The 71,721-nt window shown below is 45.0% G+C and overlaps 4 protein-coding genes across 5 annotated transcripts; 3 read left to right on the top strand and 1 right to left on the bottom strand.

Moving 5' to 3' along the window:
• Positions 1-19,662: 19,662 nt before the first annotated feature.
• LOC123062394 (cysteine synthase) lies at positions 19,663-22,863 on the top strand. The gene is made up of 10 exons (XM_044485886.1): positions 19,663-19,979; positions 20,274-20,383; positions 20,453-20,510; positions 20,595-20,858; positions 20,975-21,112; positions 21,763-21,814; positions 21,911-21,960; positions 22,063-22,122; positions 22,199-22,279; positions 22,389-22,863. Exons 1-10 carry the CDS (start codon positions 19,743-19,745, stop codon positions 22,476-22,478), a joined length of 1,140 nt encoding a protein of 379 aa, XP_044341821.1. The 5' UTR covers positions 19,663-19,742; the 3' UTR covers positions 22,479-22,863.
• Positions 22,864-24,440: 1,577 nt separating this feature from the next.
• LOC123062397 (F-box protein SKIP24) lies at positions 24,441-32,917 on the top strand. 2 transcript variants are annotated; one of them, XR_006429651.1, is made up of 5 exons: positions 24,441-24,896; positions 24,977-25,150; positions 31,433-31,560; positions 31,680-31,849; positions 32,106-32,917. XR_006429651.1 is itself a non-coding variant. In XM_044485887.1 (5 exons), exons 1-4 carry the CDS (start codon positions 24,655-24,657, stop codon positions 31,809-31,811), a joined length of 711 nt encoding a protein of 236 aa, XP_044341822.1. In that variant the 5' UTR covers positions 24,449-24,654; the 3' UTR covers positions 31,812-31,849; positions 32,106-32,917. The 2 variants fall into 2 exon arrangements, 1 of the variants encoding a protein (XP_044341822.1); XM_044485887.1 differs by having other exon boundaries at positions 24,449-24,896; positions 31,433-31,595.
• A 1,994-nt stretch (positions 32,918-34,911) lies between these two features.
• On the top strand, positions 34,912-38,045 carry LOC123062393 (uncharacterized serine-rich protein C215.13). The gene is made up of 3 exons (XM_044485885.1): positions 34,912-35,509; positions 35,939-36,375; positions 36,908-38,045. The coding sequence occupies exons 2-3, from the start codon at positions 35,974-35,976 to the stop codon at positions 37,565-37,567; spliced, it is 1,062 nt and encodes a 353-aa protein (XP_044341820.1). The 5' UTR covers positions 34,912-35,509; positions 35,939-35,973; the 3' UTR covers positions 37,568-38,045.
• A 1,548-nt stretch (positions 38,046-39,593) lies between these two features.
• Positions 39,594-45,053, bottom strand: LOC123062392 (pentatricopeptide repeat-containing protein At2g02980, chloroplastic). Its single transcript, XM_044485884.1, has 2 exons — positions 43,942-45,053; positions 39,594-40,441 (listed from the first exon to the last, which is right to left on the bottom strand). The coding sequence occupies exons 1-2, from the start codon at positions 44,908-44,910 to the stop codon at positions 39,614-39,616; spliced, it is 1,797 nt and encodes a 598-aa protein (XP_044341819.1). The 5' UTR covers positions 44,911-45,053; the 3' UTR covers positions 39,594-39,613.
• Between the last annotated feature and the right edge of the window lie 26,668 nt (positions 45,054-71,721).

Genomic DNA, 71,721 nt, shown 5'->3' with positions numbered 1-71,721 from the left:
AAAGTGAGATCTGATAGAGATATATATAATCAGTGAAGTAAATATTTTTGGTATTTTTGGTTTATAGATCGGAAAGTAAAAGATTGCAAAGAAAGTAAATCGAAAACTAATATGATGGAAAGTAGAAGATTATATGATGGAAAATAGACCCGGGGGCCATAGTTTTCACTAGAGGCTTCTCTCAAGGTATGAAATATTATGGTGGGTGAACAAATTACTGCTGAGCAATTGATAGAAAAGCACAAAGTTATGACGATATCTAAGGCAATGATCATGAATATATTCATCACATCTGTGTCAAGTAGACCGACTCCTGCCTGCATCTACTGCTATTACTCGACACATCGACTGACTCCTGTCTGCATCTAGAGTATTAAGTTCATGAAGAACAGAGTAATGCATTAAGTAAGATGACATGATGTAGAGGAATAAACTCAAGCAATATGATGTAAACCCCAAATTTTTATCCTCGATGGCAACAACACAGTACATGCCTTGTTGCCCCTACTATCACTGGGAAAGGACACCGCAAGATTAAACCCAAAGCTAAGCACTTATCCCATTGCAAGAAAAACCAACCTAGTCGGCCAAACCAAATCGATAGTTCAAAGAGACTTGCAAAGGTATCAAATCATGCATATAAGAATTCAGAGGAGATTCAAATAATATTCGTAGATAAGCTGATCATGAATCCACAATTCATCGGATCTCGGCAAACACACCGCAAAAAAGTATTACATCGAATAGATCTCCAAGAACATCGATGAGAACATGGTATTGAGAATGAAAGAAAGAGAAGAAGCCATCTAGCTACTAGCTATGGACCCATAGGTCTGTGGTAAACTACTCACGCTTCATCGGAAGGGCAATGGTGTTGATATAGAAGCCATCCGTGATCGAATTCCCCTCTGGCAGGACACTGGAAAAGGCCCCTAGATGGGATCTCACGGGTACAGAAGGTTGCGGCGGTGGAGAAGTGTTTTCGTGGCTCCCCTGGTTGCTTTTGGGATATATGGGAATATATAGACGGAAGAAATAAGTCGGTGGAGTCACGAGGGGCCCACAAGGGTGGGGGCACGCCCTACCCCCTAGGCACGCCCTCCGTCCTTGTGGCCACCTCGTGGCTTCTCTGACTTGCACTCCAAGTCCTCTGGATGTCTTCTAGTCCAAGAAAAATCATCGCGAAAGTTTTATTCCGTTTGGACTCCGTTTGGTATTCCTTTTCTGCGGAACTCTAAAACAAGGAAAAAACATAAACTGGCACTGGGCTCTAGGTTAATAGGTTAGTCCCAAAAATAATATAAAATAGCATATTAATGCATATAAAACATCGAAAACATGTAATATAATAGCATGTGGAACAATCAAAAATTATAGATACGTTGGAGACGTATCAACATAAAGCACCATGTTCAAGTAGGGGATTACAGTGGGGTGCGGGAGAGTGGACCGCTTAAAAGAGATGAGGAAGATGATCACCGCGGCGATGGTTCCCCCGACGGCACTCCGGCGCCACCGAGAGAGAGGGGAGAGAGTCTTCCCCTTGTGCTTCCTCCTCCATGGCCTCCCCCTGGATGGGGAGAAGTTCTCCCTCTGGTTCTTGGCCTCCATGGTGATGATGGCCCCTTCTGGCTTCCTCCTTCATGGCCTCCTGTGATGATGGCCCCCTCCGGCAGGGTGCCAGAGAGAGCCTATATTGATTTTTCGTGGCTATAGAGGCTTGCGGTGGCAAAACTTCCGATCTAGGTTTCTTTCTGGTGGTTTTGGTATTTATAGGAATTTTTGGCATCGGTCTCATGTCAAGGGGGTCCACGAGGCATCGGCAAGACAGGAGCACCCTCCGGGGGGGAGGGTAGGGCGCGCCCCCTACCTTGCCGTCGCCTCATGACTCTTCTGGCCCAACTCCGATGCCTCGGGGGTCTCTTTTGGTCCATAAAAATCACTGTAAAATTTAATCCCATTCCGAGAACTTTTATTTCTGCACAAAAAACGACACCACGGTAGTTCTGCTGAAAACAACATCAGTCCGGGTTAGTTCTAATAAGATCATACCAAAACCATATAAAATTGTTGTAAACATGGCATGAATACTTCATAAATTATAGATACGTTGGGGAAGTATCAAGAGGCTCTGTGGATGCTTCGAATGAAAAGAGCACCTTTTGCCAGGCTTATGCAGACATTTAGGAGCAGGGGCTGCTAGAAGATAGCATCCACACCACTATGAAAGAGCAAGTGGCCATGTTCCTCCGTGTTGTTGGTCATAACCAGAGGTTCAAGCAAGTGCAGTATGCTATTGGGGAGCTCATCGGAGAGATGATCAGGTCACCAACTGACTGGACTCCTACAAAGATTCGCACTAGCCCAAGATGGTATCTGAAGGAAATATGCCCTAGAGGCAATAACGAAGTTGTTATTTATATTTCCTTATATCATGATAAATGTTTATTCTTCATGCTAGAATTGTATTAACCGAAAACTTAGTAAATGTGTGAATACATAGACAAACAAAGTGTCACTAGTATGCCTCTACTTGACTAGCTTGTTGAATCAATGATGGTTATGTTTCCTAACCATAGACATGAGTTGTCACTTGATTAACGGGATAACATCATTAGAAAATGATGTGATTGACTTGACCCATCCGTTAGCTTAGCACGATGATCGTTTAGTTTGTTGCTATTGCTTTCTCCATAACTTATACATGTTCCTATGACCATGAGATCATGCAACTCCCGAATACTGGAGGAACACTTAGTGTGCTATCAAACGTCACAACGTAACTGGGTGACTATAAATATGCTCTACAGGTGTCTCTGATGGTGTTTGTTGAGTTGGCATAGATCGAGATTAGGATTTGTCACTCCAAGTATCGGAGAGGTATCTCTGGGCCCTCTCGGTAATGCACATCACTATAAGCCTTGCAAGCAATGTAATTAATGAGTTGGTTACAAGATGATGCATTATGGAACGAGTAAAGAGACTTGCCGGTAACGAGATTGAACTAGGTATTGAGATACCGACAATCAAATCTAGGGAAAGTAACATACCGATGACAAAGGGAACAACGTATGTTGTTATGCGGTTTGACAGATAAAGATCTTCGTAGAATATGTGGGAGCCAATATGAACATCCAGGTTCCGCTATTGGTTATTGACCAGAGATGTGTCTCGGTCATGTCTACATAGTTCTCGAACCCATAGGGTCCGCACGCTTAACGTTCAGTGACAATCGATATTATGAGTTTATGTGTTTTGATGTACCTAAGGTAGTTTGGAGTCCCGGATGTGATCACGGACATGACGAGGAGTCTCGAAATGGTCGAGACATAAAGATCGGTATATTGGATGACTATGTTTGGACATCGGAAAGGTTTCGAGAGAGTTCGGGCATATATCGGAGTATCGGGGGGTTACCGGAACCCCCCGGGGAGTCAATGGGCCTTAATGGGCCATAGTGGAAAGGAGGAGGAGGTGACCATGGTGGGGGCGCGCCCCCCAATCCAAATCAGAATTGGGAGGGGCCGGCAGCCGCCCTTTCCTTCTCTCCTTCTCCCCCTTCCTTCCCTCTCCTACTCCAACTAGGGAAGGGGGAATCCTACTCCCATTGGGAGTAGGACTCCCCCCTTGGGCGCGCCTAGGAGGCCGGCCCTCTCCCCCTCCTCCACTCCTTTATATACGGGGGAGGGGGCACCCCATAGACACACAAGTTGATCATTGATCTCTTAGCCGTGTGCGGTGCCCCCCTCCACCATAATCCACCTCGGTCATATCGTAGCGGTGCTTAGGCGAAGCCCTGTTCCGGTAGCATCATCATCACCATCATCACGCCATCGTGCTGGCGAAGCTCTCCCTTGACACTCTGCTGGACCGTGAGTTCGTGGGATGTCACCGAGCCGAACGTGTGCAGATCGCGGAGGTGCCGCACTTTCGGTACTAGGATCGGTCGATCGTGAAGACGTACGACTACATCAACCGCGTTGTCATAACGCTTCTGCTTACGGTCTACGAGGGTACATAGACAACACTCTCCCCTCTCGTTGCTATGCATCACCATGATCTTGTGTGTGCGTAGGAAAAATTTGAAATCACCGTGTTCCCCAACAGTGGCATCCGAGACAGGTTTGTGCGTAGATGTTATATACACGAGTAGAATACAAAGGAGTTGTGGACGTGGGTATATACATATTTCTTACCGTCACTAGTTGTTCCTTGATTCGACGGTATTGTTGGATGAAGCGGCCCAGACCAACATTACGCGTATGCTTACGCGAGACTGGTTCTACCGACGTGCTTCGCACACAGGTGGCTGGTGGGTGTCAGTTTCTCCAACTTTAGTTGAATCGGATTCAATGAACAGGGTTCTTTCTGAAGATCAAAAAGCAATCACTATACCGCATTGTGGTTTTTGATGCGTAGGTAAGAACGGTTCTTGCTCAGCCTGTAGCAGCCACGTAAAACTTGCAACAACAAAGTAGAGGACGTCTAACTTGTTTTTGCAGGGCATGTTGTGATATGATATGGTCAATACATGATGCTAAATTTTATTGTATGAGATGATCATGTTTTGTAACACGGTTATCGGCAACTGACAGGAGCCATATGGTTGTCGCTTTATTGTATGAAATGCAATCGCCATGTAATTGATTTACTTTATCATTAAGCGATAGCGATAGTCGTAGAAGCAATAGTTGGTGAGACGACAATGATGCTTCGATGGAGATCAAGGTGTCAAGCCGGTGATGATGGTGATCATGACAGTGCTTTGGAGATGGAGATCAAAGGCACAAGATGATGATGGCCATATCATATCACTTATATTGATTGCATGTGATGTTTATCCTTTATGCATCTTATTTTGCTTAGTTCAGCGGTAGCATTATAAGATGACCTCTCACTAAATTTCATGGTATAAGTGTTCTCCCCGAGTATGCACCGTTGCTACAGTTTGTCGTGCCGAGACACCACGTGTTGTGATAAGCTCTACGTTCACATACAACGGGTGCAAGCCAGTTTTGCACACGCGGAATACTTGGGTTAAACTTGACGAGCCTAGCATATGCAGATATGACCTCGGAACACTGAGACCGAAAGGTCGAGCATGAATCATATAGTAGATATGATCAACATAGTGATGTTCACCATTGAAAACTACTCCATCTCACGTGATGGTCGAACATGGTTTAGTTGATATGGATCACGTGATCACTTAGATAATTATAGAGATGCCTATCTAAGTGGGAGTTCTTAAGTAATTTGATTAACTGAACTTTAATTTATCATGAACTTAGTACCTGATAGTATTTTGCATGTCTATGTTGTTGTAGATAGATGGCCCGTGCTGTTGTTCCATTGAATTTTAATGCGTTCCTAGAGAAAGCTATGTTGAAAGATGATGGTAGCAACTACACAGACTGGGTCCGTAACTTGAGGATTATCCTCATTGCTGCACAGAAGAATTACATCTTGGAAGCACCGCTAGGTGACAAACCCGCTGCAGGAGCAACGCCAGATGTTGTGAACACCTGGCAGAGCAAAGCTGATGACTACTCGATAGTTCAGTGTGCCATGCTTTACGGCTTAGAACCGGGACTTCAACAACGTTTTGAACGTCATGGAGCACATGAAATGTTCCAGGAGTTGAAGTTAATATTTCAAGCAAATGCCCGGATTGAGAGATATGAAGTCTCCAATGAGTTCTATAGCTGCAAGATGGAGGAGAATAGTTCTGTCAGTGAACATATACTCAGACTGTTTGGGTACCATAACCACTTGACTCAGTTGGGAGTTAATCTTCCTGATGATAGTGTCATTGACAGAGTTCTTCAATCACTACCACCAAGATACAAGAGCTTCGTCATGAACTATAATATGCAAGGAATGGATAAGACGATACCTGAGCTCTTCACAATGCTAAAGGTTGCGGAGGTAGAAATCAAGAAGGAGCATCAAGTGTTGATGGTCAACAATACCACTAGTTTCAAGAAAAAGGGTAAAGGTGTAGGATCTAGAAGTAGATGTGTCTAGAGGGGGTGATTAGACACATAATGCTCAAGTTGCAATTTTTTTAAGCTTTTTCGGTTTAAGTGGAGTTTAGGCACAATTTCAACACACACAATACATATCAAGCAAGCATGCAAAGAGTATATGAGCAGCGGAATGTAAAGCATGCAACTTGCAAGAATGTAAAGAGAAGGGTTTGGAGAATTCAAACGCAATTGGAGACACGGATGTTTTTCCCGTGGTTCGGATAGGTGGTGCTATCCTACATCCACGTTGATGGAGACTTCAATCCACAAAGGGTAACGGTTGCGCGAGTCCACACAGGGCTCCACCCAAGGGTAACGGTTGCGCGAGTCCACACAGGGCTCCACCCATGAAGGGTCCACGAAGAAGCAACCACCCACAAAGGGTCCACGAAGAAGCAACCTTGTCTATCCCACCATGGCCATCGCCCACACAGGACTTGCCTCACTAGCGGTAGATCTTCACGAAGTAGGCGATCTCCTTGCCCTTACAAACTCCTTGGTTCAACTCCACAATCTTGTCGGAGGCTCCCAAGTGACACCTAGCGAATCTAGGAGACACCACTCTCCAAGAAGTAACAAATGGTGTGTAGGTAATGAACTCCTTGCTCTTGTGCTTCAAATGATAGTCTCCCCAACACTCAACTCTCTCTCATAGGATTTGGATTTGGTGGAAAGAAGATTTGAGTGGAAAGCAACTTGGGAAGGCTAGAGATCAAGATTCATATGGTAGGAATGGAATGTCTTGGTCTCAACACATGAGTAGGTGGTTCTCTCTCAGAACATATGAGTTGGAATGGTGTATGTGTTCTGATGGCTCTCTCTCCGAGTGAAGAGGAGGTGGAGGGGTATATATAGCCTCCACACAAAATCCAACCGTTACACACAGTTTTCCAATCTCGGTGGGACCGAATCAACAAACTCGGTCGGACCGAAAAGGTAAACTTAGTGACCGTTAGAGATTTCGGTGGGACCGACTGGATCAACTCGGTGGGACCGATGTGCTAGGGTTAGGGTAAATCCAAAACTCAGTTTGACCGATTACTCAAACTTGGTAGGACCGATTTGGGTAATAAGTGAGACTGAGATTTGTCCAAGCAAAACTCGGTGGAACCGGTTGCATATCTCGGTGGGACCGAGAATATTGCAATGGATAACAGAGAGTTTGCAAGCCCATCTCGGTGAGACCGAGATCCCATCGGTGAGACCGAACTGATTAGGGTTTGGCAGTGGCTTATGACAAGTGAAACTCGGTGGCGCCAGATAGGAAGAATCGGTAGGACCGAGTTTGGCTTAGGGTTTAGGTCATATGTGGAAGTGGGAAAGTAGCTGAGGGTTTTGGAGCATATCACTAAGCACATGAAGCAAGAGGCTCATTAAGCAACACCTCATCCCTCCTTGATAGTTTGGCTTTTCCTAAAGACTCAATGTGATCTTGGATCACTAAAATGTAAAATGATGAGTCTTGAGCTTGAAGCTTTAGCCAATCCTTTGTCCTTAGCATCTTGAAGGAGTTCCCACAACCTTTAGTCCATGCCACTCCATTGTTGAACTTATCTGAAACATGCTAGATCGAAATGTTAGTCCAACAAGAGATATGTTGTCATCAATTATCAAAACCACCTAGGGAGCACTTGTGCTTTCAATCTCCCCCTTTTTGGTAATTGATGGCAACATACATCAAAGCTTTAGATAAAGATATAAAGAACAGCAAGTAAAGCTTTGGAAGGACATGTAACAAGCATAGGCTCCCCCTACATGTATGCACTCATGTAAATATGAAATATAGAGGCATGTGAGAGCATAACCATGACAGAGTAGGCAATGTGTTACATGTATCTTGGCCATATGCATCAGAGCAAAAGATTATCAAGGAAAGTACCTTCATGCTCATGAGTCCTTCTTGCAAACAGTATGTACATAAGCAAGAACTCCTCATACTCATGATTTTGATGCATATACTTACCTTGTGGTCTTGAGTTGGCTTAGGATGGAATGAACCTGCAACACAGGTACATCCACTGGCCAGAGCAAACAAAAGAAACCACAAGAATACCAAGACTAGGATGACATGTAGAGAGTGAGTATAAGGTACCACATTGAATTCAACATGTCCCCAAGAATAAAGATATGCAATGAATTTGACTGATTTCTTTCCCTTAGGTGTCTTGCTCCCCCTAAATCGTACATGGGATATTGGGAGAAGATAGGAAACAGAAAATCAGAGCTGAAAGATATGAATAGAACTTAATTCAAATGAGTTCATATGAACATGTCTTTCCCCCAAAAAGACATGTGGCATCTCTCCTCTTGAACATCAAGCATCTGGGATCCTTGAGTATTCTCTCCCCCTTGGAGATTTCTTTCTCCTTTGTAGGTGATAAGCTTTTGATGTGATCTCTCTCTCCCTGATGATAAGCTTTGATGTGATCTCTCTCTCCCCCTTTGACATCAATTTCCAAGAAGGTTTTTCCTGGAATCCGTCGAATAGGTTTGGTCCTTGAGATTCAGTACAAAGCAGGGAATAAAACTGTGATGCTTGTAGAGGACAAGATTCATTGAGTGGAGCTGGATCAGAAGAAATATAGAATATGTGGCAAACTGTTTTTCCTGTTGCGAAATCGGTGGCACCGAGTGGCATGTTTCGGTAGTACCGAAGGGATTCGGTTGGACCGAAAATGGCAATTCGGTGAAACCGAGTTCATCACAGAGAAAAACACTGGTCACCTCAGCTCACTAGTCAAGTAAGATCTCACAAAGATTTGCAATGAATTAGCTGAAAGATTTGCAAGGAATTTGATGCAGAAATATGCAGAACAAAAACCAAAGAGAAAAGAGTGAAAGTTTCTAGATGAAGTTTTTTTTGGACAAAGAAGGAAACAAATATGCAAGGGACAAATGCAATAACTCAGAAAAGAACACAAGAGAACTTCATCTAGAATTGGGCGGTGACATAGTCACCTATGTTAGAGTATATTGACTTAGGAGTCAAGTGAGGACACTTGATCGTAGGTCATACTCATCGTTTTAAGCTCAAAATGGGGTTACCATTTTTTGTTTAAGCATCTTGATGTATTCTCACCTTGTTAAGTTGCTTTGACTCATGTCTTGGAGTAAAGCTTCTCTAAGATGGAATAACATACCTTGGGTGGTGGTGTGGTTGTTGCTCATGTAGTTGAACTTGTGTGGGTGCTCAAGGTTGATGTAGTTCATCAAGAGTTGGGAGCACCACTTGGAGTTTGAGTTCATCTACCTACATGGGTTAGTTCTTGCAAGGAAGAGCACTTGTGTATCCAAAAATGACAATCATGAAGCTTAACATAGAATTTGTCAAATGATATGTTTGAGTGGTTTTGTGCTTCCTTGTCTTCAACCACTATTGTGTAGAGTCTTGGTCTTGTAGAGATTTCTCAAGATGTGAGTGAGTCGCAATCTCATGGAATTAGATTCAACCAAGCACCTACATGGGTTAGGCAACATGCAAGGTGCAAATATATCCAAGACATAAGATAGTTATCATAAGAGATATATCATGGATTAGTCATAAGCTCGTGTCTTGCATGTATCCAATGGAGTTTCTACTCCAAGTTCGAAGCATCAATGATGTTCAATTCTCCTCTCAACCTGCAAAACACTTTCTCATCAAGTGGTTTAGTGAATATATCCGCTAATTGCTTGTCGGTGCGAACATGCTTAAGATTGATGTCACCCTTAGCAACATGATCTCGAATGAAATGATGACGAACTTCAATATGCTTAGTTCGAGAATGTTGTACAGGATTATGACCAATTTTGATAGCACTTTCATTGTCACAAAGCAGTGGAACATGTTTCACATAAATCCCATAATCTTTAAGAGTTTGGGTCATCCAAAGTAGTTGAGCACAACATGAACCAGCGGCAATGTATTCCGCTTCGGCGGTGGATAAGGATACCGAGTTTTGTTTCTTGGAAGACCAAGACACAAGAGATATACCAAGAAATTGACAAGTACCCGATGTGGACTTTCTGTCAACCTTGTCTCCGGCATAATCCAAGTCAGAATAGCCAACAAGATCAAAAGAAGACCTCTTAGGATACCAAATGCCAAAAATTGGTGTATGGATTAAATATCTCACTATCCTTTTCACAGCCTTAAGATGACAATCTTTAGGAGCAGCTTGATATCGTGCACACATGCACACACTTAGCATAATATCGGGACGTGAAGCACATAGGTATAACAATGAACCAATCATAGAGCGATAAACCTTTTGATCAACCGGTTCACCATCTTTGGTTAAATCATTATGTCCACTAGTAGGCATGGGTGTAGACATACCTTTGCATTCTTGCATATTGAACTTCTTGAATAAGTCCTTGGTGTACTTTGTTTGAGAGACAAATGTACCTTCCTTAGTTTGCTTGATTTGCAACCCGAAAAAGAATTTGAGTTCACTCATCATAGACATCTCAAACTTCTCTAACATTAGCTTTCCAAACTTTTCACTAAAGAGAGGGTTAGTTGAACCAAATATGATATCATCAACATAAATTTGGCATACAAATAGTTCTCCATTAACCCTTTTAGTAAAGAGAGTAGAATCAATTTTACCAATTTCAAAACCACTTGTAGTAAGGAACTTGGTCAAGCATTTATACCATGCTCTAGGAGCTTGTTTAAGACCATAAAGAGCTTTGTGAAGTTTGTAAACATGATTTGGTTTCTTAGGATTGATAAAGCCGGGAGGTTGTTTGACATAAACTTCCTCCTCTATTTCACCATTTAGAAAAGCACTTTTAATGTCCATTTGGTACAAGGTGATATTATGGTGATTAGCATAGGCAAGTAAGATGCGAATGGACTCAAGTCTAGCAACGGGAGCATACGTCTCACCATAGTCCATACCTTCGACTTGTGTGTTCCCTTGGGCGACGAGACGTGCTTTGTTGCGAACCACTTGTCCATCTTCATCTTGCTTGTTGCGAAACACCCATTTGGTACCAATGATGTTGTGGTTGTTGTCGGGCTTCTCGACCAATGTCCAAACTTGGTTTCTTTCAAAATTATGTAGCTCTTCATGCATAGCGTTTATCCAATCTGGATCTTCCAATGCTTCTTCAACCTTCATAGGTTCGATGCTAGAGATGAATGAATAGTTCTCACAAAAGTTAGCTAAATGAGTTTTTGAGCGAGTGATTCTCCCGGTTTGTATATCATTGAGGATTTGCTCGACGGGATGATCTTTGGCAATTCTTGCTCGAACTCGTGAGAGCTTTTGCTTGGGTCTTCGTTGAACATCTTCTTCATCTTGTTCTTCTTCTTGGCCTTATTCATTGTTGACGTCGTCGTTCTCTTGTCGTGGTGGAGAAGGAGGTTGTTGATGTTCATCTTGACGTACTTCCTCGTTTTCTTCATCTTGGTGTGTCCCACTTGTGGATGCTTCTGTGTCGATTCTTGGTTCACCTTGTCGTGAAGTAGAAGCTTCCACTTGGACGGATGAAGTACTCTCCTTCACCTCCGTTGGACGAATTTTGCCAATGGACAAGTCTTGAATTGCTTCTGAAGAGTCTTTGTCTCCTACATCAATTGGCAATTGCTCTACTTGCGAGCCATTAGATTCATCAAACTTCACATCTACCATCTCTTCAACCTTTCGGGTGAAATTGTTGTAGACACGGTAAGTGTGAGAGTTTGAGCCATAACCAAGTAGAAAACCTTCATGAGATTTAGGAGCAAACTTTGAACGACGATGCTTATCAAGAATGTAGCACTTTGAGCCGAATACTCGAAAGTATCCAACTTGGGGTTTGTTGCCGGTGAGAAGCTCGTATGCCGTCTTGCCGAGTAGCTTGTGAAGATATAAGCGATTTGTTGGTGACAAGCTGTCTCAACCGCTTCTGCCCAAAAGTGCTTTGGCGTCTTGTATTCATCAAGCATCGTTCTTGCCATTTCGATGAGCGTCCGGTTCTTCCTCTCAACAACTCCATTTTGTTGAGGTGTGTACGTAGCCGAGAACTCGTGTGAAATCCCTTCTTCGTCAAGAAAGGTGTCCACATTTGCGTTCTTGAACTCCGTTCCATTGTCACTCCGAACCTTCTTGATCTTCACATTAAACTGATTTTGGGCCTTCCTAGCGAAGTTTCTGAAGATCTTCTGGACCTGCGACTTGTCATTAAGAAAGAACACCCACGTAAATCTTGAAAAATCATCAACTATAACTAGACCAAAGGAATTTCCACCGAGACTCTTGTAGGCGTTGGGACCAAAAAGATCCATGTGAAGTAGCTCGAGTGGCCTCCTTGTGGTCATGATGTTCTTCACGGGATGTCTTCCTCCAACCTGTTTACCTACTTGAAAAGCACTGCAAAGTCTATCCTTATCAAATATGACATCGTTGACTCCAAGGATATGATTTCCTTTAATAAGCTTGTCAAGGTTTCTCATGCCAACGTGACCTAGTCGTCTATGCCACAACCAACCTTTTGAGGACTTAGCAACAAAGCAAGTTTTAGGTTGTGCCTTTTTAGAGAAATCGACAATGTAAAGATCACCTCTACGCATACCCGTAAAGACCATTTTATGATTGTCTCGACGAAATACTTGGCAATCTACCTCAGTAAATAGGACATTCAAACCGAAATCAGCAAGTCTAGATACTGAAAGTAAGTTGTAGCCAAGAGATTCAACGAGCATGACATTTTGAATGGAACTATCATGTGAGATGGCCACCTTACCAAGGCCAACCACTTTACCCTTTGAATTATCACCAAAGGTGACATATTTTTGAGGGCCGTCATTTTCAGCAAGCTCACGAAACATCTCTTCATCTCCGGTCATATGATCAGTACATCCACTATCAAGAACCCATTCCTTTCCTCCTGATTCATATCCCCAAAGATTTGCCATAAGACCAAAATGTCTCATTGCATCATCAAGATCGAAGTCACTATCATCATCATAATATTCATGTTCATCATGATCTTGTGACTCATCATTTCCTAGAGAGGGTAATTCATTAGATAAATGATCATCAAAGTGGTCACTTTTATGAATTCTTATAGCCTTGAATATGATATCATTAATGATTCCAACATCTCCTTTAGCATGCTTAAGATTGGCAAGTTCAAAAAGACATTTACCAAAACTAGGATCACTAGAGTTCATCTTACTCAAGGCAATAGATTTATGGAGAATTTCATCCAAAGTTTTCAAGGAATAATCGGGAAATCGTTCCTCAAGAAATTTCCATATGGTATAGGCACAATTGTGAGTAGGCAAACCAGCAATCAAATTTTTGGGTAATCCTCTAATGATGAGCTCAATAGTTCTAAGATTGCGAATCATGTCAATATCTTCATCTAGGGTAGGATGCAAAGGATCAATATGAGGTGCACAAGGGCTAGCAATATACTTGTTCAAATGATATTGATTGAAGATTACAAGCATCTTATTTTTCCACTCATGGAAATACTCTCCATCAAGAATAGGCACTCTATGTCTAAGACTCCCTAATGTAGACACATCTATCTTCCTCCAATGGTGATTAAACCAAGGAATGGAGACCAAAGCTCTGATACCACTTGTAGGATCTAGAAGTAGATGTGTCTAGAGGGGGGTGATTAGACACATAATGCTCAAGTTGCAATTTTTTAAGCTTTTTCGGTTTAAGTGGAGTTTAGGCACAATTTCAACACACACAATACATATCAAGCAAGCATGCAAAGAGTATATGAGCAGCGGAATGTAAAGCATGCAACTTGCAAGAATGTAAAGAGAAGGGTTTGGAGAATTCAAACGCAATTGGAGACACGGATGTTTTTCCCGTGGTTCGGATAGGTGGTGCTATCCTACATCCACGTTGATGGAGACTTCAACCCACAAAGGGTAACGGTTGCGCGAGTCCACACAGGGCTCCACCCACGAAGGGTCCACGAAGAAGCAACCACCCACAAAGGGTCCACGAAGAAGCAACCGTGTCTATCCCACCATGGCCATCGCCCACACAGGACTTGCCTCACTAGCGGTAGATCTTCACGAAGTAGGCGATCTCCTTGCCCTTACAAACTCCTTGGTTCAACTCCACAATCTTGTCGGAGGCTCCCAAGTGACACCTAGCGAATCTAGGAGACACCACTCTCCAAGAAGTAACAAATGGTGTGTAGGTAATGAACTCCTTGCTCTTGTGCTTCAAATGATAGTCTCCCCAACACTCAACTCTCTCTCATAGGATTTGGATTTGGTGGAAAGAAGATTTGAGTGGAAAGCAACTTGGGAAGGCTAGAGATCAAGATTCATATGGTAGGAATGGAATGTCTTGGTCTCAACACATGAGTAGGTGGTTCTCTCTCAGAACATATGAGTTGGAATGGTGTATGTGTTCTGATGGCTCTCTCTCCGAGTGAAGAGGAGGTGGAGGGGTATATATAGCCTCCACACAAAATCCAACCGTTACACACAGTTTTCCAATCTCGGTGGGACCGAATCAACAAACTCGGTCGGACCGAAAAGGTAAACTTAGTGACCGTTAGAGATTTCGGTGGGACCGACTGGATCAACTCGGTGGGACCGATGTGCTAGGGTTAGGGTAAATCCAAAACTCAGTTTGACCGATTACTCAAACTTGGTAGGACCGATTTGGGTAATAAGTGAGACTGAGATTTGTCCAAGCAAAACTCGGTGGAACCGGTTGCATATCTCGGTGGGACCGAGAATATTGCAATGGATAACAGAGAGTTTGCAAGCCCATCTCGGTGAGACCGAGATCCCATCGGTGAGACCGAACTGATTAGGGTTTGGCAGTGGCTTATGACAAGTGAAACTCGGTGGCGCCAGATAGGAAGAATCGGTAGGACCGAGTTTGGCTTAGGGTTTAGGTCATATGTGGAAGTGGGAAAGTAGCTGAGGGTTTTGGAGCATATCACTAAGCACATGAAGCAAGAGGCTCATTAAGCAACACCTCATCCCTCCTTGATAGTATTGGCTTTTCCTAAAGACTCAATGTGATCTTGGATCACTAAAATGTAAAACGATGAGTCTTGAGCTTGAAGCTTTAGCCAATCCTTTGTCCTTAGCATCTTGAAGGAGTTCCCACAACCTTTAGTCCATGCCACTCCATTGTTGAACTTATCTGAAACATGATAGATCGAAATGTTAGTCCAATAAGAGATATGTTGTCATCAATTATCAAAACCACCTAGGGAGCACTTGTGCTTTCAAAAGGGAAGAAAGGGAACTTCAAGAAGAATATCAAGCCAGTTGCTGCTCAAGTAAAGAAACCCAATTCAGGACCTAAGACTGAGACTGAGTACTTCTACTGCAAAGGGACTGGTCACTGGAAGCGGAACTGCCCCAAGTATTTGGCGGAGAAGAAGGATGGCAAAGTGAAAGGTATATTTGATATACATGTTATTGATGTGTACCTTACTAATGCTCGCAGTAGTGCCTGGGTATTTGATACTGATTCAGTTGCTAACATTTACCACTCGAAACTGGGGCTATGGATTATGTGAAGATTGGCTAAGGAAGAGGTGACGATGCGCGTGGGAAATGGCTCCAAAGTCGATGTGATCACCGTCGACACGCTACCTCTACATCTACATTCGAGATTAGTTTTAGACCTAAATAATTGTTATTTGGTGCCATCGTTGAGCATGAACATTATATCTGGATCTTGTTTGATGCGAGACGGTTATTCATTTAAATCAGAGAATAATGGTTGTTCTATTTATATGAGTAATATCTTATGGTCATGCACCCTTGATGAGTGGTCTATTTTTACCAAATCTTGGTAGTAGTGATACACATGTTCATAGTATTGAAGCCAAAAGATGCAGAGTTGATAATGATAGTGCAACTTATTTGTGTCACTGCTGTTTGGGTCATATTGGTGTAAAGCGCATGAAGAAACTCCATTCTGATGACTCTAGTGCAAGTGGGAGACTGAAGAAAATATGCCCTAGAGGCAATAATAAAGTTGTTATTTATATTTCCTTATATCATGATAAATGTTTATTATTCATGCTAGAATTGTATTAACCAGAAACTTAGTACATGTGTGAATACATAGACAAACAGAGTGTCACTAGTATGCCTCTACTTGACTAGCCCGTTGAATCAATGATGGTTATGTTTCCTAACCATAGACATGAGTTGTCACTTGATTAACGGGATCACATCATTAGAGAATGATGTGATTGACTTGACCCATCCGTTAGCTTAGCACGATGATCGTTTAGTTTGTTGCTATTGCTTTCTCCATAACTTATACATGTTCCTATGACTATGAGATCATGCAACTCCCGAATACCGGAGGAACACTTAGTGTGCTATCAAACGTCACAACATAACTAGGTGACTATAAAGATGCTCTACGGGTGTCTCCGATGGTGTTTGTTGAGTTGGCATAGATCGAGATTAGGATTTGTCACTCCGAGTATCAGAGAGGTATCTCTGGGCCCTCTCGGTAATGCACATCACTATAAGCCTTGCAAGCAATGTAACTAATGAGTTGGTTACGGGATGATGCATTATGGAACGAGTAAAGAGACTTGCCGGTAACAAGATTGAACTAGGTATTGAGATACCGACGATCAAATCTCGGGCAAGTAACATACCAATGATAAAGGGAACAATGTATGTTGTTATGCAGTTTGATCGATAAAGATCTTCGTAGAATATGTGGGAGCCAATATGAACATCCAGGTTCCGCTATTGGTTATTGATCCGAGACGTGTCTTGGTCATGTCTACATAGTTCTCGAACCCGTAGGGTCCGCACGCTTAACGTTCAGTGACGATCGGTATTATGAGTTTATGTGTTTTGATGTACCTAAGGTAGTTCGGAGTCCCGAATGTGATCACGGACATGACGAGGAGTCTCGAAATGGCCGAGACATAAAGATCGATATATTGGATGACTATGTTTGGACATCAGAAAGGTTTCGAGAGAGTTCGGGCATATACCGGAGTACCGGGGGGTTACCGATACTCCTCGGGGAGTCAATGGGCCTTAATGGGCCATAGTGGAAAGGAGGAGGAGGCGCCCAAGGTGGAGGCGCGCCCCCCAAGCCGAATCCAAATTGGGAGGGGGCCGGCCCCCCTTTCCTTCTCTCCGTCTCCCTATTCCTTCCCTCTCCTACTCCAACTAGGGAAAGGGGAATCCTACCCCCACCGGGAGTAGGACTCCCCCCTTGGGCGCGCTTAGGAGGTCGGCCCTCTCCCCTCCTCCACTCCTTTATATATGGGGGAGGGGGCACCCCATAGACACACAAGTTGATCATTGATCTCTTAGCCGTGTGCGGTGCCCCCTCCACCATAATCCACCTCGGTCATATCGTAGTGGTGCTTAGGCGAAGCCCTGTTCCGGTAGAATCATCATCACCGTCATCACGCCGCCGTGCTGAAGAAGCTCTCCCTCGACACTCTACTAGATCGTGAGTTTGTGGGACGTCACCGAGCCGAACGTGCGCAGATCGCGGAGGTGTCGTACTTTGGGTACTAGGATCGGTCGACCGTGAAGACGTACGACTACATCAACCGCGTTGTCATAACGCTTCCGCTTACGGTCTACGAGGGTACGTAGACAACACTCTCCCCTCTCATTGCTATGCACCACCATGATCTTGTGTGTGCGTAGGAGAATTTTGAAATTACTGCGTTCCCCAACAGTATCCATACTTCAAGGTGAGCACTTTATATGTTCTTGTAGTTCATGCCTTGATATGTTGTTATTGTTCTGTACTAGACTAACAACATATTGTAATGCCATTCCAGGATTGCATTGGAGCAATAGATGGTACTCATGTCACTACCAGAGTACCGAGCTCACAAGTTGCAACATATAGAGGGAGGAAGCACCACACAAGCCAGAATGTGCTAACTGCTGTTGACTTCGATCTGAAGTTCACATATGTGCTAGTTGGCTGGGAAGGATCAGCACATGATGCTAACATTCTCAGTGACAACATGAGTCGTCCTGGTGGCATCAACATCCCTGATGGCAAGTTCTACCTTGGAGATGTTGTCTATGCATGTCGGCCAAGTGTTCTTCCATCCTTCGGGAAAACCAGGTACCATCTGAACGAGCTTGCTGGTAGGAACTATTCTAGGACTCCTCAGAAACTGTTTAATCTCAGACACCCCAGCCTTAGAGTCACTGTTGAGAGGGGGCTTTGGAGCTCTGAAGATCAGGTTTAAAATCCTGGATTAGAAGCCATTTCACCCTTACCCTACCTAGGTGAAGCTTATTCTTGCATGTTGCATCATTCACAATTGAATCTTGCAATGGGGAGTTGATGAATTTGTGCCGGAGGAGGAAGATGTGACTCCTGATGAGGTGATTAGCTTCGACCATGGTGTGGAGGCGTTCGAAAAGAAGCATGGAAGAACAAAAGGATGAACTGGGCTCAGGCAATGTGGGATAATAGAGGTCAGACAAGGATCTAAAGCAGAAGAACAAGAGGAAGAAGATAGAGGGAGCAACAGAAGCAAGGAAGAGGAATCACCTAGTTAGTATCATTGAACTATCCTTATTCAACCATGTTGGCTCTTAATAACTTGTACTGTACTGCCATTTGCTAGTAGCTAGGATAAACTGCCATTTGTTTCCTAGCTAGGACAAAACAATGTTAAGTGTGTGGTAAGATCACCACTAATGAGAAGTGGTGATCACATCTTTAGGCGTTTGCAACTAAACAGCGTGTTTAGGGCTGAAATTCGAGCCGAGTCGAGCCAGCTCGGCTCGACTCGCTAGAGCTCTTTTAGTTAACGAGCTAGCTCGACTCGACTTGTTACTATAACGAGCTCAAACCCAAGATTGGCTCGACTTGTATAACTCGCGAGCTGCCTCATTTAGCTTGTTAAGCTTGTTAAAGATATGAACATAAAACCTCAAATATGATAAAAATGATTATGTATATATTAAACATATACATCGCCAAACAATTGTAATTTTCTTGTAACGCATGAGTCTCTTGGGTGGCTGGGCCTTCAATTGTAGGGCCATGTGTTGTGTGCCTGGGATGCGGGGTGTTGAGTGGCTGGTCTTTTTTTGGATTGGGAGTGGCCGATCTTTTGTACCGATCCTAACGAGTTACACGAGTACTCGTGAGATTGACTCGTTTAACTCGCTCTATAAACGATCTTAAACTAAAGCTCGGCTCAACTCGTTATTCTTCGAATTCAAGTCAATTCGAGCCGAGTCACGAGCTACTCGTTTAGCTCGCGAGTTGCAGCCCTAAACGTGTTGCTTGTTTACCGACAACGGTGCAAGCAACCAAATAACGTGCTGACTAGTTGATTCCCTCATGCAGAAAACCTAATGTAGGTAACCAAACTACATGCATAGGTTGGTTTTTAGCATGCATCTGCCCAACTAGGCTCAACTGGGACAAGTATGTAAAATGCTAAAAAACAAAGATGTGAACCAAACACGCCCCAAAATGATATAGAGGCCGGGGTAATCATTGTTTTTTGAATAAAGAAAAACATACGTGTTTTACTCCTCTACTTCGGAAATAACTGACGTGTTTCTACTTTGAAGTAAATAAAACCGGGCCAGTTATTTCCGAAAGAAGGGAGTAGCATTTTGTTTAAAGAAATTTCGAGCGGCAGTGCAGCACTGGTTGAAATGGGGCTAAAAAACGCCAGAACCCGACGGCACGTTCCCCATTCCCCTTATCCAGAGGCGGCTCCCTCTCTTTCCCCTCTGTAAAACCCCTCGCGCAGACAGCGGCAATGGCGATGGCGTCGCCGCCAGCCTGCTCCCTCCTCCTCCCGGCCATTCCATCCGCGCCGGCCTACGCTAGTGTCCCACGAGCGCCCCGGTTCCTCACCTGCCCCCGCGCTGTAACGGCCCACCGACCCCTTCCCACGGCCTCCTCACCTAAGGTCGCGGCGCCCGCGGCCATCGAGATCCCAGAGGAGTACGCGGATGATGTCGAAGCGGTGAACATCGCGGTGGACGTCACTCAGGTGCGCTGTCTATTCCCATCCTGATTGTGTTTCCTGCTTCGTCAGAGTGGTATGGGAGGCCACTGAAGCCATTAAGATTTTGTATTATGGTCTAGGGGAAGTGGGGGTTCGCTGCATTGTTACGGAATATTTGGATACATTTTTGTAATACTTGATTAGACTGTGAACATCTTCTGTGGTCACCAAAAGCATGGATTTTAAATATCGATAGAGGCCCTATTTTACTCTCCGAAGCAATCTATGTGAGGGATATTGGGCTAAATCCCAGTTTATTCTGTCTATCCTGTTGATCAGCTAATTGGAAAGACCCCAATGGTATACCTAAATAATGTCGTTGAAGGTTGTGTTGCGAACATTGCCGCAAAGCTCGAGTACATGGGGCCTTGCCGAAGCGTCAAAGACAGGTATACATCGTTATCACACTATGTATTGGAGTGCTGTTTGTGCCGCTTCTCACTCAATATGTTTTCCAGGATTGCATTAAGCATGATTAGTGATGCAGAAGAGAAAGGATTAATTTCTCCAAACAAGGTTTGATTGTCCATATATGCTAAATTGTAAGAGTATTGTCACCATGAAGGTACTAAATTACGCAGATATTGTATACATTTGCAGACCATTTTGGTAGAACCAACTACTGGGAATACTGGTATAGGACTAGCTGCAGTAGCTGCTGCTAGAGGATACAAAATGATAGCAACTATGCCTTCATCGATAGATGTTGAGAGACGCATCCTTGTACGTGCATTTGGAGCAGATATTGTGTTAACTGATCCTACAACAGGACTAAAAGGAGCTGTTGACAAAGCTGAGGAAATAGTTTCGAAGACACCGAATGCATACATGTTTCAGCAATTCAACAATTCAGCTAACAGTGAGGTTGAGACTTCGGGCCATTATCATTTACTCATATGCTATCTGTGACACGGCACATGTGAAATTCATTTGCCAACTTCTTTAAATGATCTATTGAGAAACCACTTGGGTAATTACAGATCCACTTTCAAACCACAGGCCCAGAAATATGGGAGGACACACTGGGTACTGTTGACATACTTGTTGCGAGCATTGGGACTGGCGACACTATCACCGGCACTGGGCGCTACTTAAAAATGATGAATAGAGATATTAAGGTTTCTAATCTTACTCTCTCATCAAGTAGTTTCAGATTTTAAGAAAATTGCATTAAAATGTTATTGTGTCAACAACTTCACCCATTTTCTGCATATTTTTCCAATATTGTCGCATTACATCTTAATTCTTCTGCTGTCGTTGGTGGATGCTCTCGTTTACTCCATGCTTTAACTTTGTGAAGTGCTTAATGTGAGGAGATATGCAGCTCGTGTTTCCTGGAGGCCAAGGGCCAGTATAAATATACAAAGTACAGGCAGAAGTATACACAAACCCCCTTATAACAATGTTTAATATGATATCCTATACATTGAACTAGTATATGTCTACACTTGAGATCTGAGTGTTGCTCCATTGGCTAGAGGCACCCGTGCTCACACATCCCAGGCCTTAGTTGGAAATAGCTCACCGGTCTGCTACTAAATGTACTGCTTTACCATTTGCATATTTTGGAATTTAGGTGAATTTGCATGCACTACTATTTAACTTACATAAGCGTACAAGGCTGATATCAATATATCCATGATTCATATGATCTACAGATTTAGCATATGGCCTAACATTCCATAACCTGAAATTGTTTGACAGTGTTCATGTATTTTGTAGTCAAATTTAATATATTATAACATTTGTGTTGTCCTGTCATTATCAGGTCATCGGGGTAGAACCTGCTGAAACTAGTGTGATTTCTGGCGACAAGCCAGGTAAATTTAATAGCACTTAACAAATGGATGTATTTGAGATATGAGCTTATTGAATACAACTTCCTTGGAATTGACGCCTTAATGTCACAACAACAGGTTATATTCCAAGCATACTAGATGTTCAGCTCCTTGATGAGGTTGTGAAGGTCTGGAATGCAACTCTAGTATTCTGTTTATGTTTGCAGATTTAGTTGACTCTTCACAGTTCTTGTCAGCTGTTATGTTGATTATGGTTGTTGAACTTGCAGGTTACCACTGCAGAGGCAGTTGATGTTGCAAGGCTACTTGCACTAAAAGAGGGCTTGCTGGTAAGGAAGTGCACAACCAAATAGATTATTATCGAGTTATCAGTTTGGCATTCACATGGGTTGTTTGTTTTCACAGGTTGGCATTTCGTCAGGTGCTGCAGCAATTGCTGCTATAAACGTGGCCAAAAGACCTGAAAATGCTGGAAAGCTGATTGCGGTGAGATATTTCCGTTGATTTGAACATGTTGCCATTCTGGCATGGCTACCGGTTTATAGATGTCCTCCTATAACCCACTCACCAGATGGTTAATGACATGAATTTGCAGGTTATCTTCCCCAGCTTTGGAGAAAGATATATCTCTAGCATTTTGTTCCGGCCGATATACAACTCTGTTCGAAGAATGAGGAAGAGATGACTGACTTCACCCACTCCAAGAAAGACGGATCCGACAGGTTTCCACAGCATGACAAACATAACACATCAAGCAGGGCTGAGGTGTAGAATGCTCCGGCAGCAGAAGGGCACGGGTCGTAGAAGTTTGAAATATGGGCGGAGTTGCTGCCGAGTGGGCTGCAGGACTGCATGAACTTGGTTCCATAAAAACCCGAGGGAAGGGAAAATCATGAGTTGTTGTATACTGTATTATCTGCCTCAAACGTTTGGAACTCGGTGAAACATGCAGAGCTAGATGCGGTAGTTCGCTTAGGATCTTTGTTTGAGTAGTCTAGGGCCTGGAACAAACCAGACTTGTCATCTGATATTTGACTGATCTCACTAAATGGTCTCCTATCTTAGTTGGTGATTGGTTCGTTCAGATTGAGCTCGTGAGTTACTCCATCCGTCTGGAAATACTTGTCCTCGAAATGGTTGTATCTAAACTTATTTTAGTTATAGATACATCAATTTTATTCAATTTCTAGGACAAGTATTTCCGGACGGAGGGGGTACGTTTTTGGGTTCAAACAAATGGTTCTGAATATTGCATACTCTCTCCTTTGCGGTTTGTAGTATGAATCGTACTCCCTCCGTCCCAACTACTAAATCAAAGACAGTTATTTTGGGACAGCCACCAAGGTTATATCGTTAAAAAAATCTAACATTTGAAAATTTTAATGGTGTTTCGTTGTTGTTGTGATATATAACTTGCATTTTGTTCTGTCAAACTAACGATATTGAATACGAGTGATTTCTGTTACCTCTGCTGTTCTTTGTATTGTAATGTGTTCTTTGTACTATAGTGACAGTAAAGTTCTTTGTACTGTAATGACAGTTGATAGATTGAACATTTGTATTTACGTTCTTTGTATTGTAATGTGTTCTTTGTACTATAGTAACAGTTAAGTTCTTTGTACTGTAATGACAGTTAATAGATTGAACATTTGTACTCCCTCCGTTCCGAATTACTTGTCTTGGATTTGTCTAGATATAGATGTATCTAGACTTATTTTAGTGCTAAATACTTCCGTATCTAGACAAATCTAAGATAAATAATTTGGAACGAAGGGAGTAGTAAATACGTGCACGCATATCCTTCGGCTGCGGCTTAAGGCAATTAGGAGGCAATTAGGGTTGTTTGCCTCCTGTCGGCGGCACGGCAGGTCTATAATGACAGTTGATTAATAGATTGAATATTTGTTGTAAACCCGTACACGCATACCCTTCCGGTGCAACTTAAGGCAACTAGGGTTGCTCGCCTCCAATCGGCGCCACCGTAGGTCTATCCTGTCTCCTGTGGCCTTAGGCCATGGGGCGCGATGGATCTCGGCCCCTTGCCGGTAGGAGGGCTCCAACTCTGTTTTAGGTGTCTTTTTTTGTTTGTTTAGACTTTGTTTTTTGCTTAGAAGATGAGACAACAACAGTTCTCTGAAGATGAAATAATGTTCTCTCCGCCTAGCCCCGGCCTCGGCGGTGCGGCTAGCCTCACCGGAGGGCATGTGGAGATGTGTCTCCGGTGGAACCCATAGGATTTGGTTGGTGTTTGTCTTCAGTGGATCTGCTTACATTCGGGCTTCATTTGTCTACATTCGTGTGCCTGCATATTGCTATTCTGGTGCGCTGATCCTATGGGATTCTAGCATGATAATTTCTCGACTATCTACTAAACAAGGTTTGCCCAGCTCCAGTGATGAAGAGGTGATGACGGCGGCGCGCCTTCGACTCGCTATAGTGACTATAGATATTGCTAGGTGGTATATGGAACTGGACATTTTTTTTACTTCTGATGTTCTCAGCAGGACAGTTGATGGATAGATAGAAAGTTTCTGAAATAAAAGAGATGAATGAATTTCTATTTTTATTTTTAAGAAAGAAACGAACAAACCCAGTAGTACTGCAGATATAACAAAATAATCCAAAGTCCAAACGCTCATTCGTGGGACCCATCGGCAGGGACCGATTTGGCGGCGCGGGTTCCTGATTTCTCTAGCTCGCCGAGGCGCCGACGAAGGCCTGCACCCTGCAGCAAAGCCAGCCACTACCGCAGCGAAGGCCCCGGCGACGGCATAGACTACCTACCTTCCTACGCCCGCGCGGCCGCCTCTGTCGCTGCAGCCGCCCCGCAACTCTCCAGCGGTGATTCGGTCGAGCCGAACATGTCGGCGTCCGATATGCCCGACGAGCTGTGGGCGCGCGTCCTGGAGCTCGGCGCCGCCTCCGCCGCGCTGGGGTTCCGCGACCTCTGCTGCCTCGCCATCGCCTCGCGCCGCCTCCGCCGCCTCTCCCTCCACCCCTCCCTCTGGTCGGCGCTCCTCTCCCGCGACTTCCCCTCCCAATCCCAGCCTTCCTCCTCTTCGCAGCAGCAGCAGCCCGATCCCAAATCCCTCTACAGGACCAAGTAGTTTCCCGTCCCCGCCTCTTCGTTCAGATTATTTATTTATTCCCCCGTCTGAGCGCGTGACTTGTGCTCCGCTGCAGGTTCGAGAGGCACAAGCTGCGGATGGCGGAGGCGAGGCGGCGGGCGGTGTACGAGGCGGAGGGGCGGGTGGTGGCGTGCCGGAGGCGTCTCACGGAGCTGGAGGAGTCGATGTGCGCCGAGGGGGATAGGATGAAGGCCACCGCGCAGGAGCTGGACAGCCTCGAGAGGGTCAGGTTGGTTCTGATTCCTCACCTGTGTTTTCTCTTCTAGAGTGAATTTCGCTCTTGATGCTATAAATCATATGCGATGTGGTAACCGGAAACAGCAAATTACCTAAGTAGCTAATGCAGAGGGTAGAAAGACGCTTGGTATTATCTGAAGTTGGCACGTTGGGAATGACAATTATCCAATTATCCCCTAATATAATTGGTCCTGAACTGGCCGTAGCATGTATAGGCAACAGTAGGTATTGCTCAAGACAGATGCTGGCATGATCCATTGAGCTACTTCTCTACACATAAGCTGGACTGAGATTGTCCCGCCCTTCCAATTTAAGGCCTCTTATACGCCACCCATTATCAAACAGCCCCTTGTACCCCTGTCTAGCAGCCAAGACTTGCTCTGAAGTCGGAGTGATAGCTTCCATGTTTATTTGAGCTGCTTATCTGTGCAAGAGCTGGTCCGACGTAGTCTCTTGGCTCAAACATTCAACAATAAACAGCTGCTTTTGCTGCCTTTAGACCTGAAAAGGGAAAATTATCTCACATCAATGCTCTATGGTTGTTATAACTTGGAATGATCCATTAAATTTAGAAGCATCTTTTTTATTTGGTTGTATGTATCAGGGTAAAAAACCACTGTTTACAATTTTAGTTGACGGAGTGCGGAACAATTGTACTCCCTCCGTTCCTAAATATAAGTCTTTTTAGAGATTCCACTACAAATTACATACGGATGTATATAGACATATTTTAGAGTGTAGGTTCACTCATTTTGCTCCGTATGTAGTCCATAGTGGAATCTCTAGAAAGACTTATATTTTAGGAATGGAGGAAGTACCTTATTTGGCAACATTCTGGCCTGTTCTGGTTGTGCATTAACATGAAAACAAAGTTAAATGATACCTATTGTAAATAATGGGTAGTGTTGAGTTGTCACGTTCTGCACATGTGTTGTCATTGTTTCTGTTGTAACTTCACATCCTAGTCTTTAGGCCTTATTATCCTGAGCATGATCCAAGCATGCAGGATCCACGTCTCTCTCCCATGTATATGTACCATGGCACTCAGTGAATATAAGGTGTGCGTCAATCATTCTTCAACTTGGTAATTAGAACCATGTCAACCAGCCCCACTCACTCCTCCTTTGAGACCCTTCCTTCCTGTCACCAGCGAGGGCGGCGAGCTTCCCGCCGCAGCCCTTTCTGCTGACGCTGCTGTGCGCCCATGCGCTCCGGCTACCGAGGATCTTTCCCAGACGGTTGGTCTTCCACTTTCTGCCCTCCCCCAGGCCGCCTCCTCTTCGGTTGCTCTCTGCTGCCGCCGACCCTTCCTCCTCCATCCCGTCCATCTACGGGCTGAACATCATTGGTGTTATTGACTTCACGTTGGCTCTTGACAGCACCAATTTCTCCCGATGGCGTTCTTTCATCAACATGTTACTCAGCTGCTACCATGCACGCAACCACGTCCAGGTGGGCACTGCTGACCGGCTCTCTAATCCGATCTGGAGAGACGACGACGACACCATAGTGATGTGGTTCTTCACCACCATTTTCGGGGACCTCGACATTGTCGCCCCAGTTGACTCGGCGGCGTACACAATTTGGACTCTCCTCCACGAGTACTTTGAAGCAGGAGTTACGGCCGACTGTCTGCGGCTATTTGTCCATCAACGAGTATTGTGGACGCCTATAAGGCATCTCTATGGCTCTTTCCGACATCCAGTCATCGATCAGCTACTGCACACTTACATTGCAGATGCTTGACGAACTCGAAAAGAAATTCGAGATGCAGGCCGCGATTCTCCAATTGACCGCCCCCTGCCTACCTTTGTTCAAGACTGTTCATGCCTTGTTCTCGCCGGAATCTCCATCAACAAGCGCGCCTGTGCAGAGGGCTCGCAGTTCCTTGCCGTCCACTCCGACGATGACCGCGGCGATTGTGGCGCCGATTGTGGCGGTGCTCGATAGGGCGACCGGGCTCCCAACGGTGACGGTGGCCTTGGGCATGGTCACGGAGATGCTCCCGGTGGTCGCAGCGCTGGGCAGTAGCCCTCGCTCAGTTACTTTGCTCATATAGGATGCCCTTCCCTCCACCACTCGGTTACTTTGCTCATATAGGATGCCCTTCCCTCCACCCCGCGCACCCTAGATACGATCCAACTCTACTGGGGTCTTCGGTCCTCAGACCTGGCATCCAACACGCCTATCCGGTGATGTACCCGGTGCACCGGCTCTGCCTACGCTCGCTCCCTACAGGACCACGCCGCCATGTTCCATGTTGCACCAAGCCACGACTTGCCCTTTCCTCCTCAACCCGAGTGGTTCATGGACATGGGGGTGGCCTCACACGCCGTAACAACCCAGGTATATTGACCTTGTCTTATTCCCCTTTAGCTCGTTCTACTAGTCATATCGTTGTTGGCAAAACGTCTTCCAATCATTGGTACCGGCAATGCTCACCCCCTCTGCGACCGTTCCATCTCTCCCAATCTTGTCAAAAAAATAGTTTATGCTCGCAAATTTACTCGTGACAATCTATGTCAGTTGAGCTTCATCCTTTTAGCTTTTGCGTGATGGATCTACCAACCAGGGCAAATCTTCAATAGCCACGGCGACTTATATTTCTTCTTCAACAATAATAACGGTGCATCATCATTAGCACTCACCGTCTCCTCGTAGGGCCTATGGCACCGATGGCTCGGCCTTCTCGGTTCTGCTACTATGGCTCAAGTGGAACCGATGCCTTCTCACTTATGCCTTCTCACAAAAGCCACTCAATTGAACGTAGATTGTCATGAGGAAATTTGCGAACTAAAATTAGTTTTTTTTCACAAGACTGGGAAAGATGAGGATGGAAAAGGGGGGTGAGGCATGCCCCATTGCCGATTGCGATATGACTAGCAGAGCGAGCTAAAGGAGAATAAGATGAGGTCAATATACCTGGGCCTGACGACGTGCGAGGCCGCCCCCTTGTCCATGAACCACTCAAGTTGAGGAGGAAAGGCCGAGCCATGGCTTGGTGCAGCATGGAACATGGTGGCGTGGTCCCATCCGTAGGAAGCGGGCGTAGGTGGAGCTGATGCATCGCGGTACATCACCGGATAGGCGTGGTGCTGGACGCTTGGGCGAGGACCTGACAGAGTTGGGCAGTATCCATGGAGCATGGGGTGGAGGGAAGGGCATCCCCATATGAACAAAGTAGTCGAGCCAGGGTTGTTGCCCAGTGTTGCGATCACCGTGAGCACGACCACCGCCGCCGTTGGGGGCTCGGTCGCGCTGCTACTTCGCTCCTATGGGATGCCCTCCAAACCGCCCAACTCTGCTGGGGTCTTTGGTCCTCGCCCCGGCGTCCAACACCACGCCTATCTGGTGATGTATCCCGGTGCATCGGCTCCGCCTACGCCCGCTCCCTATAGGACCATGTTGTCATATTCCATGTTCCACCAAGCCACGGCTCGGCCTTCTCTCCTAATCACGAGTGGTTCGTGGAAACGGGGGTGGGCTTGCATGTCGCCAACTACCCAGGTATATTGACCTAGTCTTATTCCCTTAGCTCATTCTGCTAGTCATATTGTTGTCGGCAAAATGGCTTCCAGTCATTGCTACCGGCAATGCTCAATCCCTCCTTGACCGTTCCATCTCTCCCATATACCCATCTCTCCCAATCTTGTTAGAAACTTAGTTTATGTTCGCAAATTTACTGGTGACGATCTATGGTCAGTTGAGTTTGATCCTTTTGTCTTTTGCGTGATGGACCTAGCAACCAGAGCAATTCTTCTGAGGGGCAATAGCCACGGCGACTTGTAACCCTTCTCTAGCAAAAGCAAGACGCATCATCAGCAGCACTCACCTCCTCGTAGGACACCTATAGTCCCGATGGCTCGGCCATCCCGGTGATGCTACTATGGCTCATTTTCCCTTGGTGCCATAGGTCCTACGATGAGACGGTGACTGATGTTGATGGTGCGCCACCGTTATTGCCGAAGAAGGGATACAAGTCGCCGTGGATATTGCACCTCAGAAGAATTGCCCTGGTTGCTAGGTCCTTCTCGCAAAAGCCAAAAGGATCTAACTCAACTGAACGTATATTATCATGAGTAAATTTGCGAATAGAAAATTATTATTTTGACAAGATTGGGAGAGATGAGGATGGAACAGTCAGGGAGGGGAGGGGGGAAAAGTGTGCCCCATTGCCGGCCATGATATGACTAGCAAAGCGAGCTAAAGGGGAATAAGACGAGGTTAATATACCTGGGTTGTTGGCGGCGTGTGAGGCCACCCCCTGTCCATGAACCACTCGGGTTGAGGAGGAAAGGCCGAGCCATGTCTTGGTGCAGCATGGAACATGGCGGCATGGTCCCATCTGTAGGGAGCAGGCATAAGTGGAACCGATGGATTGGGGTACATCACCGGATAGGCGTGGTGTTGGATGCCTGGGCAAGGATCGAGGACCCTGACAGAGTTAGGCGATGAATATGGAGCGCGGGGCAGAGGGAAGGGCATCCCCATATGAACGAAGTAGCCGAGCCAGGGTTGCTGCCCAGCGCTGTGACCAGGGCCGCCGCCACAGTTTGCACTGAGCTGGCCGCCACAGCCGCTGTTGGGAGGCCGGTCACCCTGTCGAAGCACCACCACGATCGTCGTTGGAGTGGATTGCGAGCCCTCCGCATGGGCACGCTTGTAGATGGAGATTTTTGGCAATGATGAGGCATGAATAGGCTTGAGCGAAGGCAGGCAGATGAATGGGCTCGAGCATCCGCAGTGTAAGCGTGCGGTCGTTGACCGGCGACTGGACGTCAAAAAGAGCCGTGGTGATACCTTGTAGGCATCGGCAATACTCGTTGATGGACAAATCACAGTGGACAATTGCCCAGAACTCCTGCTCGAGGTGCATGGTGAGGCTAGCGTCGCTATCGAAGAAGTACTAGTACTTGTGGAGGTGACTCCAGATCGTGTACGCCGTCGACTCAGCCGGAGCGATGATGTCGAGGAGGTCCTCGACAATGGCGGCTAAGAAAACACATCACTATGGTGTTGTCGTCCTCACGCCAGACCGGATCGGAGAGTAGGTCAGCATCGTCTACCTGGATGTGGTTGTGTAAATGGTAGCGGGTGAGCAACATATTGTGAAGGAATGCTAGCGGGAGAAATTGATGTTGTCGAGAGCCAGCTTGAAGTCCGGTGATGTTTAGCCCGTGGATGGAAGGGATGGACCGGCGGCAGCAGGGAGCGACACAAGAGGAAGCGGGCTGGAGGGGTTTGGTCGGAGGGCAGAAAGTGGAAGACTAGCCGTTTGGGAAAGATCATCGGTAGTTGGAGCAAGAGGGCGAGCATTAGCATCACTAGCAGAAAGGTCCATGGCGGGGAGCTCGCCGTCCTCGCTGGTGATGGGAAGGGTCTCAGAGGAGTGAGTGGGACTGGTCGACATTGCTCTGATTACCAAGTTGAAGAATGATTCACGCACACCTTGTATTCCGTGAGTGCCATGGTACATATGCATGGGAGAGAGACATGGATCCTACATGCATGGATCACGCTCAGGGTAAGGCCTAAAGGCTAGGACGTGAAGTTACAACACATATACGGAACGTGACAACTCAACATTCAGTCCAATACAACCATATCTGACAAAGTAGAACACCAAGAAACATGTAGATATTCAGTCCAATACAACCATATCTGACAAAGTAGAACACCAAGAAACATGTAGATATTCAGTCCAATACAACCATATCTGACAAACTAGACTGCAGTGACCCCTTCACCATTTCTTACATGCATTTAGGTTTTTGTTAAACCTACCCCAACTTGTTTGGGACTAGAGGCTTTGTTGTTGCTCCTGTTGCCGCTGCTGTTGTTGTTTATTTAGGTTTTTGTTAAAGGTGTTGCTTCAGTGGCTCGAGCAACCGTCATGTCGTATGAAGGAGACAAGACAAATACAAACTTGTGAAGCAGCTCATTAGGAATTTAGGATAATGGACAATGCTTATGAATGCAATCGGCTTTGTTTTAACTTTTAAGTATTGATGTCTTAACATGCTTGTACAGAGTTAAAAAACAAGGTTTATTTATAGTTCAGCAGGCAATAAGCTATACAAAATACTCCATTATCTGCTCACCTGACAAAAACAAATAATCTCTGCAATCCTTCTCAGCCAGGGAAACTGAAGGTTTAGACATCAGTATAAGAATACATCTTTTTTGTGATTTTTTACTTATTCTGGTATGTTTCAGCACTCCTCATCAGTATATACTGATATTCCAATTTATTGTTGTCGTGAGATGTTGACAGAAGAGCTTCGGTGGCATTAAACGTGTGGCAACCACAAGTTGTTCATGGGCGTCAGAAACAGTTGGTTCAGCAATGCACTGTTCCTGTTGATTCTCGTCTTAGTGCTCTACACATGGAGCTGAAAGTTTGTAAGCAACAAATAGCAACTTACAAGAATGCTTACGTATGTCATCTTCGATTTTGGTAAAATTGCAAATGGTTGACAAGGCTAGCCCTCACCATAGTTGTGCTTTTGGTTCTTTGCTAGAACAAGGAGAAGCTCAAGTTGAATGAGTATGAGGAAGCATTGAGACGAGTTAAATATCATCCTATGCAGAATAGTAGTGATACAAGCGCATCTGGTAATGAGCCACAAGCAAAGCGGAAGAGACTGAAGTAAGACCCATTGTTCACCATCGGATCTTCATTTGCCTCAAGGTACGGCTAAGTAGCTGTCCGTAGCTCTTGATAGCCTCGGCCATATTATGTTTCCTTTTATGCCATTTCTTATTAGAATTTGCATTCGCGTTCACCCTCGGCACATTTTGCTTTCAAGATAGAAGAGCATCGTGTCTCACTTGCACGTACATAGTTCATTATTAGCATAGTTCGAATGGATAACCGGCAACGAGGAAGATATGTGGCCTTTCGGAACTGTTCACAGTATCAGTTTTTTTCCCAACTTTTTGTGCAGATAAAGGCATCCGCAGTGCAGCAAGTGTCAAGATATTCGTTTCGGGGAAAAGAGTCCAAATGCACTGTGGATTCTTCGTCGGTTCATTTGTTTGGGCATGTGTGCGCACATGATGTAGTACGTGGCATTGTTCCTTTCCAGGCAGAATGAACGAATGAAGCTCGACTGATCCCTTCCAATTGCCGAAAGAATCTTATCCTTTTCTTTTGGCGGCAAAAAGGCTATTTCCCCACCAATTGCTGCCGAGAGAATGTTATTCCCATCGAATGTGTACCGTGCAGCCGCCAGCTACTCCGTGTGGACGCCAGCTATTTTCAGAGCAGAATAGTCCGGCCCTGGTGCTTGCCCGTCACGAAATTGTGGGCGGTCGACTATTCTATCTACAGAAGAAGGACGACTGGTCCGATTGGATTTCTTCAGCTGACCGTTGGTTTCTAGAGAGCGTACTGTATGAAACTGTTGGCTCGGTGCTCTTCATGTTGCCTTGCGTTTCGGGTTTGGAGATGTGTGTTAAGTACTCCCTCTGTTTCTAAATATAAGTCTTTTTAGAGATTTTACTAAGGACTACATACGAAGCAAAATGGGTGAATCTACACTTAAAACATGTCTATATACATTTGTATATAGTTTGTATTGAAATCCTATAAAGACTTATATTTAGGAATGGAGGTGGTATAACTCATTCATTTGTATCCTAGTACTAAGCGGTCAGCTACTCTTAAAAGGATCCTCGTCCATGACGAGTGATGAGCAGCCTCTGTAAACCTTTTGTGACTCTTAATTTGGATTTTTGACTTAAGATTCATCATTCACTCGGCCTCGATACCATCTGAGAAGTTATTAGAATATGTCAGCCAGTTGACCAAAGAGCCTCAATTAACTAGAAAAACAATAGACGGTGCACGTACAACGTTCCACACATGTCGTGCGAGGCGGCGGCGGAGAAGGGTCGCCGGTCGTGAGGCGGCAAGGCCGGCATAGCACGCACCCGGTAGCGATGCCGAAGGCCACGAAGCAGGTTGCTGTCAGGCACAGCAAAGCCGAAATAATCACTCGTCACGCGTCGGACGTGAGAGCATCTACAGCGCCCTGACCCCTCAAACGCCCGCAGACACCTAGCACATCTTAAATTTGCCTCTTTACATCCATGTATCTCATATCCAATATCCTATATCCATACTACGCATGCACGTGATGAACTACTCTACGTGATCAAACAATGTACAAAGAAATCGGCATGAAACGGAGAATGAAATGCACATAAACTCACTTTACATCATCCAAAAGATCGGCACAGTTCATCGTCGGACAAGTTCAAACAGTAAAAATGATAATCAAACATAAATAGAGACCTTCTTCACCACTTCCTTGCCGCCGGCTCTTTGCCCTTCCGATCTCTGGCGCTGTTGTAGGAGTCCACGGCTGATGGAGGATCGTTCGATTCGTCGGATGAGGAGACGTGGTCGTCGGAGGAGGAGGAGGAGGAGTTGACGATGACGAGGCCCTTGAGGCGCTGGATGACTCGGTCCTGCTGGCGTCTGAGCTTGGCCAACCGAGCCGCCTCCGCTGCCTTCTCTGTCGCCTCCTGCTCGGACTGCTCGATGGCAAGCCGGAGAGCCTTCGCATTCTTCCGGCGGAGCCGCCGAGCGTCCTTCTCCGCCGCCGTAAGCGATCGGCGGTAGACCCACTGGAGGAGCCGCTCGTCCTCGTCGGGCTCCGCCGGCCCACGCCGGCGACGGACAGAGCTCTCCACAGCATCCCTCTCCCTTGCCCGCTGCCTCTCGCGCAAGGTGGCGGGCGCCTCCAACTCCGGCGTGCGCGTGCGAGTCGGCGGGGCATGCACAAGCACCCACAGCTGCCCACGAAGGGGGCAGACGGCGGGGCGAGAGGACGGCGTAGGGGAGGCGTGGATAGCGCCGGCCGCCTGTCGGAGCTGCCCATGGGCCAGGAGGGGCCAGCGCCGGTGTCCGAGATGCGCCAACGGGGAAGCGGCGGCTGCGGCGAGGCTGCAGATCTAGAGTTGCCCCCGGTGTCCACCTTGGACCGCTCCAAGGCGATGCGGAGGGCAAGCTCGTACTCCGGATCCACCTCGTTGTCGGAGCGGCTGCCGGAGCTCGACATTGGCCAGATTCGATCGGAATCGGTGAGGGGAGAGGAGAGGACGGAGCGCGAGAGGAGAATGGGTGAGATATGGTTTTGAATCAACGAGGCCTATGGGGTTTCTTGTGGGACATCCATGGGTCGGTGGTGGGCCGGGCTTGTCAGACGGACGCGACCGGACATGCCCGGGCCACCTATATCCGCCTCATATTTAGGTTGAATATAAAAAATGCCGGTCAGATCGAACATTTGAGACTTGTTTAAGACGTCCGTTTGAGATTGAAAAAACGTGACTGGACGACCCGTCCGAATGTAGGAGACAGATTTGAGCGGTGACCCCAAAAGAGGGCAGGAAAAGATCCCGATCGCAAAATAGCCGTGCCGATCGTACCCGCCGGCTTGATCACTCCCCTCCCCGGTCCAAAACAGGACGAGTCGGAGTACGACAACCGCCTCCCCCCCTCCCGCCACCCCCGTCTGAATTTTCCCCGGGCGTCCGGCCGACGTGGCGCGCCTTCCGTGCCGCACCTTCTTCCCGCCGCGCTGTACCTGTTGACCCGGCCGCCCCCCGCTGCACCCGGGCCCCACGCGCTGGCGCCCAGCCTGTCATCCACTTCCCTTCGCCCGTACCCTGGCCCCACCCGTCAGGCGGCACGGTATATAATCCCGGGACCCGACCCGCTCCGGCCTCCACGCACACCCGCTCCCGTCCCGCAAGCCTCGCTCGCCCTGATCCGATCCCCAAATCCCTCTTCGCCGTCGACGCCCCGAATCTCAGCTCCGGTGAGGCCGACCCATTAGCAGGGCGTGACCTCGGCGCGCCCGCCCTCCCTCCCGCCCGCCGCTCCCTCCTCTCCGCCCGCCGTCGTCCCGGTCGCCGGAACCCGACAAGTTGGATATCTAGGAGGCACCGCAGCGTTGCGGCGCCCACCGCGCGGACACCATGTCTGCGGCGCCAGCCGCGTACCCCACCACCAGCCTCCGCGCCGTCGCGTCCGGGAACTCCTTCTTCCCCTGCTCGCACCGCCTCAAGCTTTCCTCCTCGCATCGTTTTAGTAGTAGTAGTATTGGCAATCGTAGTAATTGCCTCTGACGTTTGCCTCCCCCTCGTCGCCCACGACCTTCGGTTCGATCCGCTCCTTGTGCTCGTCCTGAGGATTGTCCGGTTGTGAGGGCTAGGTGCTACATCTCTGCCTTCTGCGTTTGCGCGGGTTTGGTGTCTGTGTTCGATTTCGATCAGCAGGTCCGATCGAAAGAGATTTGGTCTGTTGGAGGTGGTGATTGCTGTCTCTCCAAGGAAAGAGGTATGGGAAATTTGCCTGGTCATTTTTTCTAGTATATGTGAAAATATGCCAGTTTACTCTTCTGGTGGAATTGCAAATGCAATGAAATTGTGTCCATATCAATGATGGAATTACGATTCTTTCGAATATTTATTGTCTTATGCAGTTATACTCGTTAATTATATCATGGAGTGAATGCTTTAGTTGCTTAATAAAATACTACTCGCTTGATCCATATTAATTTTCGCTGCTTTAGTACAACAATTAATATTTGGTTTACCTACTTTGCCAGAAATGTTGACTTAGATCGAATGAACTTAAATATGAGCAATATATGTGCACCTATTTCTATCGTATGGGCTTCTTAACTTCATCTAGTAATCTAGGGTGTGGTCCTTAAGAAGTCCTTTACTTGTTCTATTCTAATTTTTGTTTTTCCCTGCTAAGCAGGAAGTTGTCTTCTGAACTTCGGATTTAGCTTGTGGATGGGCGGACCTTTGGTAGACTGCAGTGCCGAAGGTGTGAGCAGCAGCTCATGTCTCAGCCGCAGCACCTGCGAAAAAGCAGGTTTTGAGCACAGCTCTTGTGCTCTACCTGAAGATGAAAAGTCTGAAGCTGGAATAGCATCTGTGAAAGATGATTTGGTTGTCAAGGAAATCAGTTTGGCTCTTGCTGAGGTGATGCGTGTCTATAATGACAATGATGATGAAGAGACAGATCTGAGTGAAGACTCTGACGAAAATGGGGATTCACTTTCTGTAGAATCAGATTCGGCTGATGATTTGGTTGATATTGACACTGAGGTGGTCACATCGTCAGCCTTAACTGCCGGGAATGCGTCTAAATCATCAACTGGAAATTCAGAGATTGGAAATTCCTCAACCAATGTAAGTATTTGATTGCAGTACACGCATGGACTCTTCCTAATCTGTCTTATCTTGCTAGCCAAAGCGTTTCTTCTTGTCATCTTTTTGCCAAAAAGATTGGCAATAGGCCAATAGCTATGCGGCTCCTCATATAAAAATGTGCTTTAAGTGTTGGACGCTTAGTTTTTAACATATTGACTCTTGCTTCTTAGAACATATTATTACCTGTTTAGAATTTCGGGTAGCTAAATGTAATTCTGCTCTTATGATTGGCTGCTCCTTTTTCTACCTGTTACGAGGTATCATAGCTTGTCATTGTATGGGTAAATTGATTGTGTTGATACGATCTTGTCATCTTCGATATTTGTTTGAATTGACCCAAGAATGATGTTGTTATTTTTTTCTACTCTTATTTCTTAATATATTTTTCATTCATTATTGTCCGACTGTTGCTCTGAATTCTGAAAATGAGTATGACCACATAGTGTTATTGCTTGTGTTAAATGTTCTGTCCTCTACTTGGATGGTGATTTGTAACATACTGTATATGCAGGGGACTGAACTGTTGGTTTCTGCAATGAAAGGAAGCCGTGCAAAGCGGGGAATTGTGACAAAGTTGAGTGTTTCATGGGCCCCTGACGTATATGATCCTCCTGTTACTTCTGACTCACACACAGTGAAGCCGCACCAGAGAAGTTCAAGGAAGAGCCACTACAAATACAAGCCCCCAAAGGGCAGCAGCAGCAGCAGCCGCACTAGCAGTGGCAGCAAAAAGGACAAGAAGCATTCTCACCACAGCAGCAGCAGCAGCAGTAAAAGAGATAAGAAACCTTCCCACCGCAGTAGCAATGGTGGCAGCAGCAGAACTGACACTAGTGATCCTCACCATCGGAAGGCATATGGCAGCAGCATTACCAGCAGAACTGATACTAGTGTTCCTGAATATCATAAGTTATCGCCGTGGCAGCCACCGGCTAGTGCCGCAGTGGAAGAAGCCATGCCCCCTGTACCTGTTCTGAAGGCCATGGAACAGATCAAGCGTAGCTCCAGCTGCTGCAAGGAGCCGCCGATAAGCATGAAGGCCATGGAACAGATCAAGCGTAGCTCCAGCTGCTGCAAGGAGCCACCGATAAGCATGCTATCACGCCAATTCGTGGCTGCCAAGTACAAAGGGATGTTTTCTTTCTTGAGTCAGAACCAACTTGCTTCTTGAGCATATGGCGGGGGCCTCCTGCGCTATTCACAGGCGCGCTTCTGGTTATCAGCAAAGCTTTCATGTTGGATGGTGTTTTGATCTGTGAACTTTTGTTTGGACATCAGTGGACATGGTTTTGAAAATTCTTTGGTTGACGTATGCACGACCTTGAGATTTTAACCTGTCTTTCCTTATTATTAAAATAAAAACTGTTTTGCTCATTTATTTATGTAATATATAAGCATGTTATGTGTGTAATTTCTGTAATAAGCATGCTATGCGTGTGCATTCTGTTTTCTGTTTTGAGTTTGGGCATTATTACATCAGTTAAGCTGATTCCTTCATGCCCTGCAAAAAAAGAGCCGATTCCTTCATGGATCAGATAATGACTGAAGTGAAGTAACACATGGAGGGATGTATGTAACCCATGGTAACAATGTATCTGTGGATGTAACCACTTCCCCAGTGTAAAATGAAATACACAACATTTCAGTAATCTTAGCTTCGGTTCTCGTCTGCTCTTGCTGCGCCAAGCTGTCATCTCTGACCGTCTCCATCCACATGAGAAGCTCAATCGTGCCGACATGAAAAGCTCAATCGTGCCGTCAAAGGCAAGTAATAAGGTTACGAACTTTTGATCGTTGCTTCCAGTTCCGGTCAACCGACGGCATGAGAGCTTTGGACCACGACATGTTCCTCCGCCACCTTTGCCTGGCAAACACGACATGTTCCTCGGTCACCTTTGCCTGGCAAACACGACATGTTCCAGTATGCCGACCTTGGGTAGCCCGAACAAGCCCGCTCTTGCACAGTGTTGGACCTTTGGGACCCCTGTTGCCTGCTGGGGCTGGGAGCACACCATGTGGAGGGTGTAGGACTGAGCATCATGGTGCCCCTGAAGTGGCCATATTGACATAAAGAAACAAGTAAACATTAATCAAACATTTAGGTGCATGTGCATCCAATGATAGTTCCAGATTTGACTTATAAATGGTGTAATGAGTAACGCAACCGGCCTTTATTAACGCAATGGACAGAGACATTTAAACAAGCCATGACAGCAATGCAGTCGCCTTCTCTCTCTCTCTCTTTTAGGTTGATACAACGTCCAGTCTATCACTAATGTAGCTTGTTTTCTAGTTAGATAATACAAGGCACTAGCACTGGAGATGCAGACGACAGGACGCAACATCGAATTCTGGTGAGAAGAGGAGTACCTCGACGATGTAAAATATGTTTCGGTAACATTGGAACCCCCGTGATATGCGAAGTCCCTTTCATCATTTCTGGAACAGTTTTCCATTGAAGGCATCACATCCCCAGGGCCTTGTATAATCAGATATAGGTGATTAAGTACGTTACGCAATCACCAAAAGTCCTAGCAAGAAAAAACTTTCGCCAATAAATCTATGGGAACGAACACGGCCCCTCAGAATGATTTCTTGGTCATATGATTTGCTTGTTATTTTTGTCACTTCAGGGCAATCTGGGCAAAATCTCAAGTTCTTTCACTATGCTCAACTTTTCCTCTTCACCAACATCAGGCTCGTGGTCAGACTGTACCCAGTCAGCTCCCGCACCAATCTTATCTCCTTGATTTCAGGGAGTGAACCATCACTCACCATAAAGAAGCGGGTAAACATTAACCAAACATTTTAAATGCCTAATGCATCCAATGGTAGTTTCAAAATTGACCAATATGTATAGATGGTGTAATCAGCGACGCAACCAATCTTCGATAATGCATGGACAGAGACATTTATAAAAGCTATGACAGCAATGCAGTCGCCTTTTCTTTTAGGTTGATACAACATCCACTCTATCATTAATGTAGCTTGTTTTCTGGTTAGATAACACTATGCACTAGCACTGGAGATGACAGGACGCAACATCTAGTTCTGGTAAAAAAACATTTACCTCAATGATATAAAGTTTATTCCAGTAACATCAGAACCCCAGGTATCTGCACAAGTCCCTTTCACCACTTCTAAACAAAATTCTTTTCAAGGTATCACATCTCCGGCTTTGGATAATCAAATGTCAGTGATTCAGTACGTTAAGCAATCACCAAAAGTCCTTGCAAGAACAATTTCCTCCAATAAACCTATGGAAACGTACACGGTCCCTGACAATGATTTCTCGGCCATATGATTTACTTATAATTTTTGTCACTTCATGGCAATCCGGACAAAATCTCAAGTTCTTTACCACCCGAATGACATGAGGTGCCTTTGTCTTCAGCAACCCATATGCGATGGCTAGCCTCTCACTATGCTCACAAAGTGCAATTTCTTTTTCCTCTTCACCAACATCATGTAGAACGGCTGCAGTCCAAGGCTTGTGGCCAGATCGTAGAACCTGGTCAGCTATTTCCCTCAGTACCACTCTTATCTCCTTTATTTCAGGGTGTGAACCATCACTCACCACAAATTTGTGCAGATAGCCATTTATTTCAATTGAACTACAGCCAGCAACGACAGTAACATTGTTGTCCTTCATCTTTTTCCTCATATACCTCACTCTGTCCCACTGGGAGTTCAACGCATACAAATTGGATAGGAGAACATAGTTCTCTGGATTCCGCGGTTCCAACTCAAAGAGCTTTTTAGAAGCCAATCCTACTATATCAGTTCTGTTCGAGCTTTGACTCGCCACAAGAAGATTCCTCCAAATTACTGAATTTGGTAAGATGGGCATGCCTGTAACAAATGAATAAGCTTCATCCAAAAGGCCAGAACGGCAGAGAAGGTCAACCATGCAACCATAGTTCTCCATTGAAGCTTTAATTCCCATTTCTTGCATAGTAGACCAATATCGCCGGCCATCATCAACTAACCCATTGTGAGCACAGGCTGACAACACACCTATAAAGGTGACATTATTGGGTCTAATCTGAAATATAAACATGAGAATTTAGGAAATAGCTATTATAATGGTTTGCAAAGACTGAGTGCTATGATGATTTCTTGCGAAATGAAGTAGAGAAGGGTTGTGGCATTCTTCCCCTAAAAGGTGCACATCCATCGATTCCCTCATCTATTGTAGTGCTCTGTTCAGAGACCAAGGAAGCTATTAGTTTGAGTTCCTGATTTCCCTGATGCCGACTAGATTGCTTACCGACTTGAGGGAGGGCAGTACAGAGCAGCAGCCTAGGGATAAACAGGAATTCAAGTTAGCTTTTCTGTTTTCTGAATTTTACCCATCTGAGAGTCCTAGTCTCGAAAGGGCGCCTTGGCCATACAGCCTTATCGAAGAACTGATCCAAAAGTTATGAGCCGACAGAAGGGGAAAGATAGCAGGTTTCAGAAAGGAAATATTCCAATGGTTACATTACCTCCATCCCGGTCAATGACGGGGATTTGTGAAGGTATCAAACTTAAGCTATCTATAGAATGACAAGTTTTGATGTAGCTTCACGTCTACCTACACCAAAGGGTTTCTATAGTATGCCGAACTAGTGACAGTACCAAATGGTCAATGCCTACCTCAAAGGTTTGCATCTATAGAGTTACGAATTGCCTACGGTGAGTGTTCCTTCTGCCCCAATGGTCTACCAAAACGGAAATGCCTTCCATAAGATGATGAAATCGTTTTTCTACCTTCTGCCTCTGAGGTTTCCCTTCTCTTCCAACATTCTTGAAACATGACAATCAAACTATTACATATGAAGGACAAGTCACAAGTAGATTCATTCCATCGCCAAAACTAGACCAGTAAACAATTGCATCGAATGTCAAGTATTGGGAAAGGTACAAGGTGTTTTGGCCACCCCTCAATTCAAGAGAAGAGTACTGATTGAATCAAGAAGAAAATCCCTGTTCCTATCTTTTTACTTGAATGATTAAATGGAAAGTAGTGGCATCCTATTACCCTAAAGGGTAAGTTGTGTTGAAGTCAGTCAAAGGCTGAACTACAGTTGCCCTTTCATTCACCTAGAATTTTTGCTTGCTCTTAGGGTGGACCACATCAGAGGTATTGGAACTACGTTTCACATATCCTTTTTTTTTCTTAGGAAATACTACGATCCAGTAGCTATAAATAGAAAGCAGAACCTCCTAATGTCTATGCATAGAAAGAAGGAGTCCAAGGACCGATTCATAGACTGTGCTAACTCCATGCGTAGCTTAGGAGATGGATGGGGGAAAAGGCGTCATAGGAAGGAATGATCCAATACATCCAGATAGCCAAGAAAAGACACTTCTCTCGATTGGTCTCCGTCCTCCCGTACCTCCTAAAACAACGGTAGTTTGCTTCTTTTCGTTGAATTGTACCTAGCCCAAGCGCTTATCTATTTAGTACTTTCGAGTATCACGCAACAACTTTGAGTAAGAAAGCAACTTGACATTATGATCCCCGAGAAGAGGATTCATATTATAGTAGGTTTATTTTCCACTTCTAGGTCCCATCCTTTTTTTCGGGAAATAGTTTCTTTCATTTTCCCATCGGCCTAGAATTGCCTTTCCTTCTCCTTTTGATTCTCGTATTATTATTACTTTGGTTACTTAATAGGGGGATGATTCATCGTGTAACCCGTCTCCCCAACAAGTAATAATAACCCATTCCCCCAACGAAGAAGCCAAAGAAATAATAATGATACAAAAATCAAAAGGAGCAGCAAAGAATAGTCAAAAAAAGGAGAATCAAAGGCAATTCTAGGCCGATGAGAAAATGAAAAAAATTCCAAAAAAATATGGAACTTGGAAATGTAAAACAAACCTACTATAATATGAATCCTCTTCCCGGGAATCATAATGCCAAGTTGCTTTCTTACTCGAAAGCTGTTGCGCGGTACTCGAAAGTACTAAACAAATAGGCGCTTGGTCCAGGTACAATTGAATGAAAAGAAGCAAATTACTGTTGTTTTAGGAGGTATGGGAGGGCAGAGACAGATCGAGAAAAGCGTCTTTTCTTGGCTATCCGGATTTATTGCATCATTCCTTCCTGTGACGCCTTTTCCCCCATCCATCTCCTACACTATGCATGAAGTTAGCACAGTCAATGACTCGGTCCTGGGACTCCTTCCTATGTATAGACATAAGGAGGTTCTGCTTTCTATTTATAGCTACTGGATCATAGCATATCATAAGAAAAAAGGATATGCGAAACGTAGCTCCAATACCTCTGATGTGGTCCACCCTAAGAGCAAGCCAAAATTCTAGGTGAATGAAAGGGTAACTGCACTTCAACCTTTGATTGACTTGAACACAACTTACCCTTTAGAGTAATAGGATGCCACTACTTTCCCTTTAATCACTCAAGTTGGATAAAAAGATAGGAACAAGGAATTTTTTTTCTTGATCCAATTTACTCTTTCTCCGGAATTGAGGGTGGCCAAAACACCTTGTACCTTTCCCAATACTTGACCTTGGATGCAATTTTAGTGGTCTAATTTTGACGATGGAATGAATCTACTTTTGATTTGTCCTCCATATGCAATAGTTTGATTGTCAGATTCAAGAATGCTGGAAGAGAAGGGAAACCTCAGAGGCAGAAGGTAGAAAAGCAATTTCATCATCTTATGGAAGACATTTCAGTTTTGGTAGACCATTGGGCAGAAGGAACATTCACCGTAGGCAGTTCGTAACTCTATAGATGCAAACTTTTGAGGTAGGCATTGACCATCAGATACTGTTTATAGAAACCCTTTGGTATAGGTAGGCGTGAAGCTACATAAAAAATTGCCATCCTATAAATAGCTTAAGTTTGATACCTTCACAAATCCCCATCGTTGACTGGGATGGAGGTAATCTAACCATTGGAATATTTCCTTTCTGAAACCTGCTATCTTTCCCTTCTATTGGCCCACAACTTTTGGATCAATTCTTTGATAAGGCTGGATGGTCAAGGCGCCCTTTCGAGACTAGGACTCTCAGGCGGCTAAGATTCGGAAAAGAGAAAAGCTAACCTGAATTCCTGCTTATCCCTAGGCTGCTGCTCTATACTGCCTTCCCTCAAGTCGGTATCTTCTTCCATCATGAAAGTCGGTAAGCAATAGTCTGCAACAGGGAAATCAGGGACTCAAACTAATAGCTTCCTTGGTCTCTGAACAGAGCATTGCACTAGATGAGGGAACGATGGATGCACCTTTTAGGGGGGAAATGCCACAACCTTGGAAAATATCTTGTATAGAATCGATGGACAGACCCCTATTATGAACCAAGCTTTATGTGGAACAGTTTTACAGTCTTGGCAAATATCTTGTATATAATTACTTAAGTGCAGTCATCATCAAGAATCATGAGTCAGGTTTATGGTAGCACATTACAAATCTGAAGCTAAACAAAGATGAACTGTCAGTGCATTTCTCCCGTGCAGATTAATGCATATAGCCAGGTTATCACGAAAAGTTGACCGGGTAAACAGAACTATAAACACATCAGTGCAACATTTACCTTAAGCTGGAGCATTCTTGAGAAAAGGCCCAACGCATCCTCTGCAAGCCCATGCATCGCCAGTCCAACTATCATTGCACTCCATGCCTTGGTATCCCTCTCCACCATCGCATCAAAAACCAACCTTGCCCGCTCTATCAGACCGCACTTTGCATACATGTCAATCAACGCGGTGCTCAGCTCAAGATCAACCGTGATCCCCTTCCTGTCTATAAAAGCATGCACCCACCTGCCCAAATCAAGAGCGCCCGCCTTGGCGCATGCCGAGATTACACTAACCATTGTGACCTCATCTGGGTGCACCCCAGCAGCCTGCATGTCCCGAAACAGGTCCAACGCTTCGTTAACCATCCCCACTCTGGAGTACCCGCCGATCATGGAGCTCCACGCGACCAGATTTCTGTCCTCGGCCATGCCATCAAACACGCTCCTGGCCAGCGCAACCTCCTCACACCTGGCATAGAGGTTAAGCAGCCCGGTCTGCACGTAGGGGCTCGGTTCCAGCCCCTGGCGGAAGGCCTGCGAGTGCAGCTGCAGGCCCTCACCAAGAGCCGGCACCGCGGCGCACGCCTTGAGCGCGAACGCGACCGTGAAGCTGTTGGGGGGCGGGGAGCCCGCGCGCAGCATGCGGCGGTAGAGCAGGAAGGCGTCCGCGGTGGGGTTGGTGGGGGTGGCGAGCGCGCGGATGAGGGAGTTGTAGCAGAAGGCGGTTGGCTCGGGGATTTGGTCGAACAGGCTGCGCGCGTACGAGGCCGCCGCGGCGGTCGTGGCGGAGGCGGCGCAGGAGGCGAGCAGCTTGGAGAGCGCGAAGGCGTAGGTGAGGCGCGGGAGGCGGAGCCTGAGCAGGCGCGCGTGGGCGCCGCGGAGCGCGCGGAGGCTGCGGCATTGGCGGACCAGCGACACGACGTGGTCTTCAAGGAGGTGGCGCGGGAGCGTGGCGGCCTCGGGCGGTTTGAGCTGGTGATGCATGCGGGGAAAATGGATCCTCCCCCAAAAGAGCGAGCGAGCTTTTTCTTTTCTTCTCACGATGCGTGCGCCGGCGTGGTGAGCTTGCTCTGATGGACTGGGCCGGCGGTTGATCACATGTCGTGGTTGGTCCGGGTCACATATTGTCTATCCCGTTTTTTTGTGATTTATTATAGGGAAAAACGGTGAATTCCGATGCTTCCCGGACGAGGAGTATGGACCGATGGAGCTTACTAAAATGATTGAAGATGGGTTCTTTGATTTGTCAGATTCGGACGAAGAAGTGAATATGATCATGCTCATGAGCATATAAGAGGAAATCGACCGGCAAGTGAAGCATATTCTCAATTTTAAGGGCTCAATCAAAGGGAGAAAAATGATCAATCGGGATAGGTCTGCCATCCGCCCGCTATATAAACTTCAAGCATGACAATAGCCGCATCCAACCTCCTTCGATACCTATCTCCTCTCAGCACCACACCCCCATGGCCTCCTCGACCTCCAAAGCCCTCTGGGATAGCCTCTCGTCTGAGCAAAAGAAGGAGATCGTCGCCATTGTAGCCGGCTAGCACGCTGACAGATGGACGAGCTCACCGGAGGTCAGTGCCGCGGACACCCCAATGAAAGAGAAGGCTGACGACGAGCCGGCACCACTGTTCTCATCGGCCAATGCCAGCATCACCATGCGTGAGGCATGTGCTCACTACACTGAGATGTTGTTAGAAGAGCAGTGGGTCGCGTTCCGGCAGGTGCAGGCCGACTAGGCCTACAACATCCGCCTCCTCGGCGAGCACCGGCGCGCGGGGGAGCAACTCGCCACCGACACGGTCATTGTGCCAGACGTGGATGTGGGCGAGTCCAATCCTTCTGCACCGCCTGTGAAATCCACCATGGCCGCTGGTGGTACCATGTCCATCAAGCGGAGTTAGAAAACCACCTTCAAGGAGATTGACAAGGCGGCGAATGAGGTGAATGGCAAGGACAAGGACGAGGATGACGTCGCCACCTCCTTCGCGCACCGCGGCCATGAGGACGATGTCGGCACATCCGCGGGCAGCGCTGGCAGCGAGAAAGAGTAGAGCATGGGAGGCGACCGATGCTCGGCCCTCGAGGAGAGGCCACCACTCCTCCCCTTTCGTTAAAGCCAAACTTAGCGGGCTCATCATCGTTGGCTGATTAGCTGTAAGTAGGCTGCGGAGGCGGAGCTTCTTTTTTCGAGGCTCACTGCCCACTGGACATGAGAAACGGGAGGCTGCGGAGGCGGAGCTTCTTTTTTCGAGGCTCACTGCCCACTGGACATGAGAAAACGGGCGCCGCGGTCATGCTAGGATTAGAGTACAATTTAGATGAAATATGTCAAAATATAATGAATTTGCTCCGGTTTAGATGAAAAGCTTCTGGTTTTATGTAAAAAATATCCAAGTATGAATGAATATCGTCCGGGTTGTTTAAATATGCATCAAATTTGTTCACTTTTATTAAAATTCTTCAAAAACATAACCGGAGATTTGCGGCTACGGTTGGATGTGGTGTCCAGTTTAGGGATCAGCGTTGAAGATACCCTAAGAGATCATCCATTGTACATAAACTTTATTACCTTCTCCAAATTGCATGGCAGAATTAAGATAAAACGGCCATATCAACCATTATACATGCACTAATGAGTCGATTTCAGCATACCAATATTTCTAACAATATGCTACAAAGACCGTGTGGCTTTTCATTTCAAGAGCGCCCACGGATATAAATACATTCTTTTACGTAGTATGAGCAGTAAATAATATCATATACACGCAAACGAGATGACGTCATTGACAAGCAAACCTATTCCTAAAACTCGAAAATGCATTGCTTACAAACCTAGCGTCCAAATCAAATTCTGCTTTCACCTTTTTCCCCGAAAAGCAAGTTTCTAAACTAAATCCGACATGATGTTTCTACATAGACACATTCCGTTGAGAAATTTTGAGAAAAACTAAATCCCACATGATGTTTCTTGCATTTGAATGTTTCTCGTCGTGCAGAGACACATTCCGCTGGATATTCTTGAAAAGCAACTATCGTGTTGAAAAACAAGATTTAGTATAAACCTGTCACAAACTATATATATAGGCTTGCTAAACTAATCCTGAGCGTGTTCTAATTATAGTGCGCTCCGACCCGCCCTTTGATATAACAGAATAAATTCGTGTGAGATCTAATTTTGAAAATCTCATCACGAGGAACACAATGATAAAAGGGATTTCTATTTGAATGCTCGCTTCACTGTTGATTTTAACATGTGAACTAGGATGGGGACCACGTCTGCTTGTAGAGAAATAGAAGTGGGGTATGCGTTGTCTAGAGGAGTCCATATTTCTTTCCAAGGGAATGTATAAATGAGTGAAAAAATTCCCCAAATCCCAAATTCCCGAATCCCCTGCCGCCGACCATCGACTCTTCCATCATCGCCATTGCCAACCGCCGTGTCCATCCTCGCCATCGCTTACCTCTCCACATCCATCCTCACCATGTCTACCTCGAGCTCGATCTGCTCAGGTCTCCGCCATTGGGAATTTGGGGTGCCTCTCGTCGGATGCCCTGGCTATGGCATTGCTAGTGAAGTTCTATGTTTTGACTCTGGACGACCATGTCAGGTGGGTGATCTACAAGTTTGCCAAACATGGTGCAAGTCCCTAGCGACGTGCTTTGTTTGAATTGAAGGAATTTGCTCCGTGTCCTGCAGGAAAATCGATATTTTTCATTTTTTGGTTGATAACATACATGTAATTTCTGGCACTAGGAGTTGGAGCATGTGGGTTATCTGGTTGATCACGAGATCCTCGTTGGTAATGACGTGGTTGATGCACTAAGCACAATAGAGGAGAAAAGAGAAGAGAAGAGCTTCAGCGTGCAAGAGATGAGAAGGGAATGAATGTAACTAGCAACAAAGGAAATGGAGGTACCAGAGGAAATGGTATCCAATCAGAGAAAATTTTGGGCATGCAGCTACCATGACTAAGCACATGGCAATTGCATTGTTGGGTTTAGGGAGAGAAATCCTTGTGGTGACGAAGTTGATAATGGCAAGTGTCATGGTGTTGTGTGCATTCTTACTTCTGGCAAAATAATGCCCTAGTTGTAAGTGATGATGGCAAGTGTGCTTTGGGATCTTATCTTTTGCTAAGACTATGTAGTGATGAACAAGATTAAGTTGCAAAGTTGCAAGTGTGCTTTGGCGCGTATGAACAAGTGTGTTTGCATTTGCCTCTTCTTTCTTCTCAATGCAGGCTCTGCTTTTGTTACTAGTGCTTCAACTGATCTTGATACGTCTTCAACGTATCTATAATTTTTTTGTTTCATGCTGTTATATTATCAATTTTGAATGTTTTATAATTATTTTATATCATTTTTTTTGTACTAACCTATTGACATAGTGCCAAGTGTCAGTTGTTGTTTTTTGCCTGTTTTTTTTACATCGTAGATAATCAATACCAAACGGAGTCCAAATGAAGTGAAACTTTTTGTGCATTTTTTGGACCAGAAGATAACCAATGGGTCGAAGAAGCACCTGGGGGCTGCTTCGAGGGGAGCACAACCCACCAGGGCGCGCCTGGAGGCCCAGGCGCGCCCCGGTGGGTTGTGCCCACCTCGGGTGCCCCCCCCGGACCGCCTCTTTACTCTATAAATACCCCAATATTCCAAAAACCCTAGGGGAGTCGACGAAAATCAATTCCAGCCGCCGCAAAGTCCAGAACCACCAGATCCAATCTAGACACCATCACAGAGGGGTTCATCACTTTCATTGGTGCCTCTCCGATGATATGTGAGTAGTTCTTTGTAGACCTTTGGGTCCGTAGTTAGTAGCTAAATGGTTTCCTCTCTCTCGTTTGATTCTCAATACAATGGTCTCTTGGAGATCCATATGATGTAACTCTTTTGTTGTGTGTTTTTTGGGATCTGATGAACTTTGAGTTTATAATCAGATCTATCCCTTTTTATCCATGAAAGTTATTTGAGTTTCTTTGATCTCTTATATGCATGATTGCTTATAGCCTCGTATTTCTTCTTCGATATTTGGGTTTTGTTTGGCCAACTTGATCTATTTATCTTGCAATGGAAAGAAGTGCTTTGTAGTGGGTTCGATCTGACGGTACTTTATCCCAGTGACAGAAGGGGAACCGATACGTATGTATCGCTGCTACTATGCATAAAATGATAGGGTCTATTTCTACATAAATAGATCTTGTCTACATCATCTCATCATTCTTATTGCATTACTATGTTTCTCCATGAACTTAATACACTAGATGCATGCTGGATAGCGGTCGGTGTGTGGAGTAATAGCAGTAGATGCAGGCAGGAGTCGATCTACTAATCTTGGACGTGATGCCTATATAATGATCATTGCATGGATATCGTCATGATTATTTGAAGTTCTATCAATTGCCCAATAGTAATTCGTTTACCCACCGTTTGCTATTTTTCTCGAGAGAAGCCACTAGTGAAACCTACGGCCCCCGGGTCTCTTTATCATATTATTTGCCTTTGCGGTCTATTTTATTTGCCTTTTATTTTAAGATCTATTAAATCAAAAATACAAAAAATACCTTACTGCAATTTATTCTTATTTATTTTATTAGGCTTTTGATCTATCAATCTACTACAATTTATTCACGTCCGTTTGCCAATTTCTGGGGCCGTTACCCGAAAGGGATTGACAGCCCCTTTAATACGTCGGGTTGCAAGTATTTGTTATTTGTCTGCAGGTGCCGTTTATGTGTTGTTGCTTGGTTCTCTTACTGGTTTGATAACCTTGGTTTCATCACTGAGGGAAATACCTACCGTCGCTGTGCTGCATCATCACTTCCTCTTTGGGGAAATACCGATGTAGCTTCAAGCCGCATCAGATCTCTTCTCATTCTCTTCTTGCAATGATGCCCTTTTTGAAGATATACCTTTGCCTTCACCTCTTCTGTTATTCTCAATGCAACCTCTGCTTTTGTTACTAGTGCGTCAAGTGATCTCTTCTCCTTCTCTTCTTGCAGTGATGCTCTTTTTGCAGATATAGCATCTGTCTTTGAAGCTATTTCTGATATTTCTTCTTGAGCTATTACTATCCGGGTGAAGCGGGGACATGAGGTATTGAGGTGACAAAAGCTATGTCAATCCTTGAGACTCCGCGGACCTTGGATAGGGGAATAACGGAGACCGCCAATCGGCCACGTCCATGAGGAGACCCTTAATCATAGTTGCCGTAACATGAATGTGGGGAGGAACAGTGGTGACGTGTGTGATATGTGGCCGCTACATGTATGCACGTATTTTGCACTTGACTCCGCCCACTTATAAAAACATACTGGATTGTGTAGGGATTTAAAGGTTTTTAGGGGAATGGTAACATTGCCAAGTGCTACTCCACAAATAGAAAGAACTGATAACTCTGAAGTTAGAACATAGTGTGGAGAGTTAGAACATGTAAGATGTCTTACATAGCAAACTCTGAAGTTTCTTCATATATCCTTCCCGCACCCATAGTCACCCACCTCTTTGTCGATTCTTTCTTGTCTTAGCTACCTCCCTTGTTTCCACCTCGCTGGTGGTCATCACTCTCCTCCTCTTGTTTTCTCCTCCCACAACTCACCCCCTCTAGTTACGTCCTTCTACCACTGCTGAAATCCTCCTGGTCCAATGACAAATGAATATTTAGTCCCTAAGACCAAGGACAAATGTTCAATCCTAGTTTTCTCTTTTCTTTCATATATGACATCCTTCCGCCCTATCATGTATGTTGTCAATGTTAGGGAATGCACCTTTGCATAACGAACGTTGTCTTTTCTAGCATCCTTTCCCACATTCGAAATCATATAGCAAAAAATAAATTATGTGGCATAAGGAAAAGAAAAGGAGAAAAATATATATTATAGGCCATTCTTTTTATCATAATATACCATGAAGCAATATCTATGTACTTCTACGCAGACTAACCGCTTGATTCTATAAACTTTGTGTGAATTCTTTTCTGGCGGAATGTTTTCTATTTAATATTTTGCACCCTAGAAATTTCTACTTGCTTACAACTATGATAGACAGTTGTACTAGGTCTGAAAACCAGCCAATATATTTGTTAGATGACAAACTATTATATCTTTCACTCAGGATATTTAAGGACACTAAAATGGACCATGTCACATACATATACACCATAAATTCTTTGAGTGACAAAGCATAATTTATATGTGCGTGCCATTTTTTATCGTCCAAAATATACGGCTAGGTTTAGTGGATAATTTTTAAGATATAACGTCTAAAAAATAATATAAAAACTTTTGTAGTATGAAGTTCGAATTGAGTAGAAGTGTTTTTGCAATGATAGAGATCAAAATTGTATAACAAGTAATTATGTGGCTAATATTTTAGTGAAATTAAATTGTCACTCACTCTGCTAAATTTTTAATATTACATATTTTGCTATGAAGTAAAAAAGTTTAGCATAAACAGAAGACCACTCATTTTAGTTTATCTAGAGTCGAGGATTGTTTGAAAAATGTTTTGAGCTATTGCACTCTATATATTTTTATACGGTTTCATCTATTATTTTATTTTATATCCACTTTTGATCACTTGTGGTGAAAGAAACGGAAATCGCGCAACATGCCCACAAATTTGAGATTGGGAATCAAACCCTAAAGGTTAGTATGACAACACAACTCTATGACCCATTTGTATTGTTTTTTAGTAACTCCTCATTCAGTTTTTGCAACAACAACAAAATGAATTGTGCTTAACTAAGGCATAGAGGATTGTGCATATCATGCAACCCTTGGTATCATGGAGGGTGAATTTACACTACAAAAAATACACTTTCGTGATGATACGTGTTTGTCACAGTAGGTTGATTTTTCTGTCATGCATGTACATCCATGACGATTTTATGACATAATCAAGATAGTCATACCTGTGCTGTCGTAGAAGTGTTCCATGACATTACCAAAATTATCATCACGAAAGTGTCAACTTCCATGACGATAAATCGCGCGTCACAGAAGTGCTTTCGTCAAGGGTGACCGACACGTGGCATCCACCGTAACGGAACACCGTTAAGCTATTGGGTCGGGTTTTGGATCCGATAACCCATTAACAGCCCCGGCCAATGGGGATTTTCCACATGTAAAATCATCATTGGCTGGAGGAAACACGTGTCGGCTCATCGCTGGGGCAGATGTCATCCACTCATTGGACAGAAGGCGCCTATGATACGTCGACACGTGGCACGGCCCAACAGAGGCCCATTCCTGTGAAAAGGCCGGCCCGTTTGACTTGGTCAAAAGGTGGCGGGCCGGCCCATGGAAAGCCTGTTAACGGCCTGTTCGCATATAGCCCATTTACAGCCCACTAACCCAAGGCCTGTTATGCCCTATTCGAATTAGGCCCAGTAGCATCATCTGGCCCATCCAATATGATTCCATCCCATTTTCACTTCTGGCCCATGTATGGCCCATGACGTCTTTCGGCCCATATGAGGCCCTATGTAACTCTTGGCCTATTAACGGCCCGTGGTGAAAATGGCCCGTAATGAACAGTGTATCACCTTACACCCATTAACGGCCCGTGGTGAAACTGGCCTGTAAAGAACAGTGTATCACTTTATACCCATTAACGGCCCGTTATTCCGTTGGGCCGTTTCCAGCCCATGTTATCTTTCGGCCTTCTCAGAGCTCATTTATGCTTGGGCTATTTTCCAGCATTCGTTTACTTACGGCCCGTTACTGTCATTTTCTATTTGTGGGCCAAATTCAGCCCGTGGTTACAGTCGGCCCGTTTGTGGTCCATTAATACGTTAGGCCATTTTCATAGCGTCATCAAATACGGCCTATTAACGATGCCCATTATGGTCGGCCCATGAATAGACGATTCCAACTCTAGCCCATTTACGGCCAGAATGCGGTCTATTTGGCCCATATTTGGCCAATCGATCATATGGCTCGTAGAAGGCCCATTGTTTCTACGGCCCATAAAAGGCCACTGTTTCTACGGTCCGTAGAAGCCCCACTGTTTATACGGCCCATAGAAGGCCCACTGTTTCTACGGCCCGTAGGAGGCCCAGTGTCACTACAGTAAATATTAGCCCATGGTTATTGTGGCCTAGTTTTAAAATAGGTTATTGCAGCCACTAGCAAACCGCAGAAAAAGAACTGCACTAACTACAAGCAAAAAAATAAACAAGACAACAAGGAAATAAATAAGCAAGCAACTTACACTAGGCTATCACGGCTATTACACATATTACATCCACTTGGCATCAAAGTTCGCCACCAGTGCAAATATAGGGAACACAGCAGCATATAAACGCCGCAGCAAAACAAGTCCAAAACTGAAACCACTTCAGAAGAGCTCAAGAAACAATATCCTGGGTACCCATAATGCTGGCAAGATGCTTAGCAAGCTTATTAACTTTCTCTTGTTTGGCGCTTAAGTCCTCCAACGCTTGCTGTTGCACCAGAAAGTACGCAACTGAATTCTGTAGGGACTTCCGCAGTCCTTTGGCTTCCTGTCGCATAACATCTGATCGGTGTCTTTCAACTTGAAGTTGAGACTCAAGAAGCCGAACTGATTCAGGCAACGAGTTCGAAGAGCTGGTGCGAGCAGTGGTAGCCAGTAACTCGAACACTACATCAAGACATGACTTTGGGGTTGTCTCAGTGTCTTCAATATAGTTTTTACCAGCTTTCTTGGAGACCAACAGGGATGTCTCACTATCTTGAACCTTATCTGCATTACTTCCTTTACCATTGCATAACAGGGTACTCTTCTCCAATATTTTATCCTCGTTCTAAAAGAGAAACAAACAAACACATCTCAGGTTTACAATGTAGTATATGAAACTCATTTTGATAAATCAGTTCAGTAGTAAGGTGGACAGGATAACAGCATGAAACAAACAATCTATGTAGTATGGTCACTGTATGGTCTATATCATTCTAGTTTATGTTGCCAAATCAAGATAGATACAGTTCGAATCATATCTATTTAAGACAAAGCAGCATAGACAGAATATAAGTGTGGGAAACTACACAGCAATAACAACACTTGTAATGTGCATGGCATGAGAACATAACTGTTTATTCAATTGAAACTGAAATCAACATAGAGCAAGTTACAACAACAAACAACCAAACATGTTGAAGAAACAGGTGTAAAACATACCTGTTGCGCCATTGGAGTTGCAGTTGCATCCTTCAAATTTGAAATTAGTTGGTATCAGTAAATACAGTGATGCAAGAGCAAAGTAGTATGAACCATAGCTACGGAACCTGACCTGAGAACAATTCTTCTTCTTCTTCTTCTGCTTTAAGCGTTGACTTCGGGTTCGGAGTGGTGGTCCTCGTGATTTGGGCACTGTAGTTGCCTTACTAACTGCTCGTGTTTGGGTGCTCTGTGGTGGAGACGGTGCTATGTCAACGGGAACTGGGTGTCTATCTACTATGGTTGGGGTTAGAAGGGGTGTAGCTGGTTCTCTGTCCAACTGGGTAGGGGTACAATCTGCATGAGTGTGGATTATGTGTGGTGGGGCTGGTTCTTGGGCAAGTACAACCGTGGTTCTATCTGCATCGACAGGTAGCACAATCTTTTCTGAAGACCGTGTTTTTACTCCCACAGATATTGCCATCACTCCCTCCAATTGAAATGGCTGATAAACAAGAAAAGTAATTGAATGTACAGACATTGTAAGATAGACAGGTGCAATGGATAGTAGGGAAGAAAACATGGCATGAAATAATTCATATTTATGTTGTCTAAGCAAATAGAATAGCAGGACATAATTTCACATATATGATGGCTAATTAAACAGGATAGTATGACACAATTTCACATGTATGATGGATAACTAAACATGATAGAATGACATACTTCAAAATATGATGACTATGTAAACAGGATGACATGATATAACTATACGATGTGTCTATTAAAGTGGTTGGCATGCCATAAATCACAAACATGTCGTCGATGGAAACATGATGGCATGATATAATTCATGGATAGAATGACATAATTTAAAATATGATGACTATGTAAACAGGATGAGATGATATAACTATATTATGTCTTTAGAAAATGGGTTGGCATGCTATAATTCAGATACATGCTGTCTATGTAAACATCATGGCATGACATAATTCAAATATATGATTTATATATTAAGGAAGTGAGCAGAGGGAAATCGCATATATGATGTGTCAACTAAGGAGATGGCATTCAATATTGTGTATATGATGTAAAAACTAAGCATTGCAATACAACATATGCATTATATGAGTAATATAACTCTGCCAAGTTTGAGCATACACCTCAGGGGGATAATAGGACTAGTCATCTGCCTTTGAACCCTCCTCTGAAGAGCAATCTGTAACCAGCAAAATATCTACTTCAGCAGGTAGCATTGTCTGCTCTGAAGACCTTGTTTTCACTCCAGATTTCTCCATCACCAATTCAAATGGCTGATGCACAGGAAGAGCAGTTGAATATACAAATATTGTCGACAAAAGCAATGGCAAATACAAAAAAAGGACGGCATGATATAATTCACATATATGACGCTTGCCTAAACAGCATGGCATTGCATAATTCATATACATAATGCCTTGCAACAAGATAACATTGCATAATTCACATACATAATGTCTTGTAACAAGATGACATTGCATAATTCATATATATGGTAATTAGACACTAAACAGGTGGCATTCACACAAAGCATGTCTAAACTAAGCAAATGACATAGCAATGCAATATACCATACGCACGATATGAGCAACATAACCCTGCCAAGTTAGGGCATGCACCTCGGGGGGGGGGGGGAATATGACTGCTCATTTGTCTCTGAATCCTCCTTTGAGGAGCTATCGGTAACCAGCAAGACATGCGCTTTGTCAGATAGCATTGTCTGCTCTGAAGACCTTGTTTCCACTCCAGATTTTTCCATGACCGTGTCGAATGGATGATGCACAGGAAGAGTAATTGAATGTACTAAAATTGTTGACAAATTTAACACGTAATAAAAAAATGATGGCATGATATAATTCACATATAAGATGACTGGCTAACCAGGGTGGCATTGCAAAATTCACATATATGATGCCTGGCTAGACAAGATGGCATTGCATGATTCACATATACGATAAAGAAACTAAACAGATGGCATTAACACAAAGCATGTCTAAACTAAGCAGATGACATCTTTAATGTATACGGTAAGCAATGCAAGGCACCATATGCATGATATTACCAACATCAGCATGCCAAGTTAGAGTGAAGACCTCATGGGGTAAATAGGAGTGGTCTTCTCCTTCTCAATCCCCCTCAGAACAGTTATCTTGCTCTTGATTACGATCCGAAATGGGTGGAGGGGGCTGCCTTTGCGCCCACCATGGAACGACGTCTGCATGAAATTTTATTGCCACGCAAGGCTCGTCTCTTTTGCTCTACATGATCAGTTCCATTGTGTACAATAACTGGCATGCATAGGAATAAAACATAGTGAGATTATGTAAGGAGTGCATGCACAAATCCAGAGTGATGGTAGCAAACTGTGGATAGACCCAAAACCAATGATAGCAGGCAGATAATAGCTTTAGTTAAAAAATACAGATAATGGTTCCTTTAATGTTTGTTTGCACCCAACATGAAACTCATAGTAGACACCGGAGATTAACCAGATAGTAGACAAATAGTACTGATTGCTGCCCCAATATGTACTCCACAACCATTTAAAAACTCAAGTTTCAGCATTAGTTTGGACCTGACTCGGAGTCTAATAGGTGAACACGATGATAATGTAGCATGTCATCACATTAAGCGACACATAACATAAGCAGACACGGAAGACTGCGACCTCTCTTGCGGACCCATGTAGTCCTCAAGGTCATCTGCTCAGTTGATGATGGTAATGCAGTTGCCGTGGCTGCCGACGGTGGGGAAGAAGATCTGAGGCGGCGAAAGACAGTCTGGAGAGCGGATCCCTACTGTGGTGAACCCTTCCGTCGTTGGAGCAGCTGAGGTGGGGTGTAACACAGCGCCGCACGAGCAAGACAAACCACACAAGGTTTTCTTTGACACATATCTGTAACAGAAGTAATTGAGTAAGGGCTTGTTTAAATTTGAGGATTCTAACAATGCAAGGATAGAAAATAGACATGAATAGGATAGGAATGCACGTGTAAAACAGAGAATTTAAAAACATGGGATTTCTGCCAATCTGGGTGTTTGATTCACAACAATTGGAAGATCACAGGATGCAAAAAAGCATGGTGAGATTAAGTCAAACCACAAGAAAATGTACACTTATAATGCTATTATGCTACTATCTCTTAGTCTTGTGCTTGATGAATAGGAATATGAAAAGGAGGAGAAGTGGAAATTAGAATTCCTACGTTTTTTCTTTCAGGGAGACACTAAAGGAACAAATCCTACAGTTTTCCTTTGCTCCATTCCTTTGCACCAAATTTATGAAAAGTAGTACCATAGGAAACTTTCCAATTCCGATTTTTTTCATTCACTTTTCCTTTCAAGCACTGGCGATTCTAGTAGGCAGGCTTGAGCAAGGAAAATCCTACACTAAAAAATGTTTTTGTGCTACTTCCATTACTTTGGACCCAGGCCACTGCCATACTAGCTTAACTCCCAGGCCCATCGACAAATGCACAGCTCAAACGCGCAGAGATAAATAATGATTGCGTTCAAGAGAGTCCATCACGGATAGCTAAGTTGCGTGGTACCTCACTGCTTGTCATATAGGAGGGTAAAATAATCGTATTTCCCATTACTACGAGTGCTCAGTGGACAATATATATAACATGTAGAGTAAAAAAGAGATGCAACAAGTGCACAACCTCTTTGGCGAAGCCATGTCGATCTCAGTGGACAATATATAGGCTACACGTTGGTCGACTGACTTTTTCATCTCTGGTCAGTCGATTTTGGAGTCGTTGGATACGAGATCAAGGGCATGCTGTTCATCTTCAACCTCCACCCCCTGAGCCGCCAGCCACCACCGGCCAAACAGCAGCCCCCCCCCCCGCCGCCCCGCCCGCCCCAAAAACACTCCCCACCGATGGTCCGCCCCCGCCCCGGCCATCCCTCTAGCCCCCCCCCCCCCGTGCCGAGCTTTTTCTCCGACGATCCCCACGCCACCGCCCCGCCAACGCCCCGCCACCATCGGCGACCACCGCCCTCATCCTGAACCTTAAGATAGATAGTGGGGTACCTCTCCGGCGAGCCCCCTGATACGTCTCCGTCGTATCTATAATTTTTGATTGTTCCATGCCAATATTATTTAACTTTCATATACTTTTGGCAACTTTTTATACTATTTTTGGGACTAACATATTGATCCAGTGCCCAGTGTCAGTTCCTGTTTGTTGCATGTTTTTTGTTTCGCAGAATATCCATACCAAACGGAGTCCAAACGGGATAAAAATTGACGGAGATTTTTTTTTGAAATATATATGATTTTTGGGAAGAAAAATCCACGCGAGACGGTGCCCGAGGTGGCCACGAGGCAGGGGGCGCGCCCCTGACCCTCGTGGGCCACCCGTAAGGCGATTGGTGCCCTTCTTTCGCCGCAAGAAAGCTAATATCCGGATAGAGATCATGTTAAAATTTCAGCCCAATTGGAGTTATGGATCTCCAGGAATATAAGAAACGGTGAAAGGGAAGAATCTGGGAACGCAGAAACAGAGAGAGACAGAGAGACAGATCCAATCTCGGAGGGGCTCTCGCCCCTCCCATGCCATGGAGGCCAAGGACCAGAGGGGAAACCCTTCTCCCATCTAGGGAGGAGGTCAAGGAAGAAGAAGACGAAGGGGCCCCCTCTCCCCTTCTCTTCCGGTGGCGCCGGAACGCTGCCGTGGCCATCATCATCATCACCGCGATCTACTCCAACACCTCCGCCATCTTCACCAACATCTCCATCACCTTCCCCCCTCTATCTATAGCGGTCCACTCTCCCGCAACCCGTTGTACCCTCTACTTGAACATGGTGCTTTATGCTTCATATTATTATCCAATGATGTGTTGCCATCCTATGATGTCTGAGTAGATTTTAGTTGTCCTATCGGTGGTTGATGAATTGCTATGATTGATTTAATTTGCTTGTGGTTATGTTGCTGTCCTTTGGTGCCCATCATATGATTGCGCGTGTGGATCACACCCTAGGGTTAGTTGTATGTTGATAGGACTATGTATTGGAGGGCAAGAGTGACAGAAGCTTCAACCTAGCATAGAAATTGATGCATACGGGATTGAAGGGGGACCAATATATCTTAATTCTATGGTTGGGTTTTACCTTAATGAACATTAGTAGTTGCGGATGCTTGCTAATAGTTCCAATCATAAGTGCATAGAATTCCAAGTCAGGGATGACATGCTAGCAGTGGCCTCTCCCACATAATACTTGCTATCGGTCTAGTAAAGTAGTCAATTTCTTAGGGGCAATTTCGCAACTCCTACCACCACTTTTCCACTCTCGCTATATTTACTTTATTGTTTCTTAACCTAAACAGCCCCTACTTTTTATTTACGTACTCTTTATTATCTTGCAAACCTATCCAACAACACCTACAAAGTACTTCTAGTTTCATACTTGTTCTAGGTAAAGCGAATGTCAAGCGTGCGTAGAGTTGTATCGGTGGTCGATAGAACTTGAGGAAATATTTGTTTTACCTTTAGCTCCTCGTTGGGTTTGACACTCTTACTTATCGAAAACTGTTGCGATCCCCTATACTTGTGGGTTATCACCCCCCTCCCCGCTACGGCTGGTTCTTCCTTCACCCCGGCGAGCCCCCCCTGAAAATTGACTGACCCAAAAGTCGATTCAGTCGACTGAAGTGTAGCTAAATCGGAGCAGCATCGCAAGCAAGAGCAAGAACGAGAGCAGCAGCGTGAGTAAGAGCAATAGCAAGAGCAGACCAGGCAGGGGACCGAGAGCAAGAGCAGAGCAGCAGTGCGAGCGAGAGCTAAAGCAGCAGCATCTCCTACTGATGTGGACGTCGCTGCCGAGGGAGCGACACCGTGGAGGAAGTGGCTGGCGACGCCGCCATGGATGGAGCCGCGCCGTGTCGGCTCGGGACCGAGCGCTGGCAGCACCGTGAGATCGAATCAAGAAGAAAATGCGGCGATTAGTGTACAACCTCTTTGGTGGCGCCGATTAGGCCGTAGCTTCATCCAAGGAAACAGTGATGATGATACTCTTCGGGTGGTGCAGGTGAAGACGGCAGTGTGGGAATGGAGGTGGCGCGAAAGACGAGGGGAACGTCGGGGCAGCTCCTTGGAGGTGGAGGACGGGGTGGCTGAACCGACGGGACGATGAGATCGATGATGGATCCTCATCCGGTACGGTGGATGAGAGACGTCGAGGTGTTGTTGTGGACGACGTCGTTGGGGAAGAGGATCCGGCTGGGTGGCGGACGGAGCAGGGTGTGGGGTTTTGTCGCGGGTTTTCGCGACCTCGGTGTACGAATGGGTGGGCGGAATGGATGGCAGTGGGGAACCATGGCTTAGAGACGCGCTTGTCCGAAATGTGGGGTAAGTTACGAAAGTACCCCCATCCATTTGAGGCGGTTCTTTTGGTTCAGGGGTACCACGGGCATTTCACGTGTCGGGATTTCACAGGAGGTGGGAGTTTTTGCGTGTGTTGTAATTTCGGAATAGCAAGGCGCGGGTTGAGATGGAGGGAGTTGTCGGAACACAACGAGATAAAGATATATCTTAAATATTTCGGGCTAACAAGGCATAGGTTGAAGATGCGGGAGTTTCGCAGCACGATAGATAGAGACGCTAGCTTGAATTTTTGGCATAACAAGGCGCGGCTTGAAATTTCGGAATAACAAGCTTAACGTGTACCCAAAAAAAGACAATTTGCACCTCAACACGCACAACACACACACAAACACCATTTAGACTAAAATAAGATACATGTGCATTGCACGCATGAGATTTGGCAACCAAATTATGAGTAAATACCACATTATAGCATGCAAGCTTTGAGTCATATATGCATGATGTAGATGTTCGTTTAATTCTTATAGTTCATTTCATTCAAAATCATCTAGTTTTTATAAGAAAGCTAATCTATTTTAAGATTCATGAATTGTACGTCCTAAGACATAAAGTAAAAACAAATAATGGCAAATCATGTAGAAAAACATTTGGGCAATTCTGATACGGAAGATTTTAGAACAAATAAGAAGTGCTTGTGTTTTGATGTTTGTGCATTATGCTTAAGTTCAACCATGGAGTCTTCTAGATTATACATGTGGCGAAATCTGGTGGAATCTAGATGATATCCAACGGCCAGTAGTGCTCAAATTTGCCATCTTTAGACCATTGGATTCGCCTCATCCAACGACCATCTTTCAAAGTTAAAGTTATCCGCACACAATATAAAAATATATAAAATATAATATATATATATATATATATATATAAGGGCATATATATATATATGTGATGCGAAAGCCGCCCATCATCTCCAATTAGAATAGTGTGTCCATGCATGGATGCGATGTGGCCAAATGATGTCTGCCATCGGTATCTCAAATTCAAATCAGTCTGACCTTGTTCAATGTGTATACATTATAACATGCTCGTTTTCAAACCACACCGTGCAGATCTCCGTTATATTCATGCATGCATGGGTTTCAAACATCAGGATCTCTTATTCAAATATTTGAATTCAACTTTACAATGATTATGATCTCACCTATTCTTTTACACCCATGTAGTAGTCTTCTCTTTATAATTATACCACTAACTTTCTCTCATGCATGCATGCACACACTACCAGTCGACATTATTCATCGCACGCATGCAATCTTTTTGTTCAGGTTGGTCTTCCATGAAGGCACACACCCACACACATCCCCCTCTCTATCATATCGGGCATTCTTTATATCTCATGCATGCATGCGCAACGATCGATGTTCCTCTATGTTTGTGTGTATATAGCTAGGTCTTTTATAGTTTTCCACACAAACCGATCAATTGATATATCCAGTGAGGTCTCATCCTTTTTCCCACGTCCACATCGATCAATCTATACCTCTCTATATAGGATTAACATATATAGCTAATACACCCATATTAATTATATATCCAATGTCCCCCTCTCATCATCCATGCCTTCCGCTTCATCTCTCAGACGCGTGCATAATGGCGAAGACAGGGGGCAGTAAGGGCCCTGCCCCCTCCCCCCCTAACATCACTATATATCGAGGCTAATATGAATGTGATCATTAGACAATTGCTGCTAAAAATGGTTTAAGTTCATGAATTGACCCTCCTCGTAAAGGATTAGCAATGCTTGGCCCCCTAGCTCACTTATTTTTCATGGCTCCGCCACTGCGCGCAATAGCGCACGTGTTCGCCCCCTCTCTCTAAATATCGGACTCGCACTTGTGCATTCCTTCATAGTCTCCCTCCACTCGGCCCCTCGCACCATCTTCTAGCCCCCCATCGGATTTTGCCACATGTACAATCTAGAAGACTCCATGGTTGAACTTAAGCCTAATGCACAAACTTCAAAACAACAGTGGTTCTCTTTTGTTCTAGAATCTTCCGTATCATAACTTCCCAAACTTTTTTTCTAGTTGAATTGCCATTATTTATTTTTACTTTATGCTTTACAATGCACAATTCCATGAATCATAAAATAGAATAAGGGCTTCTTTGATTCAAAGGATTCTCAAAGGAATTTTGGAGCATTCTAATCATTAGGAATTTTTCCTATCTTGGTTGTTTGATTTGTAGGATTGTAAACCATAGGAATTTTTCCATATGATTCATTTGCACTAGATTTCATAGGAAACATCCCATCCACTCAAACCTCTTTGAAAGAATTATGCGTTTTTTCTATGCACAATCAAACACTCGTACAATCCCGTAGGATTCAAGACGACATTTCACTATAATCCCATGTTTTTCCTATTCCTGCGTCTTAGCTTTTTTATAAAAACTAATTGATTTTGAATGAGATGAACTATAAGAATTAAACGAAGGGCTACATCAGGCATATATGACTCAGAGATTACATGCTATAATGTGGTATTTATTCATAATTTGGCTGCAAAATCTGATGCGTGCAATGCACATGTACCTTACTAGTACTTCGAGTATGTGCGAAACACGTAAATTAGAATACCAATGGCACGCTACACAATGTCTCTTTTACAGTTCATGAAGCCACATGGCACATGTGGAAGCGTTGTCGCGACCTCCTTGCGTGGATTGATTGTTGGGGAACGTAGCAGAAATTCAAAATTTTCCTACGTGTCACCAAGATCTATCTATGGAGAAACCAGCAACGAGGGGAAGGAGAGTGCATCTACATACCCTTGTAGATTGCTAAGCGAAAGCGTTCAAGAGAACGGGGTTGAAGGAGTCGTACTCGTCGTGATCCAAATCACCGGAGATCCTAGTGCCGAACGGACGGCACCTCCGCGTTCAACACACGTACAGCCCGGTGACGTCTCCCATGCCTTGATCCAGCAAGGAGAGAGGGAGAGGTTGAGGAAGAGTCCATCCAGCAGCAGCACAACGGCGTGGTGGTGGTGGAGGAGCATGGTACTCCAGCAGGGCTTCGCCAAGCACCGCAAGAGACGAGGAGGGAGAGGGGTAGGGCTGCGCCAAGAAGGAGAGGAACTCGTGTGTATTGGGCAGCCCAAACCTCAAGTATATATAGGGGGAGGGGAGGGGCTGCGCCCCCACCTAGGGTTCCCTCCCTAGGGGTGGCGGCAGCCCCCAGATCCCATCTGGGTGGCGGCCAGGTGGAGGGGGAGAGGGAGGCGCACCAGGCATGGGCCCTAAGGCCCATCTGCCCTTAGGGTTTGCTCCCCCTCCTCCCCTTAGGCGCCTTGGGCCCTTGTGGGGGGGGGGGGGCGCACCAGCCCACCTGGGGCTGGTCCCCTCCCACACTTGGACCATGCACCCCTCCGGGGCTTGTGGCCCCACTTGGTGGACCCCCGGGACCCTCCCGGTGGTCCCGGTACGTTACAGATAAACCCCGAAACTTTTTCGGTGACCAAAACAGGACTTCCCATATATAAATCTTTACCTCCGGACCATTCCAGAACTCCTCGTGACGTCCGGGATCTCATCCGGGACTCCGAACAACATTCGGTAACCACGTATATCTATTCCTTATAACCCTAGCATCATCGAACCTTAAGTGTGTAGACCCTACGGGTTCGGGAACCATGCAGACATGACCGAGATAACTCTCCGGTCAATAACCAACAGCGGGATCTGGATACCCATGTTGGCTGCCACATGCTCCACGATGATCTCATCGGATGAACCACGATGTCAAGGACTTAATCAATCCCGTATACAATTCTCTTTGTCTAGCGGTACGATACTTGCCCGAGATTCGATCGTCAGTATCCCGATACCTTGTTCAATATCGTTACCAGCAAGTCTCTTTACTTGTTCCGTAACACATCATCCCGTGATCAACTCCTTGATCACATTGTGCACATTATGATGATGTCCTACCGAGTGGGCCCAGAGATACCTCTCCGTTTACACGGAGTGACAAATCCCAGTCTCGATTCGTGCCAACCCAACAGACACTTTCGGAGATACCTGCAATGTACCTTTATAGCCACCGAGTTACGTTGTGACGTTTGGCACACCCAAAGCACTCCTACGGTATCCGGGAGTTGCACAATCTCATGGTCTAAGGAAATGATACTTGACATTAGAAAAGCTTTAGCATATGAACTACATGATCTTGTGCTAGGCTTAGGATTGGGTCTTGTCCATCACATCATTCTCCTAATGATGTGATCCCGTTATCAATGACATCCAATGTCCATGGTCAAGAAACCGTAACCATCTATTGATCAACGAGCTAGTCAACTAGAGGCTTACTAGGGACATGGTGTTGTCTATGTATCCACACATATATCTGAGTTTCCTATCAATACAATTCTAGCATGGATAATAAACGATTATCATGAACAAGGAAATATAATAATAACCAATTTGTTATTGCCTCTAGGGCATATTTCCAACAGTCTCCCACTTGCATTAGAGTCAATAGTCCAATTCACATTGATATGTGATTAACACTCAAGGTCACATCCCCATGTGACTAACACCCAAAGAGTTCTGGGTTTGATCATGTTATGCTTGTGAGAGAGGTTTCAGTCAACGGGTCTGCAACATTCAGATCCGTATGTACTTCGCAAATCTCTATGTCATCTTGTAGATGCAACTACTATGCTACATTTGGAGCCATTTCAAATAACTGTTCTACTTGGAGCTATTCTAAATTGTTGCTCCATTATATGTATCCGGTATCTCTACTCAGAGCTATCCGGATAGGTGTTAAGCTTGCATCGACGTAACTCTTTACGTCGAACTCTTTATCACCTCCATAACCGAGAAACATATCGTTATTCCTCTAAGGATAATTTAGACCGCTATCTGGTGATCTACTCCTAGATCACCTTTGTACCCTCTTGCCAGATATGTGGCAAGGCACACATCAGGTGCGGTACTCAGCATGGCATACCGTATAGAGCCTATGACAAAAGCATAGGGGACGACCTTCGTCCTTCCTCTTTCTTCTGCCGTGGTCGAGCTTTAAGTCTTAACTTCATACCTTACAACTCAGGCAAGAACTCCTTCTTTGACTGATCCATCTTGAACACCTTCAAGATCATGTCAAGGTATGTGCTCATTTGAAAGTACCATTAAGCATTTTGATCTATCCTTATAGATCTTGATGCTCGATGTTCAAGTAGCTTAATCCAGGCTTTCCATTGAAAAACACTTTTCAAATAACTCTGCATGCTTTCCAAAAATTCTACATCATTTCCGATCAACAACATGTTAACAACACATACTCATCGGAAATTCTATAGTGCTCCCACTCACTTCTTTGGAAATACGAGTTTCTCAAAAACTTTGTATAAACCCAAAATCTTTGATCATCATCAAAGCATACATTCCAACTCCGAGATGCTTACTCCAGTCCTTAGAAGGATTGCTAGAGCTTTGCATACTTATTAGCATTTTTCAGGATTGACAAAACCTTCCGGTTGTATCACATACAACCTTTCCTCAAGAAAATCGTTGAGAAAACAATGTTTTTGACATCCTATCTGCAAGATTTCATAAATAATACAGTAATCACTAATATAATTCCAACAGACTCTTAGCATCGCTATGAGTGAGAAAGTCTCATCGTGGTCAACTCCTTGAACTTGTCGGAAAACATCTTAACGACAAGTCGAGCTTTCTTAATGGTGATACTTACCATCATTGTCCGTCTTCCTTTTAAAATCCATCTGTACTCAACAGCCTTACGACCATCGAGCCGTTCTGCCAAAGTCTACACTTTGTTTTCATACATGGACCCTCTCTCGGATTTTATGGCCTCGAGCCATTTATCGGAATCCGGGACCACCATCGCTTCTCCATAGCTCGTAGGTTCATTGTTGTCTAGCAACATGACTTCCAAGACAGGATTACGTACCACTCTGAAGTAGTACGCATCCTTGTCATCCCACGAGGTTTGGTAGTGACTTGATCTGAAGTTTCATGATCACTATCATAAGCTTCCACTTCAATTGGTGTAGGTGCCACAGGAACAACTTCCTGTGCCCTGCCACACACTAGTTGAAGAGATGGTTCAATAACCTCATCAAGTCTCCACCATCCTCCCACTCAATTCTTTCGAGAGAAACTTTTCCTCGAGAAAGGACCCGATTCTAGAAACAATCCCTTATTGCTTTCGGATCTGAGACAGGAGGTATACCCAACTGTTTTGGGTGTCCTATGAAGATGCATTTATCCGCTTTGGGTTCAAGCTTATCAGCCTGAAACTTTTTCACATAAGCGTCGTAGCCCCAAACTTTTAATAAATGACAGCTTAGGTTTCTCTAAACCATAGTTCATATGGTGTCATCTCATCGGAATTACGTGGTGCCCTATTTAAAGTGAATGTGGTTGTCTCTAATGCCTAACCCATAAACTATCATGGTAATTCGATAAGAGACATCATGGTATGCATCATATCCAATAGGGTGCAGTTATGATGTTCGGACACACCATCACACTATGGTGTTCCAGGCTGTATTAGTTGTGAAACAATTTCCACAATGTCTTAATTCTTTGCCAAACTCGTAATTCAGATATTCATCTCTATGATCATATCATAGATCTTTTATCCTCTTGTCACGACGATCTTTCAACTTCACCCTGAAATTACTTGAACCTTTCAATAATTCAAACTCGTGATTCATCAAGTAAATATACTCAACATCTACTCAAATCATCTGTGAAGTAAGAGCATAACGATATCCACTACACGCCTCAGCACTCATTGGACTGCACACATCAAAATGTATTACTTACAGCAAGTTGCTTTCTAGTTCCATTTTACTGAAAACGAGGCTTTCAGTCATCTTGCCCATGTGGTATGATTTGCATGTCTCAAGTGATTCGAAAACAAGTGAGTCCAAACGGTCCATTTGCATGGAGTTTCTTCATGCATATACACCAATAGACATGGTTCGCATGTCTCAAACTCTTCAAAACGAGTGAGCACAAAGATCCATCAACATGGAGCTTCTTCATGCGTTTTATACCGATATGACTTAAGTGGCAGTGCCACAAGTAGGTGGTACTATCATTACTATCTTATATATTTTGGCATGAACATGTGTATCACTACGATCGAGATTCAAAAAAACATTCATTTTAGGTGCAAGACCATTGAAGGTATTATTCAAATAAACAGAGTAACCATTATTCTCCTTAAATGAATAACCATATTGCAATAGACATAATCCAATCATGTCTATGCTCAACGCAAACACCAATCTTGATGGTAGAGGGAGCGTGCGATGCTTGATCACATCAAGCTTGGGAAAAACTTCCAACACATATCACCAGCTCACCTTTAGCTAGTCTCCGTTTACTCCGCAGCCTTTTATTTCGAGTTTACTAACACTTAGCAACCGAACCGGTATCTAATACCATGGTGCTACTAGGAGTACTAGTAAAGTACACATTAACACAATGTATATCCAATATACTTCTATCGACCTTGCGAGCCTTCTCATCTACCAAGTATCTAGGGTAATTCTGCTCCAGTGGCTGTTCCCCTTATTACAGAAGCACTTAGTCTCGAGTTTGGGTTCAACCTTGGGTTTCTTCACTAGAGCAGCAGCTGATTTGCCGTTTCATGAAGTATCCCTTCTTGCCCTTGCCCTTCTTGAAACTAGTGGTTTCACCAACCATCAACAATTGATGCTCCTTCTTGATTTCTACTTTTGTGGTGTCAAACATCGCGAATATCTCAAGGATCATCATATATGTCCCTGATATATTATAGTTCATCACGAAGCTCTAGCAGCTTGGTGGTAATGACTTCAGAGAAACATCACTATCTCATCTAGAGGATCAACTCCCACTCGATTCAAATGATTGTTGTACTCAGACAATCTGAGCACAAGCTCAACAATTGAGCTTTTCTCCCTTAGTTTGCAGGCTAAGAAAATCGTCGGAGGTCTTATACCTCTTGACGTGGGCACGAGCCTGAAATCCCAATTTCAGCCCTCGAAACATCTCATATGTTTCGCGAGGTTTCAAAACGTCTTCGGTGCCTCAACTCTAAACCGTTTAACTGAACTATCACGCAGTTATCAAAATGTGTATGTCAGATGTTCGCAACATCCACAGACGACGTTCGAGGTTCAGCACACTGAGCGGTGCATTAAGGACATAAGCCTTCTATGAAGCAATGAGGACAATCCTCAGTTTACGGACCTAGTCCGCATAATTGCTACTATCATCTTTCAACTAAATTTTCTCTAGGAACATATCTAAACAGTAGAACTGAAGCGCGAGCTACGACATAATTTGCGAAGACCTTTTGACTATGTTTAGGATAATTAAGTTCATCTTATGAACTCCCACTCAGATAGACATCCCTCTAGTCATCTAAGTGATTACATGATCCGAGTCAACTAGGCCGTGTCCGATCATCACGTGAGACGAACTAGTCAACATCGGTGAACATCTTCATGTTGATCGTATCTTCTATACGACTCATGTTCGACCTTTCGGTCTTCTGTGTTCCGAGGCCATGTCTGTACATGCTAGGCTCGTCAAGTCAACCTAAGTGTTTGCATGTGTAAATCTGTCTTACACCCGTTGTATGTGAACGTTGGAATCTATCACACCCGATCATCATGTGGTGCTTCGAAACAATGAACTGTCGCAACGGTGCACAGTTAGGGGGAACACTTTCTTGAAATTATTATGAGGGATCATCTTATTTACTACCGTCTTTCTAAGTAAACAAGATGCAAAAACATGATAAACATCACATGCAATCAAATAATAGTGACATGATATAGCCAATATCATATAGCTCCTTTGATCTCCATCTTGGGGCTCCATGATCATCTTGTCACCGGCATGACACCATGATCTCCATCATCATGATCTCCATCATCGTGTCTCCATGAAGTTGCTCGCCAACTATTACTTCTACTACTATGGCTAACACGTTTAGCAATAAAGTAAAGTAATTTACATGACGTTTCTCAATGACACGCAGGTCATACAAAAAACAAAGACAACTCCTATGGCTCCTGCCGGTTGTCATACTCATCGACATGCAAGTCGTGATTCCTATTACAAGAACATGATCTCATACATCACATATATATCATTCATCACATCCTTTGGCCATATCACATCACAAAACACTTGCTGCAAAAACAAGTTAGACGTCCTCTAATTGTTGTTGCAAGTTTTTTACGTGGCTGCTATAGGTTTCTAGCAAGAACGTTTCTTACCTATGCCAAAACCACAACGTGAATTGCCAATTTCTATTTACCCTTCATAAGGACCCTGTTCATCGAATCCAATCCGACTAAAGTGGGAGAGACAGACACCCGCCAACCACCTTATGCAACTAGTGCATGTCAGTCGGTGGAACCGGTCTCACGTAAGCGTACGTGTAAGGTTGGTCCGGGCCACTTCATCCCACGATGCCGCCGAATCAAGATAAGACTAGTAACAGCAAGATAATTGACAATATCGACGCCCACAACTACTTTGTGTTCTACTCGTGCATAGTAACTATGCATAGACCTAGCTCATGATGCCACTGTTGGGGAATGTAGCAGAAATTCAAAATTTTCCTACGAGTCACCAAGATCTATCTATGGAGAGACCAACAACGAGGGGAAGGAGAGTGCATCTACATACCCTTGTAGATCGCTAAGCGGAAGCATTCAAGAGAACGGGGTTGAAGGAGTCCTACTCGTCGTGATCCAAATCATCGGAGATCCTAGTGCCGAACGGACGGCACCTTCCGCGTTCAACACACGTACAGCCCGGTGACGTCTCCCATGCCTTGATCCAGCAAGGAGAGAGGGAGAGGTTGAGGAAGACTCCATCCAGCAGCAGCACAACGGCGTGGTGGTGGTGGAGGAGCGTGGTACTCCAGCAGGGCTTCGGCAAGCACCGCAAGAGACGAGGAGGGAGAGGGGTAGGGCTGCGCCAAGAAGGAGAGGAACTCGTGTGTATTGGGCAGCCCAAACCTCAAGTATATATAGGGGGAGGGGAGGGGCTGCGCCCCCACCTAGGGTTCCCTCCCTAGGGGTGGCGGCAGCCCCCAGATCCCATCTGGGTGGCGGCCAGGTGGAGGGGGAGAGGGAGGCGCACCAGGCATGGGCCCTAAGGCCCATCTGCCCTTAGGGTTTGCCCCCCCCCTCCTCCCCTTAGGCGCCTTGGGCCCTTGTGGGGGGGGGGGGGGCGCACCAGCCCACCTGGGGCTGGTCCCCTCCCACACTTGGCCCATGCAGCCCTCCGGGGCTTGTGGCCCCACTTGGTGGACCCCCGGGACCCTCCCGGTGGTCCCGGTATGTTACCGATAAACCCCGAAACTTTTCCGGTGACCAAAACAGGACTTCCCTTATATAAATCTTTACCTCTGAACCATTTCGGAACTCCTCGTGACGTCCGGGATCTCATCCGGGACTCCAAACAACATTCGGTAACCACGTATATCTATTCCTTATAACCCTAGCGTCATCGAACCTTAAGTGTGTATACCCTACGGGTTCGGGAACCATGCAGACATGACCGAGATAACTCTTCGGTCAATAACCAACAGCGGGATCTGGATACCCATGTTGGCTCCCACATGTTCCACGATGATCTCATCGGATGAACCACGATGTCAAGGACTTAATCAATCCCGTATACAATTCCCTTTGTCTAGCGGTACGATACTTGCCCGAGATTCGATCGTCGGTATCCTGATACCTTGTTCAATCTCGTTACCGGCAAGTCTCTTTACTCGTTCCGTAACACATCATCCCGTGATCAACTCCTTGATCACATTGTGGACATTATGATGATGTCCTACCGAGTGGGCCCAGAGATACCTCTCCGTTTACACGGAGTGATAAATCCCAGTCTCGATTCGTGCCAACCCAACAGACACTTTCGGAGATACCTGTAGTGTACCTTTCTAGCCACCCAGTTACGTTGTGACGTTTGGCACACCCAAAGCACTCCTACGGTATCCGGGAGTTGCACAATCTCATGGTCTAAGGAAATGATACTTGACATTAGAAAAGCTTTAGCATACGAACTACATGATCTTGTGCTAGGCTTAGGATTGGGTCTTGTCCATCACATCATTCTCCTAATGATGTGATCCCGTTATCAATGACATCCAATGTCCATGGTCAGGAAACCGTAACCATCTATTGATCAACGAGCTAGTCAACTAGAGACTTACTA

Source organism: Triticum aestivum, chromosome 3A, assembly GCF_018294505.1.
Source record: "Triticum aestivum cultivar Chinese Spring chromosome 3A, IWGSC CS RefSeq v2.1, whole genome shotgun sequence".
NCBI lineage: Eukaryota > Viridiplantae > Streptophyta > Magnoliopsida > Poales > Poaceae > Triticum > Triticum aestivum.
The sequence above is the reverse complement of the archived record's forward strand: the minus strand, read 5'-3'. Positions and strand labels throughout refer to the sequence as shown.

Excerpts from the sequence above, each read along its gene's own strand:
- LOC123062394 (XM_044485886.1), top strand. The coding sequence starts at position 19,743 with ATGGCGATGGCGTCGCCGCCAGCCTGCTCCCTCCTCCTCCCGGCCATT. Across the intron at positions 21,961-22,062 it reads TCCTTGATGAGGTTGTGAAG|GTTACCACTGCAGAGGCAGT; the intron begins GTCTGGAATGCA and ends TTGAACTTGCAG. Across the intron at positions 22,280-22,388 it reads ATGCTGGAAAGCTGATTGCG|GTTATCTTCCCCAGCTTTGG; the intron begins GTGAGATATTTC and ends ATGAATTTGCAG.
- LOC123062397 (XM_044485887.1), top strand. The coding sequence starts at position 24,655 with ATGTCGGCGTCCGATATGCCCGACGAGCTGTGGGCGCGCGTCCTGGAG. Across the intron at positions 25,151-31,432 it reads GACAGCCTCGAGAGGGTCAG|AAGAGCTTCGGTGGCATTAA; the intron begins GTTGGTTCTGAT and ends AGATGTTGACAG. Across the intron at positions 31,596-31,679 it reads CAACTTACAAGAATGCTTAC|AACAAGGAGAAGCTCAAGTT; the intron begins GTATGTCATCTT and ends GTTCTTTGCTAG.
- LOC123062393 (XM_044485885.1), top strand. The coding sequence starts at position 35,974 with ATGGGCGGACCTTTGGTAGACTGCAGTGCCGAAGGTGTGAGCAGCAGC. Across the intron at positions 36,376-36,907 it reads TTGGAAATTCCTCAACCAAT|GGGACTGAACTGTTGGTTTC; the intron begins GTAAGTATTTGA and ends CTGTATATGCAG.
- LOC123062392 (XM_044485884.1), bottom strand. The coding sequence starts at position 44,910 with ATGCATCACCAGCTCAAACCGCCCGAGGCCGCCACGCTCCCGCGCCAC. Across the intron at positions 40,442-43,941 it reads CAAGAATGCTCCAGCTTAAG|ATTAGACCCAATAATGTCAC; the intron begins GTAAATGTTGCA and ends TTTATATTTCAG.